Raw genomic sequence first — 72,089 nt, 5'->3', positions numbered from 1 at the left:
GGTGCGAAACCTTGTATTGGGTTTTGTTCATCATGTAGTTACATAAAAGACACAAACCCAAGTTCATTTTCTTTTGCCTTGTTAGGCACCTAAGAACAAGTTAAGTCCTTTCCAAAACTAGGCGTATAAGTCTCCAAAGGTCGAGCATCGTGGATTGTGACCTTAACCGCTGTTCAACTAAAAAACACAAAACAAATGGAAACTATGGAGCCGAACTACGGTCGTTCTGATTCCTAAAAAGGATACGTAGGCATTGGGTCGCGGGGCCTAAGCGAACACACTTGTAAATAATCCTTCTTTTCCCCGTATTTCTTTTGCATTCACTCGCATTTAGGTTTAGACATTAGATACACCCTTTAGATAGAAACAAACGTAGGTGGATACCATCGAGTACGATGGGCGTGAGGGGTGCTAGCACCTTCCCCTTGCGTAACCGACTCCCGTACCCCGTTCTCTGGTCGAAAGACCTTGTTCTTGTTCTGAGTTAGGTTATCTGGTATTCCTTTCCCGCGATGGGATAAATATATTGGTGGCGACTCTGATTCCATTTTTCGCGGTAGCGACAGCTATTTATGAAGTGATGACTAATTATGATTCTTATTATTTTGAAATGGGTCATTCTAACTTTCACTCATATTTGAGTCCATATCCAATTAGTTAATTAATTAATTTCTAAATAAAATCTAATTAGCCTTTAACTTTATTTGATCACTTAATTATTTAAGATATTTAATTTTAAAATATAATTAATATGATTACAAAATATATATATCCACATAATAATTATGAAAATATTAAAATAATATAAAAAATATTCAAAATCTCTCATTTGATATATATATATATATATATATATATATATATATATATATATATATATATATATATATATATATATATATATATATATATATATATATATATATATATGAGACGTATCAAATGAGAACTTAGGTTATTATGAGAACTGAGAACTTTTAATAACAACCATACAATTTACAGTTCTCATTTGATATGTCCCCTATATAGGAATCCCAATGTTATTTATCTTTAGATTTCAACTTTACAATCTAGTCCACCTCATACATCAATAATGGGACCATCGTGGCTGCGTCACTGACGTATAACGTGATGGAACCCATACGACAACCATATGAATATACTTTAATGAAGATAATAGGTAAAATGATGTTGTGTTGATTCCTCAACATAAGGCTAATTTATAAAGAAGGACTACAATAAATTTTCTCCTTATTGGAAAATAAAGGAATATAAACAAACATAATGGAAATTTCTAGAAAACAATAAAAAAATATTGATGTATTTTCCATTCCCCCCTCCCCCCTTAAATTGGTGCATAGATATCTATCATGACCAACTTGTCTCTCAAATGCTTAAAGGTAGGTCTTACCAAACTTTTTGTCATGATATATGTAGTTTGCTGACTTGAAGTCACAAAAGGTATGCATATGATTCCAGCATCTAACTTCTCCTTTATGAAGTGTCGATCAATCTCAATATGCTTAGTTCTGTCATGTTAAACTGGGTTACGAGCTATGCTAAAGGGAGTTTTACTGTTAGAGTACAATTTCAATGGAAGCTCAATTTTCATATTAAGTTCTTCTAGGACTCCAAGGATCCATAATCCTTCACAAATACCTTGTGACATAGCTCTAAACTCGGCTTTTGCACTACTTTTTGCTACAACTCCATGTTTCTTGATTCTCCATGTCACAATATTACCCCAAACATAGGTACAATATCTAAAGGTTAATCTTCTATCTATGACTAAACTGACCCAATCATCCTCAGTGAAGATAAACACATTTCTTTCACTACTATTCTTAAAAATTATAACCTTTTTTTTGGGATTTCCCTTCAAATATCTCAGTATCCTATAAACTTCCTCAAGATGTTCCTTGAAAGGAGAATGGATAAATTGACTTACTACACTAACTGAGAAAGCAATATCAGGTCGGGTGTGTGGCAAATAAATCAGTTTTGTGACCAGTCTCTAATATCCTACAGTATCAACATGAACACCACCTTCTCCCTAAAAGTTTAGCATTAGGATCTATATGGGTATTTGTAGGACAACATCCACTCATTCATGTTTCTTTCAATAAGTTTAGAGTTTATTTCGACAGTGAAACCACAATACCATTCTTTGACCAAGCAACCTTCATACCAAGAAAATATCTCATGAGTCCCGAGTCCTTGATTTTAAAGTCTACTGATAATTTCTCTTTTACTCTTGCCAATTCAACTGTATTGTCTCTAGTAAGGACAATATCATCAACATAAACAATAAGGGAATCAAATTTCCCATCTTGGGAGAACTTTGTGAACAAGGTGTGGTCAACATGTCCTTGAATGTACCCTTGTTTTTTCATGTAGTGAGTGAACTTTTCAAACTAAGCTCTAGGGGACTCTTTTAATCCATACAAATACTTATTTAGTTTGCATACATTTGATCAAGATTTGTTTTCAAAACCGGGAGGAATGTCCATATATACTTCTTCTTCTAAATCGTCATTGAGAAAGGCATTTTTAACATCTAACGGTGTATGGGTCAATTCAGGCTAGCAACAAGAGATAGATGAATTAATAAATGTTGAATTTTGCAACAGGAACAAATGTCTCTGAGTAGTGTATACCATATGCTTGAATAAAGCCTTTAGCCACCAAGCGAGCCTCGTACCTTTCAATTTACCCATCAAAATTATACTTCACAATTAACACCCATCTGCATCCAACTATCTTCTTGCATCGTGGTAATGTCGTAATACTCCAAGTTTTTTTCTTTTCAAGAGCGTTCATCTCCTCAAGCACAACTTCCCGCCACTTTGGAATTTCTAGAGCAACCTGTACACTTTTTGGAATTTCTACATTAGACAATTTTAAGGTGAAGGCAGACAAAGATGAAGACAAATTCGAATATGATATAAAATTAGACATGAGGTGTTTAGTGCAAGATCTAATAGGTTTTATAATGGTAACAGGATCATCTATATCAGGATACAAAATACGAATCTTAGAAACAGAGATAGACTTATCTTTCTTTTTCTTAGGAGTCCCTGGTTCAAATTTATAACAGTGTTGAGGTGTGGACTGATTCCTTCCTTTGTGGTGATTTTACACAAAAAATATCCCCTTTCCAAGTCATGTTTCCTAAATCAAATATGCTTTCTTGAAGTGATTCACTATGACATTTAAATTAGATCATAATTATCATTGTTTTTCAAGACTCTCATTGTTTTCTACATGAAAAAATGTATACTCGAATTTAAAATGGTCATTTTCTCTTAGTGCAAAAATATAAGTCTCAAAACTTGTGGTACAAACAAAAATAAATTATTTAAACAACTCATGTTCTCGATTTAAAACTCTTGGTGCAGAAGTTTATTTATAATCTCTTTATATGACATTGTTCAAAGTTTAAATTGCATTAATATTTTTTTTATCAATACATCTTTAATCATGTTGCATCTGTTTATACCATCTAAACTAAATTTTCTTACACAAATATTATGCATTTGTGTAAATAATATGAATAATTTTTTAAAAAATCATTCATATTAAAAATGCATTTGTAAAATAATATGAATAATCAACAAACTTTATTTTCCAAACAACTTTTTTAAATATGTAATTCTTTTAGTTGTTTTTGTCCTTTGCTTTTTTTGTTTGAAATCAAGGATTATATAAAAAACTCCAACCATTCGAGATTACAACACCAAAAAGCCAAAAGCAAGAAAATTACAAACTGATTGAAACTAACTTAAGTAAAACAATGGGTTATTGCTAAACTCATAGAAGTTATAATTGGAATGAGTAATTTTCCCGATATACAACCACCTCCACACAAGAGTTTTACAACTCCAAACCACATCTCTCGAATTCCACGAACCATTGTTGAAGACTATATCGTTCCTACGCATCCACAAAGTCCACAAAATAGCTAACCAAACGGTACCAACTTTAGCAATTTTGACTTTCTTAGACCGGCAAAAAGAGCTCCAGTACATAAAACACTCCTTAAAATCTACCCCGATTTTATAAGGTAACCCAATCCACTTGGCCATCTCTCTCCAAACCATACTGGCATTTCGGCAAAAAAGAAAAGAGTGGAGAAGAGATTCATTATATTCGGCACAAAAAACACAATCCAAAATCGAGGTAGTAGCAATGATACCTTTAATCAAAAGATAATCCTTAGTTGGAACTTTATTGATGAAGCACCTCCAACCAAAAGCCTTCACTTTCAAGGGAACGTCAACCTTCCAAATATCTAAGAAAGCCGAATCGTAACGGTTAACCGGACCACAAGAAACAAGAGTATTACAAAGATAATGGTAGCTTCATGCAAAATTATAATTCTGTTTGCTTATCCGATAGTCTTAGAATTTAAAATTGCATTAATAATTTTAATTCTGTTGTATCTTTTTTTTTGTGTAAGCAAGATATATTAATAAACGGAGAACTAAGGGTTCTCCAACCTGTTTACACGAGAGAACGGGAAAACCCGACAAAAAAGAAAATTACAAAACCAATTACGGCTACGACAAAAAATGCAAGGGATCCTTGCAAAACTCGTAGAAAGAGTAATTGGGGTGCGTAATTTTCCCGCAAAAAGACCATCTCCACGCCAAATGCTTTACCCTCCAAACGGTATTATTCACATTCCAAACTTCCTTCCGGAAACAAGCACCATTCCTAACCAACCAAATGGTCCAAGTGGTGGCAAGCCACACCACTCCCAACTTCCTATGTTTAACTTTTTTGCTATGAAAAAACAAGTGCCAATCCATAAAATTCGATAAACACTCACTTTCTACCCTATCCCTTTTACCAACCCAATTAGCTATCTCACTCCAAATATTTTTCACCACCAAACAACTAAAAAATAAATGGGAACTAGATTCCAACCAATCATCACAAAAAAATCACTTTAAATCATCCAAAGGAAAGGAAATACCTCGAGTCTTCAATGAATGTTTCACCGGTAGCCTATCAAGAAAAAGCCTCCAACCGAAAGCCTTAATTTTGAATGGAACATCCAACTTCCACAACAACCCAAAAGCTTCATCATTCCTATTAGATGGGCCGTGATGAATACGAAGATTATTGTAGAAAGTGTAACAAGATGCAACCGAAAAAACCTTATCTTCGGAATTGTCCCATTCAATGTAATCCTTTCCCTCCTTCCCACCTTTGAAGTCCTCCAAACGCCCTAATAAATCCGCCAAAACCTCTTCCAATCCGAGATCTCCCACCTCTAACTCCGACACACCGAGATCTCCCCAAACCCACACTCCGTCCTTCCAACCTCCCATGGCCGCTACCGACACAAACTTTAACCGAGAAATGCCGTACAAATCCGGGAACAAATCCTTCAAAGAAATAACATTTAACCACCTAGCCTCCCAAAAAGGGGTAGCATAACCATTGTGGACGGAAAACCTACAAGAATCAACCAAAGGGTCACGGAAAGAGTAAGAAATAATTTTTTGAATATCTTTCCACCAAAAAGAGAATTTAGTAGCTTTCTTGTTACTTCCGCCTCCGAACATATTTGAAGTCATGTCTCCATACCGCGAGTTCAAAATTTTAAACCACAAAGAGTCTTGTCCTTGAATAATCCTCCATCTCCACTTGTTAAGAAGAGCCATATTGAACAAATTGATGTTTTTGACCCCGAGACCCCCTTTATGCATTGGAAGAGTAACATCATCCCACCTTACCCAATGAATCCTTCTTCTTTCCTCTACTCCTCCCCATAAAAATTTGCTTTGAATACTAGTGATATTCTTAGCCACCTTTCTCGGAATCTTGTAAAACGAAAGAGTGAAAATAGCCAAGGAACTCAACACGGACTTTAGAAGAGTAATCCTACCACCTAAGTTTAGAAACCGATTCGACCACCCTTCCAACCGATTCTTTAACTTAGCCATAAGAGGATACCACGTAGCTTCTTTTCGCGGATTGAAACCAATAGGAATACCAAGAAAGTAAAAGTTGCTTTCTTCTAATTTGCAAGAGAAGAAATGAGAAACCGCCTCTAAAAAGTGAATATTCGCATTAATACCTATCAACTTGCTTTTATTGTAATTAATTCCAAGCCCCGACACAAGTTCAGAAGCCCGGAGCACCGCCCTTAAAGCCCACACATGATTCCAATTGCTCTCCCCAACAATTAAAGTATCGTCCGCGAATTGAAGCAAATCCACCGAACAAGATCCATTAATCAACAAACTTCTAAAATGCCCTACTTCAATAGATTTTCTCACAAGTCCCGAAAATCCCTCCGCCACCATAACAAAAAGAAAAGGAGAAAGAGGGTCTCCTTGTCTTAATCCTCTACTCACCACAAACTCCTTAGTCGGGCAACCATTCACCAACACCGACATATTACTATTAAAGACAAGTAAATCCATCCATTTCACCCATTTTTCACCGAATCCCATGCACTTTAACATATATTTCAAAAAATTCCAACTTACCTTATCGTAAGCTTTTTCGAAGTCCACTTTGAATAAAATGCATTCCTTACCCTCCTTTCTCGCATAGTCCACCAACTCGTTAGCTACCAACACCCCGTCTAACAAATGCCTACCGGGAACGAAAGCACTTTGACATGTGGAGATAATGGAATTCAAAACCCCTTTTAATCTTCCCGCCAATAACTTCGCCACCACTTTATACAAACAACCAACAAGACAAATGGGTCTATAATCATCTAATCCGATCGGATTTTTAGACTTCGGAATTAAAGTTAAAAAAGAGGAAGTGATTACCTTAGAGATGGGTTTTCCAAGGAAGAAGTAATTAAAGAAATTGATGAAATCTTCTTTAATAAAGCTCCAACATTTCTTGATGAAGAGAAAAGAATAACCATCCGGCCCCGGACTCTTAGTGTCTCCACACTCCCACACCGCCCTCTTAATTCCACTTTCAAGGAATGGTTTCTCTAACTCCTTCGCCTCTTCACTACTAATAGACTTGAAAGATATGCCATCTAGAACCGGTCTCACTTCCTCCGTTTCAATGAATTTCTTCCCAAAGTGATTGTAGACCTCCTCCCTAACCTCCTCCACCGACTCCACCATGGAACCCGATGCAATAATCGGACCGATATGATTATGACTTCTTTTACTCTTCATAACCTTATGGAAATAACGACTATTGGAATCACCTTCTTTTAACCATTTCAAATTAGATTTTTGGAGAAGCATGTTCTCTTTAATTCTCAAGTTCCGCCAAAAACTACTACATGCCTCTTTTCTAGCCTCCACACTCTCTTCGAAAGAAGAATAATCAATAGAATTAGGGAAAGAAGCTAACCTTTCATCACCAAGATTGATATCTTGAACTCCTTTGTCTATCTCCAAATCAATCTTACCGAAAACTTCCTTATTCCACTTCTTAAGTTTATCTTTTAGTCTTCTAAGTTTCTCTTTCAAAACGTAATCGGCTCTTCCTTCCACTTTCAAAGACTTCCACTCTCTTTCCACAAAAGGAATAAAAGAATCGAAAGAAAACCATTCATTATTGAATTTGAACGGTTTTGGACCCCAATTACACTTATCCGCCATGATCCAAATCGGGCAATGATCCGATATATCTCTATCACCAATCAATTGACCAATAACCTCCCACCTATTCACCACCTCGTTGGAAATCAAAAAACGGTCAATCCTACTCATGGACTTACCATCTCCGCTATACCACGAAAACTTCTTCCCTTTGCACGGAATATCCACCAAGGAGCTTTTATGAATGAACTCCGCGAAGAGTTCCGACTCCTTCTTATACCCACCTCCCACTCTCCCTTTTCTTTCTCTACCATTCTTTATAGCATTAAAGTCTCCACCTATTAACCATTCCCCATCGGTATACAAACTCATCAAGTCTAGCAATCTCTCCCACAAGGCCTTCTTCTTGGACAAATCACAAGAAGAGTAAACGTTGACCACGTAATAATTATCCTCCTTCCAACAAACTTTCAACCCCAAAAAACCTTCCCCCTTAAAGCTAAATAAAACATCCATACTACTTTTCTTCCAAAGCGTAATCAAATCGCCCGACCGTCCCTCCGAATTAGAATAAGAAAAACCCATCTCCGATTGTCTCCAAAAACTATTAGCAAACTCCTCTGTCATATTGGTAATCTTAGTTTCTTGCAAAAGAAAAATATCCGCTTTTCCTTTGTTTATTAAAGTACTAATTCTCCTTCTTTTGAGCTCATTAGCTCCCCCTCTTATATTCAAGGAACCGATAATCATCGAACCACTTTCTTAGGCTCCTTCCTATTCTCCGATGATTCATCGTTTCCCTTCACCAAATCCTCAATCCTCCTAGCAAGATTGTTCCTACCTTTTGCGTCAACCACCCCTAAAGCCACAACCGCCTCCAAAAATTTGTCTCCACCATCCTTTTTAAGAAAATCCCATTGTCTATAATTGTTCCTACAAATGTCCGACGCCTCTTGTTGATACCCATAGCACGAAGAAGAGACCCCTCCATTGATTTCTTTTAGATTCTTGCCCGTTGGATTGTCAATTCTCAGCTTAGTCCTACTATTGCCGTGAACACATCCAGCCTTTTTGAGTTTCCGCCCCTCTGCCTTGCTACTACAAGCCAATTCATCCATAGACCTGTACCTAATCTTCTTCCTCACAGCATTAAATCTCCCACCCTTCAGAGTACAACAAACCTTGGACTGGGACGAAACACCACATTCCTCCTCGTTCTCTAACGAAATTGGCATCAGCACTGTCCTGGAAACAACTTCACTGCCAGCGGGAAACAGGTCCTCCTTAACCGGCCTAGAGTAGCCTTCACTGTTATTTTCTGAACCCTGAGAACCAAACCCAGACTTCCTGCGCATAGAAACAGTGATCCCACCATGATTGGCTTCACACTGAGTGCCCAGAGAAAAACCTCTAACATTATCAATGGCTGCATCGAAGATGCCCCTGACCTGCATATTTTCCTCCTGAGTCACCTTCTCAATTGGAGGTATAACCGCTTCTGAATTCCTCTCCGCCTCCGTTTCAGTCTGTAAACCACCGGCTGCTATAACCTTACCGTCCTCCAAACTCTTATCAGAAAACTGCTCTATACTGTCCGATAAACATCCTTCTCTTCCATCGTGGTCACTCCACCATCCTACAACCGAGTCGGAAGAACTGCTAGCACATGACGTAACGGCCGGATTCTTAGAACAAACTCTAAACTGACCTTGTGCATCTTCTCTCACAAAAAGAATAAAATCCCTTCCATCAAGATTAATAGACACAGACTCAGGAAAATGACAAGCTAAAGGCACATTAATCATAATTCTCGCGACGTCGAACGCGTCTCCTTTGGCCGTAGATTCATCAATACAGATGAATCTCCCCCAACGTCCCGCCAATGCCGTAAAGAAATCAGAGCTCCAAGCATGGAGAGGAACTCCAAACACACGAATCCACACATCTCTACTCTGATCCACCGCGCCAGGATCCCATTTTTTAATTTCCGAAAACCAACTTTTCCACCATACCTCACCGTCCCCGATCAAGTCTTCAATGAAACCCACCTCACTTTCCTCTAACAAGCACCAATTGCTACCCATAGGTGACACTTTAACGGCAAAGACTCCTTCCATTTCGAAGTGAGTTTGGATGCTACGCGCTGAACCGGGGATACGGACTTTGCCCACGTAAGCACTCGCTAATCTGCCTTTCAAAGCCTCCGATGATTTATGCACCAGAAACTTCGCCGCCATAGTCGGTACTTTAAATTCTTGTTTACCACCCACAACCTCCGCATAAGAGTACCTCTTCCCAACATCAGGCCTAAGCTTACCCCCTTTAAACGATTGAAACCTGTTAAAAGAAGTGCCAAACTTACCACTAACAGGGTCCTCTTGGTGTAGGTTAGCTCTCCTGGACAAATCCCTATTAAACCTTGGAAGATTAACATGGATCTTTTTGCCTCCAATGATGATATTGTCCAAACGCACTGCAAATAGTCTGCCATCGGTGACCCCCGCAAAACGAGCAAAACCAAAACGTTTCCCCAACGAGTTCCTCCTCGGTGATATCGTCACCTCAACCACAGAACTATAACACCCAAACAGCTGATACAAGTCCAAGGCTGTTGAACCCTCTGGAAACTCAGATACAAAAAGAGAAGTAACCTCATCATGTTCCCCATGTAGACCAGATGAATTGCGATTCCGCCCACCGAAGGGAAAGGTATCCCATTTCGGACCAAACCGTTTCTTGTAAGAAACTTCTGTCCAACCACCACGTTTCATCGAAACCGGACCCCAAAGGAGAAGAAAGAAAGGGGTTAACCCAGATCCGGTACAGAGAGAGAGCAAAACGAAAAGAAAAGTAGCCACCAAGCAGAGAAAACCAAGCGTGAAATTTCTCAAGACCAAATCAGAGCTATAACAACCCACCTCCTCAATAAGGTCCCTGACCCTAAGGGCAGGAGTTTAAACCGAAATTGAAGAGATGATGCTTAACCCTAACTAGTCTCTTGAAACCCCACCGGAAGGTGAAACCCTTGTTTCATTTTTCATGTTTGGTATCTCTATCAGTGATTTATAGGGAATGAATATAAGCTCGTAGTAAAATTGAGTTAATTCACAGCTACATTCAATTTTTTATAGAGAAAAGATTTTCAAATGCAATATAGTTCCAGCTGAATCCATTAGGTACATCTGAAAAGCCAGGTTGAAAGCTTCAGAAGGGAAAGATACTGATTAAGATGACTTTTCTGTTGTATCTTTTATGCAACCTAAACTAAATACTCCTACATAAATATTAAATAATTATCTATTAAAAATAAATTGTAAAATTATATAAAATAGAAAAATGTACTACTTCAAACAAATTTTTCAATATTAATAGTTTAATCAACCATCATTAACTTACGTCTCTTCAAATGCTTAACCATTATTTAATTTTTGTTTCAGTTTTTAACATCAACTGTTTACATATGATTTTTTTTATAGTTTATATAATATATATTCGTTGACTAGTTATCATGTGTGATGTAACTATGCATGATATTCACCAAAAAAGAAAGAGAGCAGCATGCAACGTAGCAGGGTGACAATTTTTATTTTATCGTCAGTTTAGCTTAATCGTTTTTAAAAGAACCTGAGGTTTCAATATATTTTTAAGTATGTGTGATGTAGTTTATTATTATCTCACTCCATTTAATTCAGCTTTCAATTTTAATTATATTGATGACAAATTTTATAATGTATAAATTTATCTTTAATATTTGTATTAATATTACTACATATGATATAAAATATTATAATATAACATAAATAGAAATGTGTTAGTAAATAAATAGTTAATTTACATTAAAATTAGAATAAGTCTCATAAAAAGTGATAAAAAAACTCATGAGAATTTTATATTTAAAGACAGATAATTTTTTTTATGAACAAAACTAGAAAAGTTTGGTCAGCAAAAAGTAAAGTCAATAGATCAGTCAACATCAAATAGACATTATTAAAAGCATAGCCATAAAAAACTAAACTTCAACATAAGGTCTATATGAAAGCATAACAATCTATATCTTTATTCAAAAGTCTATAAATACCAACCTCATAGTATCTCACTAAACCACACTCAAACTTTTAAAGTTAAGTAATCAATCTCCCCTAAAATATCAACACAATGGAACTTCATCTTTCCTATTTTATTATTCCCTTTTTTCTATTGTTCCTATTTCATTTGCTATCCAAATATTTCAACCCAAAATCAAACAAATTGCCACCTGGTCCAAAGAAATTCCCTTTCATTGGTAACCTTCATCAACTAGCCTTGTCAAAGAAACTTCCACATCATGCTCTAAGAGACCTTGCTCATAAATATGGACCTTTAATGCATCTACAACTTGGTGAAATTTCTACCATAATTGTATCATCTCCCAAATTGGCAAAAGAAGTCATGAAAACACATGATGTTGTTTTTGCCAATAGGCCAAAACTTCTTTCTCCTGAAATTATGGTTTATGGCTCAAAAGATATTGTGTTTTCTCCATATGGTGATTTTTGGAGACAAATGAGAAAAATATGTGTGTTAGAGCTTTTAAGTGCTAAAAGGGTTCAATCTTTCTCTTATATTAGAGAAGATGAGTCTATAAAGTTGATACAATCAATTCAATCATCAACAAACTCGACAATCAATCTCACTAGTAGAATTTTCACCATGGTGAGTAATGTTATTGCAAGGGCGACGTTTGGTGATAAATCAAAAGATCAAGATGAATTTGTTGAATTGGTTAAAAAGGTTGTAGAATTGTCGAGTGGACTTGATATTGATGATTTGTTTCCTTCAATTAAACCGTTACATATGTTAACCGGGATGAGATCTAAATTAGAAAAATTTCACAAACGCGTAGACACAATCATAGGAAATATTGTTAGACAACACCAAGAAAAGCGATCCAAAGGAAAAGAAGACAACACAATTGAAGTCGAGAAGGAAAATCTCGTGGATGTTCTTTTGAGAGTCCAACAAAGTGGTGACCTTGATGTAGAAATAACAACCAACAACATCAAAGCTGTGATTTGGGTTAGTAACTTTGAACTAATATAATTCTATGTAGATGATCAGTTGACCACTAACAAATAAGAACATACTCTATAATTAAGGTTGACAATAAGTGAGATCGATCGACAGATACTTATAACATAAAATACGTTAACGCTAAGGCCAAGTCACATTATAGAAATATATTAGAATCCCACATCCGTGTTGACTATATATATATATATATATATATATATATATATATATATATATATATATATATATATATATATATTCTATTTTTGAAAATATTTATAAAAATTTGTATTTGTTGATGATATTTCAGGATGTATTTGTTGCTGGAACTGATACAACAGCAACAATAATAATATGGACTATGTCTGAACTGATGAAAAACCCTGGGGCGAGAAAAAAAGTACAAACAGAATTAAGAGAAGCATTCAAAGGGAAAAAAACAATACATGAATCTGATCTACAAGATCTATCATATCTAAAGTTGGTAATGAAAGAAACTTTAAGGTTACATCCACCTTCTCCTTTATTGGTCCCTAGAGAAAGCAGTGAATTAACCATCATCGACGGATATGAAATACCAAAAAATACTAAAGTTATTATAAATGCATGGGCTGTGGCAAGAGATCCTGAATATTGGAACGATGCTGAGATGTTTATTCCAGAGAGGTTTGATGACAGCGATGTTGATTTTAAAGGGAATAATTTTGAGTTTATTCCTTTTGGAGCTGGAAGAAGAATATGTCCTGGTATGTCATTTGGTTTGGCTAGTGTTATGCTTCCTTTGGCTTTGTTACTTTATCATTTTAATTGGGAGCTTCCAAATGAGATGAAACATGAAGATTTGGACATGACTGAACATTTTGGATTAGCGGTTGGAAGGAAAAGTGAGTTGTATTTGATTTCTAATGTTTATGTCATCTGATTCTCTATAAGTTAAGTTAAATATATTGTTTTGTGATAGGTAAAATTTCAAAAATAAAAGTTCAACATTAGTCTTGTTATATAATAATAAAATGTGACAGTAAATGTCATGTTAATAAATAGTTATATAAAATTATGTGTAGGTTTGCAAGTTTGAATCCGTGATATATTTTATTTATTCACTTTTTTTTTACCAATTTTTTATTTTTATTTATTCACTTAAAGTTGAAATTTTTCGCCAAACCACAAAAATACTTGACAGAGAAAAACGTGACGTTAAATTAGTCTTAAATTGAGGACGACGTTATGTGGTTGCATTTGCAACATATATCATATAATAGTATTCACATACATACTAATATAGTATATTCCTCTTTCTTCACTTTTTTTATAAACAACTTTATATTCAAACTTAGAGTACTAGGGGTACTCGAACCCGAATATAAAAATACAAAGAAATCACCCCTACAGAGATAACAATCCTACTTAAATATAATCCAGAAGATATTTAGACCACTCATAGAAATTACAATTAAGTCTCTTTGTTCCTATTTGAATCCACCGCCATGAAACATCTTGATCTTGAATATAATTTCTTCGAAATCCCCAATCTCGTTATTAAAGATAATGCCATTCCTAAATTTCCATATGCACCAAGTTACTGCTAACCAAATAGAAACCTCCCTCCCCTTGGAAACCTTTCCCTTCAACTTAAATTAAAAATCCAGCAAGTGCTCATAACTTTCAAGCACAGGACTATGCAGTCCCTGCAAGTTTAACCAAGAAAAAACAGCCTGCCATACTATTTAAACCAAATCGCAACTACACATTAAGTGTTGGATATCATCACAGCTACTCTGTAAATTGCAAAGGTTACACTTTTTAGTCTTACTTGCATATCTTTCAATCATTCTTTGCTCATGAGATTCAAGTGTTTCTTGTAATTATTTCTTTGTCACACTTGACAAGTCCTTTGATTCTTTTATGACTACTACAACATGATCGAATTTCGGAAGCAAAGATCTCAATATTTTTGCAACTATCAACCTTAATTACATCACTTCTCCACACGTTTTGATCTGATTCACGAGTCTAGTCACCCTAATAAACAAGTCAATTACACTTTTATTTTCTTCCATTTGAAGCAATTCATACATTATTTTGTGAGTTTGTAACCTCACTTATTTCACCTTTTCAAACTACCATACAAATTTTACAAGATGTCCTATGCCTCTTTTGATGATTCTACATCTCTAACTTTTTCAAAGTTGTCCGGATCAACACACTGGTGGATTATAACGAGAACTTTATAATCATTCTTCTCCAATTCTATATGAGAAGTATTTTATTCATCAGTGGCATTATCAATGATTGGTGTCACTCCGTTCTTTACAATATCCCATACTACTTGATAGCAAAAAACTACCTACATATGCTTCCACCAATTATTATAGTTCTTGCCATTCATAGTGGAAAGATTTGTTGGAAAATGTCCATTCAGATAAGAAGACATTGCTCGAGATTTCTCAAAAATCACAACCAGTTCTCTAGAAACCAGTTGTTGAAACAAAAAGTTGCATGAACAAGATCAAACTTCACTTGATTGATGCATCAACCTAGAACAACACTCTCCACTTAAGTGATGCACAAACACACAAGGTTTAAATATTCAAGTTTGTTCCTCACACTTTTGAAATTGAAAAGAAGAATAAAGATTGAATAGAATGAGAGTATTGAAGAAAATGAATAGAGTATTCTATTGATCATTTTCTTGGCGAGATTTCTAGGTCCATTGGAGGATAAATTTAGGGTTGGAGTTGGTTTGATAATATGTATTTTGGAATATATGAAAATATCAAAATGACTTTATTTTTTCAAATAAGATTATGATTCTGGATAAACGAATGGATACAATCATCTTCTCCTCTTAGAACTGGTATTTTTGCCAGACTTTAAAACTTTTCATGCTCTTTTTATAAGTCATTACTATAAAATATACATTTCTTAACAAAATATCACATCGGTTAAATAAGTAACCAATGGGAAAACAAAATGTGGTGCATTTTTAAAACAAGTTTTGTAACAAGATAACACATGCCAAAATAAACAAAGGGTTCTAAGTTAGTTCTACGTGTTGTGACAATTTTGTTTTTTCTTTGATGTAAAGTTAGGTCAGTGCTTTCTTTAAGGTTTTGGAATTTCAAGCCTAAGTGGTAGTTGTTCTTTGTTTTTAGACTTTGTTTAAGAGAGCCTTTGATAGAAATATTTTTGTGGCATACAATCCATTGTAAATTTTGATTTTATAAAAATAGGTTGATGTTGTAAATGAAATTCATTAATTCGATTATGTTTATGCATGGAAATAATAATCTACTTTGAACACTAATTATGATTTGTGTTTTAAAGTGTAGACCCAACATCTAGAATCCATGATGGGTGGTATTAGCGTTGTTATCTTATAAATAGATAGGCTAGGTCCCATTTTTTGTTACACAAAATATGTTTGATTGAGGTTTACCCTATTGAAAAACCTAAATATTGATGCATGTGATAAGGCAAAGGAAAATTCAATCAAATACTTTGGCCATTCTAAAGAGAAGATTATCATGGCTTCAACTCAATAAGATGTATCGGATTTTTGCATGTGCAACCTAGTCCGTTGCACAGGATCTCAGAAAAATAGAGGCCTTAAAATTTCGGGAGGTATGATTAAGAACTTATAATAGTTATATATATATATATATATATATATATATATATATATATATATATATATATATATATATATATATATATATATATATATATATATATATATATATATATATATATGTTGTTTTCCAAAATAGTTAACAATTCATGTGGTGTAGCTCATCAAATGCATTTATTCCTGATGAAGGAAAGTTTGCGGTTTTGAGACTTGACAATAGTACATTATATATTCTTATTTCATCATTTTACAAAAGCTACATACAATAATATCATTTTATTATCTTACAAAAATTATCCTCAAGGATTATATCATATGCACGGAAAATATATGTGTAAATTATGCCAACTAAAATTTCAATGATAAAGTGATTTTCTTATATAATAGATTGAAATTTAATTTACACATTGGTTATTTATTATAGCCCTTACTATTTTATTTCAATTTATTTTTATATAAATTTTAGATACTATAGATATCCTAATTAAGTATCTAAACATTCATCATACGACCAACTCATTTATTATCAAAATATTATAATGAAATATAATTCATCATCATTTGTGCTTTAATCTATTGTTTTTCTTTTGTTATAGAAAGAAATATTGTTAAACTTTATTTATAAAATTATATTTAAAAAGTTAACAAGATTAGTATTATTTTTAATTAAGTTATCTTAATTAAATAAATAATAAAAGGGGGGTGCATATGAAAATCTTGATTGATCCACATGATATACGATATACACTTAGGCCAACATATGTTCTTGTGTTTATGTGGATGAGAGAGACACAAGCATGTGTGGACTTAATTAAGGTTTCTATACTTGTGTCACTGAGGACTTGGAATTTTACAGTGGGACAAATAATGCTCAAAGACACTATAAGTAAAGTGGTTAAACATGAGAAAACATGTTCTGGCAATTCAACATGTATTTGGCTTTTTAGCGCCAGAAATCGTAGATCTTTTACAAATAGTTTAAACACTTATGGATAATAATTTTGTATCCCCTAGGGCTATGGATGTTATTTTTAAGAGGATTAGTTTTGCAATCCAAAAAGGGATAGTTTCATAGCTTGTTGCCTTTCGTTTATGTATAATATTTATTAATTAATATTTATATATATATATATATATATATATATATATATATATATATTAATAAAAGATGACTATTTTTTATTTCTTTATGATCTATTTCATTAGGGCCAGTTTTTATAATTGGAGCAAAACCTTCAAATTTTTTGAGACGGCCCTGTCAACAAGTAAGCGCGTTTCAATATCATGTAATACCGATTCTAATTTTACATGTGGTATCATATCTTATATTATATAATTTAGAACCGTTTTGTTTTTTTTTATATAATGGCATATGAATAATGCAGCATCTCAATTTTGTCTAGGGTGAATTTATTTTTCAAAATAATCGACGTCATTTTTTATCCCGCTATCTCAAAAAATTTAATAAAATTTAGGTTTATTTTTTTTTAATTAAAAAAGGGGTAAAAATTAAAAATAAATAAATAAAGAAAACATAGAATACATGGTTGATTTATTAAAATTGAGGTGTCATTTTTTAGACTTGTTGATTTCTAATGAGACTCATTTGATCATTTGATAGAGTCCAAGGGTAATTTTGACTTTAAAATAATTTGAAAACCCTAAAATTAAGGTATATAAGTGAGCGCAATGGAGAGTGGTAGGAAAAAAGATATCAACTACTACATTTATCCAAGCTTCCTCTCTCATTTTAATATTAGATTAAAATAATGGTCCTACTTCATTACCCAACTTAAAATGTTGGGTAACTTTACCCACTTGACATGTCTTACATAGATTGGTTATTACTTATATCATTTGTCATGTCATGAATACTTTGTAGTTTTTAATTTTTGCCCATATCATTTTATAATTGCATATTTTTCCCACTCTCAATTTGTTTTAAATTATTATTTTTAATTAATAAATAGCATTTTCTTTTCATTCATTTTCTAAATGGATGAAATTGCGAAACCTAGCAGAAGCAACCAGAGCATCAGAACCAACACAACAATGGCGGATGTTGAAGTCGCATCAGCTGCTAAAGGATGAAATTGGAATAGAAAGTGACGTGGCATGTTTTACGGGATAAATGTTGAGTTAATTTTGGGAGGTTTGAAAAGCGTTCATATTACTCCTAAAGGTACTTTGCTCTGCCTTCTCAGACCTTTCTCTCGTGTTGCCCGGTCCTTTCCCTGCTAACCTCCGCTGACCGTCAAGTGCTTGTCGTCCGCAATCCTCTGTACGTTGCTTTATTTTAATTAAGGTTAGTTTCTATCTTTATATCCATTTTCTAATAGAAGTTTTAGGGTTTCTCCCAATTATTTAACCCTTTCTTAAGAAACCATTAAATTCGCTCAGATCCGACCTCTCTCTCTCTCTCTCTCTCAATTACAGCAATAATAAACGATAAGAAGGATGTGTTCGATTCAGAGTTCAATAATTATTATCAATTAGTTTCATTTTTTAGTTGGATTTGATATACCTAGAGAAAGGTTGAAGGGAATAAACTAATTCTTTGCCCGAGTAATTAACTAAACGTCCTTCGTCTGTTGTGGTAAACTTCGAAAAGAACACTGGATCATTATCAGCTTTAGCCTGTAAATAACTCAAAGCAGCAAAAGCGTCCCCTCCTTCTATTCTTGCCATTGCTTCATTATTTAAGTAGTTATATAAGTCCTTTTTATAAAATCCCAAACCTCCATTACCACCTTTTTGAGCCATCATAAAACCTAAAATATGGCAAGTTCTAACACCATGTGTGTGCAGGCCATCAACAAGAGCTTTATCTAATCCAGTCAATCGAAGATACTTAGGAATCAAATGAACATAGTGTGCTGGAGTTAACTCATGGTTACGAGAGGGCTCAAATACGGAACTCTCCATTTTTCAATCACAAGATTTAGAGCTACTCGAAACGTAGCACGACATTCCATTCGTGTGGTTGGTCTTGGATCTCTACATCGTCCCCTCTTCTTATCACTCTTACCTTATCTATTACAAACTAATTGACGAACAATTATATTACCATCATAATCACGTTTTACATCATCTTTTTCTTATTGCAAACCCGTGACTTTTGGCATATATTTCATAGAAATTTATTGCTTTTTCCTCAAAAGCAAATTCCAAACCTCTTATATCATCATCTGTCACGTCATTAATCTTTTTGTAAATATCCATGTCCTCTTTTCCTTCTTCATCACCGACATTATTACAATTAGCTAATTCTTCACAATCTATATCTCCGTAGTCTACATCCATTTGAACCTAATAAAAATACACAAACAAATATAAATATTTTAGATTCTCCATCTACATAATAGTACGAGAGCTAAAACCTCAACAAACATATACTTTTTCTCACAACTTTACTTTAACACTAAATCAAGATGTAATATTACTAATATGAATAAAACCGTGTAAAAATTAGTGTTACTGCTCTATTGCAAATTCTGTAGCAGAATGTTGTTACTGCTATAATGCAAATTCTGCAATTTCAGAAGTCATAATAACACATCTATTTATCTCTCTCGGTAGCTAGTCTATGCTTATATCTTTCATACAAATTAAAGTGTTTTACAACCACACACTAGCACCACTAATATTTCTTTATGAATATATATATATATATATATATATATATATATATATATATATATATATATATATATATATATATATATATATATATATATAGGACAATCACAAACATTATGAGAAATGAGAACAATGAATCACGAACATTAAATTTGATTTTAATGGACTGGATCGATTTCACTTTCTAAGATCCTTAATATTTAATGGACTGGATCTTAGAAAGAGAAACCAATCCAGTCCATTAAAATCAAATTTAATGGTCGTGATTCATTGTTCTCATTTCTCATAATAACTAAGTGTTCTCACTTGAGTCGTCCCCATATATATATATATATATATATATATATATATATATATATATATATATATATATATATATTTGTGTGTGTATTGATTTCCAAAGTTCTTTTTTGAGTTTTTATTCTATTTGGATTTAGTTTATGACCCAAAAATTTTATGTTTGATTGCTGTAAGATTTAATCTTTATGAAGTTGAGCAAGTAAATATATATTGAATATATTTGTGTAAAATATTATTTACACAATATATTTTGATTTACTTAAGCAATATATGTTAGTTTGCTGTAAGAATTTATGTCAAATATTCAATATGATTCTCCACTATGACTCATCTTTCTCTCTTTGTTAATGCATCTAAATCAAAGAGTATATTAAATTTTCATAGCAATATCAATGGTTATCATATCTTGTTCTCTTTTTCATAGCAGCAACAGTAGCGCAACAAACATAACCCCCACAAACTATCAATGTTTAAGACAAAACCCGTCTAAGAATATTAATAACAGAAAATAAATACAAAATTACTCATCTATGAACATTAATAACATAAACCAAATACAAAATTACCCATCTATGAATATTAATAACAGAAAAGGCAAATATAAAATTAAAGAAAAAAAAGAGAAATTACCTTGTGAAAATGAATAGAAATCTAGCAAAGTATGGGTGTAGCATTGAAATGTATGAGTGAGAGAGAAGAGAATGGTTGAGAGAATAGCAAAGATGAAGAAGTTGATGAAGTTAAGAAAGAAGAGATTGTTTTAATTTAAGAGTTTAGAAAGTAGTGAATCAAAGTGTAGAAGAAGAAAGAAAATTGGTATAAGAATAGATAAACATGAAAAAAGAAATTGAAAAGATTTAGTTTTATTTTAAAACAAAATAAAAAATTACCATTAGTATATTTGTTATAAATATATAATTATTTAAAAGTATATATCTATTTGATAATAAAAATATGACACATCATAATGGACACCTAATAGCTTTTGCATTTGACAATCAGATGGATAAGGTAAGTGCCGACCCTGAGGCATGGCAAAAATGCCTTCTGCCCAGGGCCTCCTAATTACAGGGGTCTCATTTATTAGTCCTCATATAAGGTTGTTTGTTTTATGTGTTGTAATAAAAACATAAATAATTATTAGTAGACAAAAATAGCATAATGAAACTAGTTTGTGATAATATTTTACGTTCCTTTCTTCTCTTATTCACCTACAATATAAAATAATATTAAATACTATATGTTTTCTTTTTAAATCTTAAGATAAAATAATATTAAAATAAATAAATATATATATATATATATATATATATATATATATATATATATATATATATATATATATATATATATATTTTAAGATAGTATAGTAATAATTGAGGCAAATATGAGTTTGTAATTGAGTTTAACATGAGTCTAAAGACTGACTCGTCACATCATCCCTAAAAATGAATAAAAAATAATAATATAAATGTTTAGTGGGTTGGTTTTTGGTTTTCTATGGATTGGGTTTATATATATCTAAATTGATAATTTTATTTATATAATCTACTAATTTTATTGTTTTTTTTTTTGCAAATGTTAATTTTATTTAATAATTATCTCTTAATTTTTTATTTATTTATCGGTTCATTTTCAATGTTGTGGAATTTATCGATTCAATTTCAATGCTGCGAAATTTATCTATTCAATTTCAACGCTACGGAATTTATCAACTTTAATTTCATATTCTAAATTTATTTTCATTATTCCTATATGCTTCCTAAGATTAGAAAGTTTGATCTTGGATGTGAGAAGCGTAAGAAAAAAAAACTTGATCAGACATTTTGTTATGTTAGTTGCACGGATAAATAATTATATTTGATGTTGTTGATGTTATTTACAATTTACATAGATGATGGCCTTTTTTTTTTAAAAAAAAATGTATTTTTATTAGGGGTCCATTTTTGTTATTCGCCCTGGGTCTCTAAAAAGTCAAGACCGGTCCTGGGTAAGGTTACCCAACTTTTTTAGATTGTGTAAATAATATTTTACACAAATATATTCAATATATATTTACACAAAAGGGTGTCAACACCAAGTTCTTTTCCCGTGTAATAAAAAACGTTTCCAAAATCTTTTCACAAATAAATCAATCAAAAAAAAAAGAATGGTTTGGATGTATATATCCTCTATGTTCCCAGAGTATTTGAATGATATGCTTGTCTTCCATTCAAAATATGTTAATTAGATGAATTTAGTACGGTCCTTATGGTATTAAAAAGGATTGGTTCGGACGTATTATCCTCTCCTTTCCCTGAGTATTGTGATTGTTATCCGTACTTAGCTTGTGGTTCAAATGTTTGTCTCCCACTAAGTACTCATGACTTAATTTGCCTCACAATTCTCCTAAAACGATTTGGTTGAAAAATATTGGTTTGGATGTATTATCCTATCTTTTCCCCCAGTATATTAAATGCTAGCCATACATAGATTGTTGTTCGAATACTCGTATTTCACTTAAAATCAATCACAACCAATCAAAACATTCTTTTTGTCGCACCCGTGTGACGCAAACTTATTCACAAACAAATTTTTTTATCTATTCACTTCGAAACAAACCTACGCTTCAGCCTTCCATGTGTGAGCAACCAACAACTTTTAACCACTCGAATTTGATCAAACAGATCCATTCCGACGCGACATACAAACAAAAACTTTAGCATCACATGCACATGAAACAAGCAATGTTTAACCGCTTGAATGCAACCTAATCATCGTTCATTAAAAACAACCAACACATACATGGTTTTCTACCCAAAATTACGTAACCTTGAGTTCCCTATCACACCTTGGGATATGTAGGAGCGAGATTTAACGTCTCGTCAGGCACTGTTTAAAAAAATCCAAAACCAGCTCTTTTATACAAAAAAAAACTATATAGCCTTGAGTTCCCCATTGCAGCTGAATATACATATGAGCGAGATTCAACGTCTCGTTAGGCACAATATAAAATTACCTTGAGTTTGTTACGCTCTAGTATTTTTGGCACTGCAATAGTTGGTGACTCTACTGGGGACAATCTCCTTACATGAGTCCACCCTAGTTTAATTGTTTTTGATGATTGTTAGATTTGTTTATTTATTTTCTTGTATGTTGCTTTTATTATTACTATTTATTCATCTAATGTGATGGGAATCTTCTGGTTATTGACATGTTGTGAGAAAAGGCTCTATACCCGAGTCAGAGAAAAACCTAAGCTTAAGATGGTAGTTGCATAATGTTGGCCTCCCTGACGTATTGTCTCGCGAGGTCGGCGTAAATGCCCCACCTAGAGTAGATCCTCTTTAAGGTATTATTGTCTATAAAGTATTTTGTTTCTATGGAAATATTTTCAAAATGGATTTGTGGCCCTAGGAAACTTTTGTAGAACCCTAAACCAATGGCTATTAGGATCAATGGTTTCATAGTGTTGACCTATTTGACATATTGTCTCCCTGGGATGGCGATAAAACCTCTCTCAGAAAAAATCTTCTTGGGGATATTGTTGTCTAGAAAGTAAGTTGATATGGTGGCATTCAAATAGGATCCATGATTCTTTGAACCACATCTAAAACCTTGGAGTCTGTGATTGCATAGTATTGACCAATGATCAGTGGTTTTTACACGTTTATTTACCATTGATTTTAGTCGTCTTTGCTTTATATTGTCAAGCGTTTTACTTCATTCTTCTACATTTTATGTTTTGGTTGTGTATTTTACTGTTTGCAGGCTCAAAGGAATAAATCGAGACAAATCAATGCGAAAAAGTACAAAAAGGGGAGTTTCGAAGGAAGTGAAAAATCAAGCTACATGAGGTCTGACACGACCACTTGTGTCACCTGAAACTGGCCGTGTTAGGATGAAGCGTGGCCAAGAAAATGCAACAGAGATGAAAGTCACGGGGCTGACACGACTCGTGTTAGCAAGTGTGAGATCTGGAAATTTTCAGCATGTTTCTCATCGTGACAGGTGTGTAGTATTTTGATTATAACTAGAGCTTCGTAACTCCGATTGACGCGGTTCCGGTGGCAAAATTTCGCTAACGAAAAGGGCTACAACTTTGATGAAGAACTCAAAGCCAAAATATGAAGTTATGGGCTGACACGGGCCGTGTTACCTGACACGGGCACCCGTGTCAGGAGGCCTGGGAGAAAAAAAATAAGTTTTAAGATGACAGAAGTCTGACACGGGTGCCCGTGTTGGCTGACACGGCCCGTGTCAGCATGTGACGCTGATTTTATGATTTTTTTCATATTTTTTCCATGGGTTAAGTTGTGGGGGCATTTTGGGTACTTCCAACCAACCTAAGTGAGTATGCACTATATAGAAGAGTTTTAATGATGAAAAAGGGGACTTTTTGACCGAGAGAAGATACAAGATTGAAGATTGGAGAAAACAAGGGTTTGGGAGAGAAGAAGGTTTTCATGAACGGAAGCGATTGAAGATCAACTTTCATCTCAATTCTTGTAATGTCTCTATTTTATATTTTGTTTCCTTTGAACAATATGAGTAACTAAACCCTAATGCTAGGGGGTGTCCCTGATTTGATTCTGTAATGATTTTGAATTCCTGAGTTCATCAATAGATTTGTTTTCTTATTTAATTTAATTGTACAAGGTTTTTATGCTTTCTTTGTCGGACCAACAAGATTGATTTACGGTTAACAACCAGCTGGACAGCGGTTGTTAAGGTTTTTGTACGATTAGACTATAGTAGATATCACCTAGGACTAGGGATACCCTATAGTTACCGGTTAACTCTTGATAATATAAAGGCTTGATTTCATCATAATTCTCTAAGGACTTAGGATTTAGGATGAATGTTCAAAGGTTTTCCCGCTAAGGAATTAGGGGAAAATATCCTAAAGGGCTGGTAATTAAAGGTTATGAACTTGTTGAAGAGATCTAAATCCAAGGTTATTACATGAACAATCACACACTTTACCCTAGCATAATACTCATATTTTTCAAAAAGCCAATTTACTTTTCTGCTTAATTTAATTATTTTTAGTCACAATTTGCAAACAAAACTCCAAATATAGTTTTTTGTTTAATTGAACCATTATTTAAACTCGATATTAACGTGCAGTCCTTGAGATCGACATTCGGGAAATTTCCCTATTATTACTACAGAGGCAAAATAGTACACTTGCTATTTTACCGATCAACCAACTTGACATATTGTCTCGCTTGGTCAGCACAAACACCTCACTTAGAGTAGATCTTATTGAGGATAATGTTGTCTAGCAATTATTTTTCTACTGATGGTAATATTCTCATACAAAGTCCGTGACTCTAAGAACTTTATGAAATTATAGAGCCCCCTTGTGGGAATCATTATGTACAAAGCATGCAAAATCTTCCTATCGCCAGAAACTATACACGAATTATTTGAACAACATCGCACACAACCTTCTGCATCCATACATGACACGTCATTGCATTTTCATAAAAATAATCTTGCATAAAAAAATTGCATTCAGCAGCATGCATGTGCATTTTTTCATAAAAACAAAAAAAAACTCATTCTAGCCTTTGTCCATGACCATCAAGCTTATTCCCCGACACCCATAAGCAATGAATAGTGATAAAGGTTAATAGATGGATAGAAACAAAACAAAGAATGTCCAATAGTAACGGTCTTATAATTGTTATTAGAAAAAGTAACAATAATATACAATAAAAAGAGGAAAAAATTACCTCGGGTTTATGCGGAAGCGAGTTCAAAATCGGTAGATCTGATACCATAATGTAGAGTAAGATTTTGATATACTAATAACAATATATGTTGATGATATATTAATAACAATCTCTTGAAAGGAATAGATCGATAATCTCGAGGAGATTTTGCTAAGAGAATTTGAGATAAAAGATCTTGGCGAAGCTAAAAGGAACTTGGTGATTGATATCATGCAGAACCACAAAAGAGTACAAGTTGCAAACGAGTGCATCGAGGTGCACTAAAACCACAAACAACAATAAATAAAAAACAAACAAGAGAAAAAGAACTAACACCCAAACCTTAAAAAACCAAAACACAAAACAACCCCCCCCCCCCCCATTCAGCAAAAAAGTCCATCCAAAATACCAAGCACGTTACCCATGGAAAGAGAAGGCTGAAGAGAGGTAAGCATGACCACCTAAAAAACAAAGAGGGCAACAAGCTACCCAGCCCACCCCTAAAATTACAGACACCAGAGGGTACAAGTACCTGGTCAATCGTTTTATATTAAAAATGCGGGTAAACGAGTATGGTAAGGGAGTACAAGTAAAAAAGTTGGTGCCCATGCGGATATGGGCTCGGGTACGAAGATTTTTTTAAAACACGAGTATGGGGACAACTGCTATATTATCATATCCAAACACTGCCCATTGCCACCCCTAATTTTGTGTTTACATTACTTGGGACAATTATGAGTTAGAAATAAAATTCAACAATCGCTAGTCACTTCACCTGCTACTGAAGAAAAATATATTTCCTTTGTTAAAAGGATCAAGGAATCAATATGGTCGAGAGTCACGACCGGGGAGTTTAGGATCACTCAATAAAGTAGTTAAGAGGCACGATTAAGGAGTTGGCTAATCATTAAGTGTGTCATAAAAGGATAAAGCACTTTGACATCCGTTTCATTTCATAAGGGATATGGTCGAGTCAAAGGATATTTTAGTTGAGAAGGCGAATTCAGAAAGGAGTCCGAAGGATGTATTTACCAAGTAATTTCCTAGATCAATGTTCAACTATTTTGATGACTCTATTTCATATAGGGTATTTACTATCCTTTTAATTACATTGTATATAATTTATTATATTTTTTATTACTTAGGCTAATAATGTTGGTAAATAGTTTTAGTGAAAAAATTTACTAAACAAAATTTTCTTTTGATTGGGTGATCTTTAGATGACTCAAAATCCCTACTTCAAAGTCATGGAAGGAAAGTCTGAATCTGGAGAACATGAACTCGTTAAGAGGCATCAAACATCCATTATAGAGTATGCATAACCTCTTACAGGGCTCTATATGAGATACCAAAGAGTCATAAGACGCACACATGCCCCTATAAGCATTTCTCAACCTACGTTCCTTGTTAAAGTGGAGGTTGATTCATTATATCTCCCTTTCTACCCAAGGATATTAATTAGCATCACCGGGAAGTTCGAGAATTTTTGCCACTTTCGTACACCATCACTCTTAATAAACAAAACATCACGACCGTGAGTTCTAGAGCGGGTCCGAGATTCAAGATACCTCTTAGTCTTGTTATCAACGGGTTCTCAGTCGTTTAGATGCTAACAACCTTAATATAAACATGAACCTTTAAATGACCATCATAATCCTCAACCTTTTCCAAATTCACCATAGGAACTTCAGGGAAAGTGAAACCACGACCAACCTCCCTAATGTCAAACCTAAATGGTAGCGATGGCAAGTAGACCCAAACTCGCGGGGCCCACCCGATCCCGAGTCAACGGGTGAAACCCGAGTTGACTGGGTTTGGGTTCGGGTTCGGGTGCCACCCGATATTTCGGGTTCGGGTTTGGGTAATGTGAAACCCGCACCCGAAACCCGAAATCACACCCGCTTATATATATATATATAAATATATATAATATATTGTGGAAAGTTGTAGGAAAAATGTATTTTGATACGGGTTCGGGTTTGGGTGAAAAAACCCGAAACCCAGCGGGTGTGGGCGTGGGTGTTGTTTTGCCACCCGAACAGTATTTGGGTTTGGGTTCGGGTGCAGGTTTGGGTAGTGTGAAACCCGCACCCGACCCGTTGCCATCCCTACTAAATGGGTTAGCCCATACTCTCCTCCAAGGATTCATTATCAAGGTCATCAAAACTCTTTATAGAGTTATAATTATAACTAATTTCTAAGACAATGAAGTAACATCCACACAGGGAGGTATAACAAGTGTAGGAACCACGTCCAACAACTCTGGGTCAATCACTCTAGTGCATAATGCGATATCTCTTATTTCATCCTCATTAGATAAGTCCATGAAATTCATGTTTGGGTTTTCTTGGTTGACTATGTCCGAAGAAAGAATAATAAAAACAACAATAATGAGAGAGAGAGAGAAATATTACCTTAGACAAGCTCCAAAACAGAAGCAAATAAGACAATGAAGAAACCATCTAGAAGGTTAGAAACAATTAAGGTTTGAAAAATCGAGAAAGAAAGGGAAAATCAATAGATTAAACAATATCACTTATCCAAGGAAGAGTAAAGGGAAAACTTGGAGAAATAGAATGTTTAAGAAAGAAGGTGAAAAAATCATTTAAAATAAGGTTCCATCCTTATATAAGACAATGAATGGGACAAATATATGGCCATGAATGAAGAAAGACTTAGAAGATAAAATAATGGTGGTAAATAACCTCGAGATCACAAAGACACTGAAGTTCTCTAAACAATAGTGCCACTTCTTAGTCTAGGGCTTGAAGACACGTGTTGGAATAACATTACGAAACATTTAGTTGACAGGATTGTCATTTAACGGGCATGTTCCCAATATTACCTATTCCCACTCACTAAACTTTTCCATTTCCACATTAGAAAAGCAACGACTCGCCCGAGGAGCACAAGACAACAATAGAGGGCAACCCACAACCTCAATCATTGCACTACAAAGTAACAACAAGGACTTGAGACGTAACAGTTCTGCGTTGGCCAAAGGCCTAGAGCGACAGACCCAATTTAGAAGGCATAATCTAAAACTTTACTAAGTAGGAGGAATGAACATGTGGACCTTCCTTAGATGTGGGATACTTGATCCTAATCCCCAAACATCCCATGTCGTTGGATATGATCAGATGGCTCCTTGCTTCACATGCCCGATTAGATGCGATTTCAACTACATGACGTACATGAACCTTATCACACGTTGATTACAAGTATTATCCCATTCTCACTCTCAAGCTACATTTTTTGAAACCTTATTAACTTGTGCATTGAATAGAAAGCTCTCACCGTCGAGAAAAGCTCGTCTCTTTATCACACATGTTTCTTATTCTTCTCAGAAAAACATCCCAATTAAATAATATAAAAAATTATCCTAGACACCTTCACTATTGTGACAAACCACATAAATTAAATGCAAGATCTAGGATTTCTTGAAAAATTACTAAAACCCAACTCATGTAGTTTACAAAAAACGCAACTAGCTTATTTTTTAACTTGTTCAAATCGTTTATTTTCATTTTATTTTTTGATATTGTTGATGGTATATAATGATAAAAAAATTAACTATAACTATACTGTACAAGAAATTTATAAAATGATCTCAATTCTTGAAAATCCCATTACGAAAATTAATTTATTGATGCATTTGGAAGAAAAGAAATAATTTATACAGTTAAAAATTAATTTTGAAAATAAATCAAACAAGCCAAAAGGAGGGTCTGGAAAATAAATTTGGACTATGGATAGTCCCATCCCTTATAGCATATTTGTTCTATAAACCCAAGTCAGGCTCAAAAATTTAAAATCGTTCACAAATTAACGAGAAATCTTCTTGCCACCCCCACACCCGTATGTTTTTAAAAATTGTGTGTTTTTGAGTTTTTTGAAGAATTTCACGAATTTTTAGAGATCTATGAGTTCTTATTGTATTTTTAAAAAATTATCGGTTTGAATTAATAGATTTTTCAAAAATCCTATGAATTTTTATCGATTTTTTCAAATATATTACTGCAAAATTTAAAAATATAAACTTTTATCAGATTTTTCAAAAAAATTTATGATTTTTTACCGAATTTTTCAAAAAACTATGAATTTTTACCAAATTTCCACAAAATTATAAATTTTTATCTGATTTTTCAAAATTACAAAACATATCAGATATTTTGAGTTGTGAAAAAAAAATTAAATAACCAACTATTTAAAAAAACAAAAAAAAACAAGTTTTCAGTTTATTTACCAAAGTGTCTAGGTTTGAGACACCGCATAGGTGTATGCGCCATATCATTTGGCGCATTAGTTTACTATATGCCAAACCATTTGGCGCAAACATTGGCAAATTAGGGAAAAAAAAATTTAGCCAATTCATTTGGCGCATTAGAGCATCATGCAACACATAAGCGCCATTTGGTATGGCTCCTATGTGTTGGGCTTTTTTTTAAAAAAAAATATCCATTTTGTGTTTTTTCGCGGAAAGTTTTTGATTCCGGTCTTTTATTTTTGTAAAAAGTTCGATAAACCGATTTCGTAAAATTCTTATTAACCCTAAATAATGTTTGCGTTGTCAATTTCAGTTTTTTTAATAAAGCACACTTTATTGATGAAAGACTAAAGAAAGGTTACAAGAGGTGGCAAACGAAATTGATACATTGTCGTAAAAATAAATTACAAAGTAGATTAAACTTGCGACGAGGTCGAACCACGACTAGGACATTTATTTTTATTGTGCCCCACTTGACGACAAATGCCGCATTTTCTTTCCATTTTGTCGTGGACGTCCATTTCGGTTCTAATCCGCGTACTATTAGGGCGACCCTTTTTCTTTCGCCGCATTGCGTCATTATGCCAAACTACCTCCCCATCATACTCAGGCCAATAATCCTCCTTGGCTACCACTGGAAACGCAGCACTGTAAACTCGGAGCAATGTCTGAGCCTTGTAAATTGGAGACAGTAGTGATATTGCGTCGCGGTGCGCAAATGCACATGCCGCTATGACATGTGAGCAAGGCATACGGAAAGCTTGAAACTTTCCACAGTCGCACCAATGGTCGTCTAGCAGAACCCGATATTGTTGTCTTGGCAAATCCTCATTGTGGTCAATTGTTTCGCGAACACTAAAGGTGCGGTTGAATCGATCGAAAGCGGTTACTTGATGAGTGTTTGCTTTTGCCGATTGCTCTTGCATAAATTTCATGCAACTATCACTAAACAATTGACCCGATTCTCTAACATCACTCCACTTCTGGCCTCTCGTTGAGAATAGTGAAGCCATCCTAAAGTAGGTTGCCTCCACTAGTGCAGTGATAGGAAGGTTACGAATTCCTTTGAAAACTCCATTCATGGATTCTACCAGATTTGTCGTCATGTGGCCCCATCGCACGCCGTTGTCATAAGCCCTTGTCCATTCCTTAATTTGCGTGTGTAGTCTTTCACACATAAGAAACCCTAATTTATAAATGGACGCACGCCTATCTTACTGTCCATAACACAGACGGTATGGGACATCAGGACAGCTTCACTACAGGACTAAACAGAAACCCTAATTTTCAAAAAATTAGGGTTTGCTAGAAAGCGCCAAACCATATGGCGCAAAGGAACAAATTTTGCGAGGAATGCGCCAAATCATATGGCGCATATGTAGATGTGCCAGAATTGGTGGTCCCCACCTGTCACGCGTGCGTTTGAATGATTCCTGTCTGTTGCATGCTTCTGAAACGATTCCAGCAAGTTCCTATGATCTGAAACGATTCCTACTACTATTGCATGCATGCCACACTATCTTGTCACCTACTGCTACTATTGCATGCATGCCACCCTATCCCGTCACCTACTTCTGCTCTGCATGCATGTCACCATGTCCTGTCACCGAAAGCTATGTTGCATGCATGCCACCCAATTCTGCACAAGCAACACCTAACACAATTGAATGTTTTGACATGTCCAACATGCAGCATGTTACCGTTTCAGCCTTCTCCCTACCACAACAACAACAACAACAAGAACAACAACAAGAACAACAACAAGAAGAACAACAAGAAGAACAATATCAGTACACCCAACAACAACAAAATCTGTTCCAGAATCTGTCCCGTTCCAACCGCAACTACCGCCAACAAAATCTCTTCCAAACATAGTCACAACTACTTGGCTTTGCAGTGTACTCAAGGTCGTTCGGCCAAAACATTGAGGCTGGTTGGTCAAGGCTCCATCTAAGTCCTGACGAGGGTCCACATGCTGAATCATCTCTCCACGGTACACCCTTTGGGTTTGCAACACCGTCCAATCAATTTGGGCTTTATCAAGGTAGTACAAGTGCTGCTGGGTGTTACTTTCCGGAATTCGTATCCCAACCTACTCCCCCACCACCATTTAGCACTTTTGAGGGCTTGGGTAACCGACTTTACGACAGTCGGTTTCCGGGAAATTATGTTGGCGTTGACGAATTCATTGACAGCGACCATCGGAACAACACAATTCCAGGCCCAGCTACACAATCACAACAAGAACCACGAAGGGGTAGGGGTGGTCCTAGGGTTCGCGGCGACGTCAACGACCGTCCTCGACGTGTGATAACAAGACCTAACTGCGGAACCGATGGGCGTCTTGGCGATGGAAGACATTAGGCATTTTGTTAGGTTTTTGATAATCAGTTGTTTTTGTTGTATCCAAATCCTAAAAGTAATAAAATTTGTTATTTTCGATTTTTTTATATAGACCCGTTGTTTCGATTTCTATTACCGGATGTCAAAATAGGTCTCTAAATGTTAATTATAAAAATTTAAAAAATAATAAAAAATAAATAAATATGGCCTTATGCGCCATTTCATTTGGCTAAATAAAAAAAAATTATATCCTAATGCGTCATTTTATTTGGCGCAAATGTATGTCCAATTAGGGTAAGCTAAATGAAATGGCGCATTCATCTGTTGTACCTTCTTCTACGCCATTTTATTTGGCACATACACCTATTGGGTGACCCAAATCTAGACACGTAAATAACTTGAAATGTGAGTTTTTTTGGTATTTTTATTTTTAAAACTTGGTTATTTAAATTTTTTTTCCTTAAATTGTTTTATCGAATTTTTTGTTTGATTTTATTTTTATTAAATTTTGACAAGAATATTTTTGTCATTATGAAAATATGGAATGAAAACGTATCGTCCGATTTTTAGTTCAAACGTTTCTCTAATCAAACGTGTTTTGTATACGCGCGCATTCGAACACACCAAGTGTTTGATTAAATGCGTCACTCAATGAAGAACAAAACAGTCCCTCGTTTATGATCTAAACGTTGCTAAATGTCGATGAGTTCAAGTCCTTTTCTTCGCAAGTTCAACACCTTGCAGCTTCGCATTCAACTCCGTTTCTATACCCGTCGTCGTGACCCTTTCCCCACAAAAATTTGCCACTACCTAAACCGTGCAAAACTCATAGATTCAATTCGACTTTCTCTACGCTCTGACAACCCTAATTCCACACTCCCCACTCTCATAAGCCACCGTTTATTCGACTCTTTTGTTGTCACTCATGCACTTCGTTCTGCACCTTGTGCAGATTCTGCACTTTCCCTTATTCATACTATTGAGAAAACAGAAAGTACCCATTTTTCACATACCCAGAATACCCTTCACGCTCTTGCCACTGTGCTAGCAAAATCTGGTAGATGTGATGAGCTTAAATCCCTTATTGGTGATATCCAAAGTAAACGATATGGAAATGTTAAGATCAGTTTTATGAATCTAATGCAGTGGTATGCTGCAGCTAGGGATATTGATTCTGTTCTCGAGGTTTGGGATCGGTATAGAGTTGATGCGAGTGATCGTGTATGTACCGAGTCTTATAACATTGTTATGTCTCTTTATGTAGAAATGGGTAAGGACTATGAGGCTGTTGGAGTTTTTCGTAAAATGGTTGATGAAGGGTCGGTTCCTAACTGTAGAAGCTTTAGTATAATAATTGAGCACCTTGTGAAATCAAGGAAATTTTTGGAAGCTATTGAGGTTTTTAATTTGTTGCCTTTGATGAGGATTAAGCGGACTTTGAAGCAGTACTCGGTTCTAGTTGAAGGTTTGGTTGGTAGTAAAATGTATGATGAAGTTGGAGTTTTGGTTACTGAGATGCAAGTTGATGGAATATTACCTAGTCGAACCGTGAGTTTGTTATTGAAGCAGGTGAAGGATGAGGGATTTCTTAAGGATATGGATGAATTGTTTACAGAAATTTGCCCGGATGAAAGAATCAAGAATGTAAGATATTCTAATGATAGTAGTGATGAGGATGAGAATGAAGACGAGGGTGAGGGTGAGAATGAAAATGGAAATGATACTTTGCAACGTGATCATGTAAATGGGATCCGCTTAAAACCCTGGCTAGATCCGCGGTCTCTGGCTAGTGCCTTACAGAACTGGAGTCCTGATGAGGTATCAGCACTTGAGGATGCAAAGTTTGTATGGACAACTAGGTTGGTGTGCAAGATACTTAGAAGTTTCAATAAGCCAGATACTGCGTGGAATTTCTTCTGCTGGGTTGCGGATCAACCTGGATTTACTCATAATATATACACGGTGCAAAGAATCATGACCTTTTTAGCTCGCCATGGACGCACTGAGCTAGTTGATAAACTCATCTCCAAGATCAGAATAGAGGGAATGAGACTGCCATTCAGCACCTTAAGGTTAATCGTTGACTTTTATGGGATTTCAAAAAATGCTGTTGCTGCTTTGAAGGTTTTCAACGATGATCGAATACTTTGTGGGTCTATATCAAAAGTTAATATGATGCTTCTGTATTCGTCTCTTTTAAGAACGTTAACCAAGTGTGGTAAGGATTCTGATGCCCTGGAAATGCTTGATGAGATGATTTTAAATGGAATTTGCCCGGATATGCAAACATTTTCAGGTCTAATGCAATATTTTTCCCAACTTGGTGACATTAAAACTGCACAGACACTCTTTTCAATGGTCAGACAGAGTGGTTTTGAGCCAGACGCATATCTGTTTACGGTACTCATCGAAGGCTATTGCAAGTCGAAAAGAGCTGCACTGGCTTGGAGGATATTTGAAGACATGAAGAATTCGGGTTTGATGCCTGATTTTGCCACCAAAGAGTTGCTTGTGAAGAGCCTATGGAGAGAAGGGAGACGGAGAGAGGCCGCAGCGGTAGAAGAGAGCTGTGAGGAAGTGAATATAGTCCTTCCACCCGCATTGCCTGGTCATGTATGGACTGTTAGTTCTGCAGATCTTACAAGAGTTTTTAACATTTATTCAAATTGTTTTACTTCAAAAGGTAGCTAGAGGTATCCATTGGTCTATATGATAAGGGTGTACTTCATCGTGCATGAAATCTCAGCACAAAGTATAACAAGTGTAAAACAATATCCAAATTCCTTAGTCTTTGATATTTTTTTGGGAGGGGTTGCAAAAAAATTGTTAGTTGCAGTAATTATTTGAGTTTTGAAAATGTATTGTTGGCAAAACATGAGTTGATACTCAGGAATTAGCTCTTGTTCTGATGGATACTTAATGCTTCATTGTATAATTGTATTCACATGGTCAAGTGCTAGAAATCATGGTACAATCACTGGATGAATGAATTTTTGGTTGAAAGCTACATTCAGTCGTCTGCTAACTTCTGCAACTTGAGGGGAATCTAAAGATTTTTTATTTATCATTTATTGCTGTTGCTTATTGCAATTATCAATTCCTTTTAATTTTCTTAAAAAAAGAGTTGGTTGCAAGATATCTTTAATATATTGTTTTCTGTTTCTTTTGTGTAAGAAAGGTTTTTCTATGCGGAACTATGAAGACTAATCCTTCAAATCGGGTTGGACAAATCCTTCGAATCGGGTTGGACAACATGAGCAGCAAAGTTGTTCATGAAGAGTTTTAACACTGTTGTATTCTTATGAAGTACAAAAAGCCACACTCAAGCAAAAAAGGGTAGGGTAAGAACGACATTTTATTCTATGTAATTTAGTAGAAGTCAAGCTTATGTGGCGAAGTAAATGTCGTTTCTATCCAAGTTAGCTTTGTACTAGAAATAGGGAACATATAAATTATGAAGAGTTTGTTAAGGTGTTTTAATATATTAAAACCTTTGTAACTGGAAGTGTCAACATTGTTAGCTGTTCCTTGTCTGTGTATATTATAATAGCATATACATCATAGACTTGGCCTTTGTTAAACGTTAAACCATATCTTTTGTGAGTCTGCCCCTTATAAATATGGTAAAGGCATCAAGTTAGATAGTAGTTGGGTACCAGCCAGCTAGCTGACATAGTGTAAGGACACCATATTGGATTACAAAACTATATTATTATTACCATTTTTATTATATTCTGCGCATGATTTCATACTTAATTTGGATTTGTCCAGTGTCTAAGATTTGAAAAAACTAATGACAGAGACAGAAGCATATATTTTTAATACCAAATCAAAAGATATGTCCAAAGAAGAGATGAATATAAAGTTAGAGGTATAACAATAAGTCTTGGTTGTTACTTGCCATAACTCTTTTTTCTCTTCCCCATAACTTGCATTTCATCACAATTTCACAACAATGGCTATCTTTCTTCCTTCTAGTTCTCATGCTCTTTTTCTTGCACTCATGTTGTTTTATGTCACTAATATTTCAGCTCAACCACTACAACTCAGTGGAACAAACTTTTCATGCCCGGTGGATTCACCTCCTTCGTGTGAAACCTATGTGACATACTTTGCTCGGTCTCCAAATTTTTTGAGCCTAACAAACATATCAGATATATTTGATATGAGTCCTTTATCCATTGCAAAAGCCAGTAACATAGAAGATGAGGACAAGAAGCTGGTTGAAGGCCAAGTCTTACTAGTACCTGTAACTTGTGGTTGCACTAGAAATCGCTATTTTGCGAATTTCACTTACACAATCAAGCTAGGTGACAACTATTTCATAGTTTCAACCACTTCATACCAGAATCTTACCAATTATGTGGAATTCGAAAATTTCAACCCTAATCTAAGTCCAAATCTATTGCCACCAGATATCAAAATTGTAGTCCCTTTATTCTGCAAATGCCCTTCAAAGAATCAGTTGAACAAAGGAATAAAGTATCTGATTACTTATGTGTGGCAGTCTAATGATAATGTTACCCTTGTAAGTTCCAAGTTTGGTGCATCACAGGTGGACATGTTTACTGAAAACAATCAAAACTTCACTGCTTCAACCAACGTTCCGATTTTGATCCCCGTGACAAAGTTACCGGTAATTGATCAACCGTCTTCAAATGGAAGAAAAAACAGCATTCGAAAACCTGCTTTTATAATTGGTGTTAGCCTAGGAAGTGCTTTTTTCATTATAGTTTTAACACTATCACTTGTTTATGTATATTGTCTGAAAATGAAGAGATTGAATAGGAGTACTTCATTGGCGGAGACTGCGGATAAGTTACTTTCAGGTGTTTCGGGTTACGTAAGCAAGCCAACAATGTATGAAATGGATGCGATCATGGAAGGTACAATGAACCTGAGTGAGAATTGTAAGATTGGTGAATCAGTTTACAAGGCTAATATAGATGGTAGGGTTTTAGCAGTGAAAAAAATCAAGAAAGATGCTTCCGAGGAGCTGAAAATTCTGCAGAAGGTAAATCATGGAAATCTTGTGAAACTTATGGGCGTATCTTCCGACAACGATGGGAACTGTTTCCTTGTTTATGAGTATGCTGAAAATGGATCACTTGATGAGTGGTTATTCTCGGAGTCGTCGAAAACTTCGAACTCGGTGGTTTCGCTTACATGGTCTCAGAGAATAACAGTAGCAGTGGATGTTGCAGTTGGTCTGCAATACATGCATGAACATACTTACCCAAGAATAATCCACAGAGACATCACAACAAGTAATATCCTTCTTGATTCAAATTTTAAGGCCAAGATTGCAAATTTTTCCATGGCTAGAACTTCAACCAACTCAATGATGCCAAAAATTGATGTTTTCGCTTTTGGGGTGGTTCTGATTGAGTTGCTTACCGGCAAGAAAGCGGTAACAACAAAGGAAAATGGTGAGGTGGTTATTCTGTGGAAGGATTTCTGGAAGATTTTTGATCTAGAAGGGAATAGAGAAGAGAGCTTGAGAAAATGGATGGATCCTAAGCTAGAGAATTTTTATCCTATCGATAATGCTCTTAGTTTGGCTTCTTTGGCAGTAAATTGTACTGCAGATAAATCATTGTCAAGACCAAGCATCGCAGAAATTGTTCTTTGTCTTTCTCTTCTCAATCAATCATCATCTGAACCAATGTTGGAAAGATCCTTGACATCTGGTTTAGATGCTGAAGCTACTCATGTTGTTACTTCTATAGTAGCTCGTTGATATTCAAGTGAAGGTAACACTGAATCAATGCTTCAGTTTCTTGTATTCAAGATGGTTACTTTGTTTAGATGATTATTGATTACATCTTTATGTGTGGAACTATATTGTTATTTTAATCAAGGGAAGTGTTCTAAATTTCATTTTTTTTTTATGTTATTCTTTAAGGCACGAGTTTGGTAAATCGAATTGTATGCTGCTATTGAACTCGGAATAATTTTGGTTATTATGTTAGTTTTCATGATTTGAATATTGTACCTGATACTTGAAAACCTATGTAGTGCCGATACTTTGGAAGAAACAATAGGTATGTCTAATCTCCGGTATGACTGTTAGTTGTGATTTCGTTTAATTTGTTTATTTTTTCAAATTATTCTAGTGTCGTGTCGAGAGGCCGTGTCGAGGGTTTGTGTCTCTGTCTATGTTTCAAGACTAAAATTTTTCAAGAAAGCATTTGGAAACAGCCTTTGGCACCCATAAATGTGGATGCATAGTCAGCTATAACTTCTTTTTTTCTTCTCCTTTTTATGGGATGGATGGGTATTCATGTAAAGCTAAAGGCACATTTTAAATTAAATTAAAGTCATGTATATAATTGCAAAAGTCTTCTTTGGTGTTTCAATAATTGATGAAGATATCACTTACCATCGATGGTTGAGTTAGCAATACCACGTCTATATATGTGGAGAATCTTTCTTGAGCACCAAAACTTCATTGACCAGCTGCTAAAAGACAAAGTGATTGATGAAGCTTGGAAGTGATGAAGGAATTTGCTAGGTCATTCAATAAAAAATAATATTAATTCTTTTTTGATTTATTAAAATGATATTAGCTCAATCAATTATTTATTTCCATGTCCAGAATAATTGGTGGAAAAATTTTAATCATTTACTATTGGAAAATTTTAATCAATTTGGTTAAATTTTGAACAATATGAATAATTAAAATCGAAATGATCACAATATGTTTATGACGAAAGCGGTCAAGATTGAACATTTCATCAATTTGAGGAATGAAATTTGTGTTGTTGATTTTAGCTTTGAATGTGAATTAAGGGATGGTGTTAAAGTGTAATTGCACATTCAGAGTGTTTATTGCTGACAAATTCTTTATAGACCCCTATGAGGATAACCCCTGTTGAAAACCCCAAAATACTCCTTTTTCGAAGATTCGGAAATGCATCTCCAAAAATATTTTTCTTCCAAACACCGTTCCACCCTTGAAGCTCTGGTTCTTCTTCTTCCTAGGTTACTCTCAAAACCCCAATTTTTCACTCTTTTCCAATTCCACCCGTCTTCTTCTTCCTCAACATTTCCGATGAAGAAGATCGAGAACAAGAAGAAAAACAACAACCTCAACAAGAACAAAACATTCTAGAAGAAAAACAACAACAAAACCATTTTCCTTAACAAAATACCCAAATTCAAAACGAAATTTCACACCCCATTATCAACAACCACTTTGAATCATTACCTACTACCACTTTAAATTTTGGAAAAAAAATTATTATCATTATGAAAATTTTGTTCTTTCATTATCACTCCCTGCATCTATTGGGTAATTGTGAATCTCGGTAATTGTGAATCTGTTTCAAGAAGGGCATTTTTTCGGAGATGCATCTCCGAATATACTTTGAGGGTTATTTCGGAAGTGCATCTCCGAAAACATTTTTTTTTCTAAAAAAAACAACAAGTGATTTCGGAAGTGCATCTCCGAAAACATTTTTTTTTTAAAAAAAAATAAGGTGTTTTCGGAAGTGCACTTCCGAAATCAATTTTTTTAAAAAAAAAAAATGATTTCGGAGATGTACTTCCGAAATATAAAAGCATTTTAGAAATTTCGCCGCTTGTATCTAAGAAGGTTGGAGGGTCCATAAAAAAATTGTCTTATTGTTAGTTTTGTTTTGGGCCTTATATTGGACTTTAATTAATTTGGACCAATATGAATTTAGTATATATTGCATTTTGCTTTATAATTGGTAACATGTATAATCATTATAGTTGTTTTTTCAATTATTGACTAAACGTTAGTTACAATTTCTCTTTCTCTCTTTCTTCATCTTCAACCTTGGGCTTATATATATATATATATATATATATATATATATATATATATATATATATATATATATATATATATATATATATATATATATATATATATATATATAGGGGACGACTCAAGTGAGAACACTTGGTTATTATGAGAAATGAGAACAATGAATCACGACCATTAGATTTGATTTTAATGGACTGGATTAGTTTCTCTTTCTGTGTTGATTTAAAATAAATATTAAGGATCATGGAAAGAGAAACCAATCCAGTCCATTAAAATCAAATCTAATGGTCTAGATTCATTGTTCTCATTTCTCATAATAACCAAGTGTTCTCACTTGAGTCGTCCCCTATATATATATATATATATATATATATATATATATATATATATATATATATATATATATATATATATATATATATATATATATATATATATATATATATATATATATATATTGGTGATTTTAGTATCATCATTGTATTTTGGTAGTAATGTGATTTACTATAGGTCAATGCAATTATGCGTTAAGTTTGAAACGAGTTAGGGTAGTGCGGAGTGCACACTCGTCGAGCCAAACGTGTAATTGAATACGAATAATAGAAACGGGGTTCCAAGGGGCGTAGCCCCTGGCGGGGTGCGGGGCAGCGCCCCGTCCGAAAAATTCGTTTGAATAGTTGTACCCTTTCCCAACCGACATAACTGTTTTTCTGAAAAGTTGTACCTTTTCGGTTTTCTGTTATTAATCTCCTATATAAGGAGTCATTTGGCCTCAATTTTGGCACACGAAATTATACTTCCTCTCTACATTCTGATCTGTTCTCTGTTGTCAAAAACAGATTGCTCTTCGAGAATTATCACCGCAAAGATTTCGTGAACCCAGACAAGAATAGGGTCGAAATACTTTGTACGAAAGGTGAACAAACACGATTCTTCGAAGATATCCAGGATTATCATACCAAATTTCTAACAATATATATATATATATCATTTAAATTAAATCAAATGGTTAACTAAGTAAAAATGTTAATTAATGTTAGGCTAAATTACCTCCAGGGTCCTTTAAGTTATTTAATTGTAACAAGTTAATCCTTTATGTTTTTTTTGCTACATGTAGGTCCTTTATGTTAACAAACGCCTGCACCGTTGACATTCTTCCCAAACTCCTTTTCAAAAAAGCTGAAGTGACACTAACGGTACTGATATGCCACTTAATATAGGTCAGAGATCATCATTGGATCATGTAATAAAATTTTCAAAATTTTTTAGTGCATAAAAATATTTTTAAACTAATTAAAATACACGCAAAGGAAGAAATTAAAGAAAAATAGTAAAACAGAAAATAATTTTTTTATAAAATTACAGAAAGTGTAAAATGAGAAGAAATATTTTTAGGAATTTTCTCATAATTTTTGGACCAAAAATGAATTTAATATGAATTTTAGAAGTTAAAATAAAATTAATAGAACAAAATAAAGTAGAAAAAAGGTCAAGGGTGAAGACGTTAGTTAAATAACATAAAGGACTGACTTGTTACAATTAAATAACTTAAAGGACCCTGTAGGTAATTTAGCCTTAGACTATGTTTGGGAGTTTGGAGGGAAGGGGAGGGGAAGGCTTCCGAAAACGAATTTTTAAAAAAATATAGAGAAATATTTGACATTTTTTGAAAAAATGATTTTGTTTAGAATGATAAAAGAGTCATAATCATTACAAAATTTTTAATTTTCAAAATAGTATAACAACCTAAAAGATATTTGGAAAATTTATATATGCCCTTCAAAACCCTCCAAAACCCTCCTTCAATACAATTTTTGAGTTCCCCCATTTTATGAGGTTTTTTGTGTTATGAATAAAACCAAACCCTCCAAAACCCTCCTACTCAAAATCCTTTTATTCTTTTCACCCAATTCTTCTTATTTTTTAAAGCCCTCCCCTCCCCTTCCCTCCAAACTCCCAAACATAGCCTTAATGTTAATTACAAAATGTTAACCATTAGATTAGATTCAATTTAAAGGTTATCATTTAGAGTAAGTTGAACTATATATATATATATATATATATATATATATATATATATATATTAATAATATAATTATTATTTCTCTCTCTTGATTAATCCAATGGTTATCATTGAATCCTCTTATCTCTTATTTAAAAATCCTCCTACTTGATACATTCCCTATATATATATATATATATATATATATATATATATATATATATATATATATATATATATATATATATATATATATATATATATATATATATATATATATATATATATATATATATATATATATATATATATATATATATATATATATATATATATATATATATATATATATATATATATTATTTGTTTCATCTTTTGTTAAGTACATAATTCAAAAAGATACATCTAACGAAACATGATCCAACTTGTTGTGATATTGTTTGAACATGAACAAACACAACACAACCAAACGCACTAGACTCAAGGATTTATAAAATGGAAACTTAAGAAAAACACGAGAGTATAAATTGAACAAGACTAATATTATTAAAAAAATCAAGATGACACCCAACTAATTAGATAGACAGTAATAAATATTGCGTCTCCGCAGTAAGAGCTGGGAATATACAATTAAAATAGGAGAGACCGAACAACTTCAATTAAATAATGATTTTTTTCTACAACACCGCTTTGTTAAGGTGTGTCAACATATGTGAATTTATAAAATAAATATAATGTTTAGTAGTGAAGTTAGAAAAGATATGTTTGGCATATTCTTTACCATTGTCAGAAAGAATTATCTTTATACCTTTCCCAAATTGCATTTGTACTATATTATAGAATTGGATAAAAAAATTAGTACTTCTAATTTAATATTCATCAAGAAAATCTAGGTTACTCAAGTACAATCATAAAAGACAACCCATTTTATACCAAAGATATTAGAGATAGATTCAATATTTTTATGAAAATTAGAAGAAAATGTGACAAAATTGTGTTTTGCTAACAGACAAACATCATACTTGAAAAGACTCAATAAAATGTTTTAAGAACAAAAACGGAAACATAAGAAATAAATATTTATATTAGAGAATATCCAAGACGTTTATGTTGAAGTCAAATTTGTGAGGCAAAAGAGGAATACTCAAATTAGAGATATGTGGGCAATAGCTTTGGACCATCTAGATCTTTAGGCAATGTTTGGGAGTTTGGAGGGGAGGGGAAGGCTTCCAAAAACGAAATTTTAAAAAAATATAGAAAAATCTTTGACATTGACATTTTAAAAAAAAAAGATTTTGTTTAGAATGATAAAAGAGTCATTATTATTACTAAATTTTTAATTTTCAGAATACTATAACAATCTAAAAGATATTTGGAAAATTTATATAAGTCCTTCAAAACCCTCCAAAACCCTCCTTCAATACAATTTTTGAGTTCCCCATTTTATCGGGTTGTTGGTGTTATGAATAAACTCAAATCCTCCAAAACTCTCCTACCCAAAATCTTTTTATCCTTTTCATCAAATTCTTCCTATTTTTCAAAGTCCTCCCCTCCCTTTCCCCTCCAAACTCCCAAACATAACCTTAGAGAAGTAGTATAACACTTCTTTTTTCTTTAGTTTTAATTCCAATGGTCATCCGTTTGGTAAGATTCTTAAAAACACAATGAAAAGTAAAAGAAATATTACTTTACAATTTTTACAATTTTTATCATGGGAAAACTTACGGATGAAAATTAGATTGTTGAAAAGTGTAGGAACATAAACACGTATTGTAATTTGAATGAAGGTTCTAAGTCAATATTCTTAGTTCGGTCAACACGAGCACTAGAGCATTTATCAACAACGTTATAAGAAATACTCAAATGTGATGTACAAAAATTTATTCTCTTCGTTTTAAAATGAGTGTCGTTTTATAGAAAAAAATTGTTTCAAAATAAATGTCATTCTCACTTTTCAATGTTAAAGTTGTTATTATTTTTCCAATTGTGTAATTTAATTATTACTTTGTATACTACTTCCAATACATTAATAAGATTAATTTAGTAAAAATGTAATATTTTAAAGTATTATTATTACATTTCTTAATTTGAGTGAAAAAATCTTAAACGATATTCATTTTAAAATGGATGGAATAATTGTTAGGATGCTAGAACAAGAACCCTAACAAAGCTAATAAAAAGCTGTAAATTCTACACTAAGAAGACAAATAAAATTAACTAAAGAAAATAAATATTCATTTCTTTTCTTTGATACATAATGTCTCAATGAGACTACAATATATAATACTACTAATGGATAATAAACTAAGGCCCAAATATTAATAAGAGCCCACTAAATAACAATGCATATAAAAATATCAATATAAATTCTAAATTAACTTAAATAATATTATTCTCCATTCTATCAATAATAATAATAATATGAAATCAAATGTTATATGATTTGAAGCACTTGAAAATAATTCAAGCATTCATAGAAATATTATCACAAACAGTAAAAAAATGAGTGCACACTTTTAACAGTAACTCCTAAAGGCAACGCATGAGAGCACATGCCTAGGTTTATGGTGATGGTGTTTAGGGGTCTAGCTGATCTATGGGAGGAGGTCATTGTAGTGTGTTATTTTGTGGAAAAACATTCTCTATTTGGATCAAAAATAGTGGTAAAGATGAAACATGGCTAAAAACATAACAAAGAACACTAAGACCATTTATAATGAGGTGTTGAATAATTTATTCAAGGGTTAAATATGTTTTAGGTCCCTGTAAATAATCCAAAAAAATGCTTTTTGTCCCTCTAATATTTTTGTTCAAATAATGGTCCCTCTAATATTTTCTGTCCTATTATGCATCCCTGCCGTCAATTCCACTTAACAGAAGCTGACGTGGAGCATGACTTGGCATTTTTTTTATAAATTTTTTTAAATAATATATGTTGATCTGTAAGATTAAAATAGTAACTAAGTAATAAACCCAGAATTTTCAATCTTTTCATCTTCATTCCTCTTTCTTCTTTGACGTTTTGACTCAAACATTCTCTGCTAGGGTTTTTTTACGAAGAGAAGGTTTGCTCTCCACCACTTCCATTCACTTATGCCAACATCAACAATCAACAATTACTATATATGCTAACGATTTCTCTCCACCACTAACTTGATTAATTTGTCATGGTTGCAGTAACGGTCCTTTTTGCTGCTCACGATTTCTCTATGGTCCCAAACACGAGTTGAAAGCTGATAGTGTTGTGGTCCCTCGACATTGAATCTCAGGTAGGACCAGTTGTATATTATTATATTCCCCTTTTACAAAGCTTTGTTTGGTATAAAAAATGTTTTTCGTGGGTCCCTAGTTTATTGTCGTTTTCAATGTTTTTTTAGGGATGGGTACATTTAAGGTAATATTTTACACTAAGGGTGCTTTTGCAAAAGAACCAAATCTGACCTACAAGGGTGGGGAAGTTTATGCTTTTACTGGTCAAGACACTGGGTCGTGATCGTTTTTTGATTCATGTGACTTGGTTATGTCCATAGATCCTGGGTTTGACTACAAAAAAGTTAGGATGTGGTGGAAGCATGTTGATGGTAGTCTAGAAAATGACCTCAATCCATTTAGGGATGATAGTGATGCTTTTGAGATGGCTGCTTCAGTCCATAATGAAGTAGGTGGCATTGAAATATATGTTGAGCAGAAACCAAGCACAGGGGATGCAACATTTATGGAGAATGTAAGGAAGAGGAAGAAGGGCATAATGGATGAAGGTGATGATGAACCAAAGGGTGATGAGGGTGATAAGAGTTCCAGTGATGAGTCAGTGAAGGATATTAAGTTTGAAGACAGTGAGGAAGAAAGGATGAATCCATTTGATGAAGGTTTTGATGAGGGATTTGAAAAGGATGAACCCAATAAGCAACGAAGAGCAGATGGTGCAGATGTTGCAGGCTCTAGTCAGTGTATGAATCCTAGTTTGATTACACCTGAAATGGGTAAGGAACATGTCATTGAAGATGAGTATTTGACTGATGAGCTTGATAGTGGTGCTGAAGATGATAGTGATGATGATAGGCCTAGGGTTGTTAGGTTTAATGAGGAAGATGGTGTAAGCAAAGATTTTAAGTTCAAGGTAGGCATGGAATTTTCATCACTAAGTCAGTTCAAGAGTTGTATTCTTGAACATAATGTGCTGAATGAGAGGGATGTCAGGTTTGAGAAAAATGATGCAGTGAGATGTAGAGTGGTTTGCAAGGAGAAGGGACAGTGCAATTACACTGTGTTGTGTAGCAGAGTGTTAACATCAACTACATTTAAGATCAAGACATTGTTTGATAAACACAAGTGTGGAAGACAATTTTTTAACAAGAGTTGAAAAGCTGAATGGGTGGCAAAAGTAATTGTTGATAGGATGAAAAACTGTAGCAAAATGAAATTGAATGGGTGCCAGTTGGACTGCAACTTATGCAGGACAATTGACCTTTCAAGTTACACATGTAATGTTTACTGATAGTTTTGTAGTAGACTTGGCTAAGCACACTTGCTTATGTAATTATTGGGATCTGATTGGCATACATGTAGACATGCCATTTCTGCCATCCATAGAAAAGTAGATGATCCCATTGATTATGTACATCAGTGTTATCACAAATCAACTTATGAAAAGTGTTATGAGGTGGGCATCACCCCTTTGAATGGTCAAAACAAGTGGCCCCAAACAAATGATCCTGTCATTTTCCCTCCAATGTTCAAAAGAGGCCCAGGCAGGCCCAAAAAACTAAGAAGAAGGGATCCTGATGAATCAAATGCAACCAGGTGGAGAAGATCTAACATTACTCATAGGTGCAAGATATGCATGGAGTATGGTCACAACAAAAAGACATGTAAGAAGAACAAACAGATTGTTCTACATAGCAACCCAAATGTCAATGAAAATGTGTTTCCCACACAAGCAAGTCAAATTGGAACTGAGCTTCCTAAACCAAAGCCAAAAAAAGGTTAGTGTTATGTTTTCAAAATATGATTGGTCTATTTTATGCAAGGAGAATAAATTTGTCATGATTTGTTCTGTTGTATTTGTTTTCAGGGTAGACCAAAGGGTTCTCTAAATAAGAAGGGTAAGGGATCTAATGTGAAGGCACCAAGTCAATCATCTGTACAGGGCCATGTTGAAGCTCCAACTGCTGAGGTTCCACCAAACTCAGAATATGTTGAGGTTCCACATGTGCAGGTCAATCCTGAAGAAGGATCTGAAGTTCATAATGAAGTTCCATCTGTCCAAGTTAATCCTGAAGTTCCTACTGATTCTGCACCAAACCCAGATAGAAGACAATACCTTGATGAAATAGATCCAGATGTTTTGGATGCAATTCTCAATTATATCAACAATGAGGAAGGAAATGTCCTTGACATTCCACCACTGAATGTTGACCTAAGTCCTATAAAAGAGCAGGCTGCACAGAAAGCTGGACCAAAAACTTTTTTTGGGTCTGTACCAAAAGTAAAAAAACATCATGTGAAGCCAACTTTTAAAGATCCTGTAAGTGTCCATGCAAAACTACAAATCATTAATGTTGTTACATTCTTATACTGCTGGTAATTTATTTCTATGTATTTTTAGGTGGAAGCTCTAAAAGAGGCAAGAAGGAATTATGTCCACCATACTGATGTGCATACTGGTGAGGCCAATGTGCAGTCTAGCAAAAGTGATGGAAAGGTGCAGTCTACCAAAAGTGAGGGCAAGGTGAAGACTAGAAAGATTGAGGGGCAAGGTGCTAAGGTGGAGTCTAGCAAAAGTGAGGGTCAGGTGCAGTCTAGAAAGAGTGAAAGACTTAAGAGTGTGAAGACTAAAAACATCAAAGGACCAGGAAAAAAGGCTGATGATCCAGTTGTGATCCTTGAAGATGATGCTTCTGAGCCACCAGTCAAGAAGGGTATCAAAAGCTGGAAAGACATTCAAAGAAACTTGACTCAATGAGGAAACTATTTAGATATCTTTTTGTAGTTGTTTGGTGTTGACAATTATGTAAAATTATGATCCAGTTACAATCTATGTTTGCTGCAAACTTTTGGCATATGTTTGTAATTCCTTTAGGTCTTAAGTTGCAAACTTTCTTTTTGTTGCAAACTTCCTTTAGGCCAATGTACAATATCAGTCCATTTAATGGATCTGTTATGGATTAAATGATAAACATATGATGACATTTTGAGCACTATTGTTGAATTCCAAACAGACTTTATAATTAAAACTTATTTTAGCATGAACTAACATCTGATATAAGTCTTACATAAATAAGAATTCATTAAACAAAATCTTACATCAACTTTAGAATTCATCTTACATAAACAAGAATTCATTAAACATAACTAAATCTTACATCAACTTACAACATCTTATTATAACACAGACTCACATAACAAAATTTCACACAATTACATAGGAACTACATTGCCAATGACACAATTAACTAGTAAAATCACTACTGATATAAGTCAACAATTACATTTGGACAATAGGAACACATTAATCAGAAGAGAAACCAAAAAAAGCATCATCTTGATTTTTCCAGCCAATGCCTCTGATTTCAACTTTCCTTGCAGCTTCATGTTCTTCTTCTTGGAAGCTTGATACATCTCTCTCATCAATTCAATAGTCTCCAATTCCTTTAGCTTGTTGACATCTACCGATTCGACACCAACACCGTCGTCTTCAACCAAATCTTCGTCCCATATAAATAAATCGCAGGTATCTCCACTCTGCCAAAATGGACACCTCTAGAAGAGCCTACCTTTGTTTCGACCATTCTTGCAAATGTATGAAACCAATCGTGCTTCACATCCACACTTCCTTACTCGTCTACCGCGAACAGAAGACGACCCACTATTGGGATTTGAAGCCGAGGTTCTGGAATACGACATGAGCTAAGCAGGCGAGTGGGTTGGAAGCTTGATTTTCTGGAGAAGATGGAGCTTCAGCTTTGTTAGGAACTCTAGACCATCAATTTGGGGAAGAAGAAGAGGGCAATAACGGGAATGGCAAAGGGGGATGTAAATTTATGCTGGTATATTGATTACACACGTGGAAATTAAAGCTGACGTTTTTATTTAAAAAAATGCCAAGTCATGCTCCACGTCAGCTTCTGTTAAGTGGAATTGACGGCAGAGATGCATAATAGGGACGGAAAATATTAAAGGGACCATTATTTGAACAAAAATATTAGAGGGACTAAAAGCATTTTTTGGGTTATTTACAGGGACCTAAAACATATTTAACCCTTTATTCAATAATTAAATAGCTATAATGGCGTGTTGAATAATGTGTTTAATATGATGTAGATTAATTGGTGTTGAATACTTTGAACGTGTTGAATAAGAAAATAGTGGGGGCCACCTAAAGTATGTGACAAAATATTATCGGTTGTTGTGTATGTTTAGATTTTTATTTCATAATAATTATTTAATGTAAATTATTTTTTAGTAAATCAATTTTTTATTTATTTTTATTTTCACCAAAATTCATCATTTTTTTTGTCTATAAATAGAGACTTGTTTCATTTGATTTGGACACACAAAAAAAATTCACTTTTTCTCTCAATTTTTTCTATTTAGCCTTCAAAAAATTCTTGTTTGTAGCTCTAGACATCTTTGTAGTGAAATGGATCCCAACAATAATCCTTTTAACACCCAAAATTCTACTAATTATCCTTTCAATTGATAATTGAGATGTAGAAATATATAATCATAAAAACAAATATATAAAAGAAAATAAGAATAAGAAATAAAAGTAGTGGGGTAGGGTGTTGAATTTTATTAAACAAAACCATTGTAGTAAGTAAAATTTGAATGTGTGTTGAATGATGAGGTAAAAGAGAGAGAAGATGATGTGAAATATAAAAAGTAAAAAAGTAGGGTGTTGAATAACTAAACCATTTTACATAGTCTAAATAATAACAATCAAGGAAAAGTTATTGAAAAAGAGTAACAATAACCTTCAATAAAAGAAATATTTTTTTACCATCAGTGGCTAGGATTTATGTGAAAGCGAGTTCTAAAAATTGTGAGCTATGTGATATCATGTTGATTAAAAGCTATTTGAATTGTTAAAAGTTGTATTCACAATGTTGATAAAATCCTACTAAAATTCTTATTCATTCATCTTCACACCATACATCAAATTTATATATATGCTTATCTACAAAATCCTAGCTTAACATACATATACATTAGTACTATATCACATTATACATACTGATAAAGAAAACCAGAACTTAACAAACACAGAAACATCACTAACTCATCTAACTATTATCCCTTTACTATCTAGCAACATTCACTGACATTTCCCAACTCAATGAAGAGTTCAACGTTCTTGACAAAGCCGATACAATCTCATCCATCGTAGGACGATTTCCCGGATCCTTCTTCAAACAATTCTCAACAATTTCAATCACAAACATTGCAAGTTCAAATGGATAATTTCCTCGCAACGAAGAATCAATCAAGTCCTTCAGCTTCTCATCACCACTTAAAAAATCTATCAGATTCTCATTACCTTCTGCTAGAATAGCAGCAACCTCTTTCCCCGTGACGATTTCCAACATCAACACACCGAACGCATAAACATCAAGCTTCGTAGAAACAATTCCGTTTTCCAAATACTCCGGTGCCATGTAACCTCTTGTCCCAACAATATGTCTTGTAGCAACAAATTGTTCATCATCATCATTATCCAATCCTCCCACACATCTCGCGAGCCTTAAACTCGCAACCTTTGCCTTGAAATCATTGTCCAGAAGAACATTAGTACACTTTAGATCCTTATGAATATATGGAGGTGAAGTGAAACTATGAAGATATTCAACTCCTGTTGCAACATCCAATGCAATCTTCATTCTCTGAATCCAACTAAGAAACTTCTCATCACTCATTTTCTTGTTAGAAAATATCCAATCGCTTAACGATCCATTCGCAGCATATTCATAAACTAGATACCAATGTCCTTCATTGAAGCTAACGCCCGAAAGACGAATAACATTAGAATGGTTAACTTTGTTCAAAATTTGTATCTCTTTCGAAACATCTCCTTCTGTTTTCTTAATTGCTGCCAAATCGCCTTTAATCACACCGCGATAAACACAACCTTTGATCAAAAAACTTGGACTAAAATCATCTGTTGCAACCTTAATTTCCTCAAAATCATACACTTTGAAAGATTGGCCTATACCAGATATAATACTCTCTAACAATTTTTCTTCTTCTTTCTTCACAGGCTTCTCTTTCGCCGAATAAATAGTACTCTCCGAAACATTCACCGAAAAATCATCTTTCTCTTTACCCTTTTTGAAGAAAAATAAAGCAAATAGAATTAATGCTAAACCTATAACTACTAGTCCTCCAAGTACTCCAACCACAACATAAACCAAAGTTTTTTTCGATTTTCTATCGGTCGAAGGAGAAGAGGAAGGCGAGGTTGACGAAGGAGAAGGTTGTTGATGTGCTTGAATTTGAGAACTCTTAGGCTTATCAAAAAGAGGAACAAGAAGTGTTGTAAAAGGATAAATTGTAGACTGTGTTAAAGTAAGTGTATTAGCTACAAGAGTGGTTTTGAAATTAACACCAAATTTTCCACTAATGAATGCAACAGAATCACCCCAATCAACCAAATAGCTTAAGAGATACTTAATGTTGTTTTCAGTTTGATTCTTTGTAGGACAAGCACATCTAAGAGGAACAAGCAATTTTCTACCAGGATATATATCAGCAGGGTTATGATTCTCATGCATCAAAGCTTGACAAGTCGAAAGGCCTTCGAAAGTGTTGTTAGCAACTAGGAAATAAGTGTCTGTGTTTTGAAAAACATAGGAAGTGTTTGCTTGGTAGTAGTTACCAGAACAAGAACAGTTGACTGGAACAATTACCATTTTGTTTGTTTCGAAGGTTTCGTTTAAGGAAACTGAGTTGATTTCGGCGAGTTGAGAAGGGTTTGAGCCTAGTAAGGATGATATGGTTGAAACTGAACTGTAAATTGGTTGGGATCTGAAGGTGAGGTATGCTTGGCATGTGTGAGTTTGGCCGTTACATGTGTAGCCGCGGATTGATTTGGAGTCGCCTTTTCGAGGACAGGCTGTTGTGGATAGGCCAATGTAAGGTTGTTGTCCTAGGTTGATGGAGATGTTGGTGATGAAGAAGAAGAATAAGAGAGGGAAAATGAAGGGAAAGAGATGCATATTGTTTTTGGTTGAAGAGAATGGGAGGTAATAGAGTTATGATAATGTAATATAAATAGAATCTTTTGGTGAGCCTAAGACAAGTAATCAATGTAGCATCACATGTACTTCACATTGAATTTGTTTGCTTGTCACACATGTCTAGTTCCACCATTACTACATACTCACTACGTCTCAGAATGTGTTCCACTTGAACATTTCATACGTCAATCGCAATTGCGAAAAATCGAAACATAATTCTTCCTATAAATCAGTGTCTATCACTACCGAACCAACTAACGATGAAAATTATGTTAACTTAGAGTAAAGAGGCACAGAAAAACTGCTGTTTTTATTGATTGATCCGTTCAAATAACAAAGATTACAACTACTTAATAATGCTGAGAATCACTAACAGTATATTCCTAAAATTCAGCACCCACTACTAACTCAAATAAATATCCCTAAAGACTAGGACAAACTCAAAATAAATCAGTTACTAACATAAATAATAAATAAAACAATAATAAATAATATTTCTAACATTCTCCCTTAAACTGAAAGTCTTTAGACATTCGGTTTATCACACACGCCCAACAATGCTCTGAGCTTTTGAAATGAAGCCACCTTCAATGGCTTTGTCATTATATCAGCAATTTGATCTTCACTTCTGCAATAGTGAAGTTCAATTACTCCATCCTTTGCGAGATTCCGGATAAAATGAAATTTCACGTCTATGTGCTTACTTCTTCCATGTAAAACAGGATTTTTGGACAGTTTGATAGTTGAACTGTTGTCGCAGTAAATTGCAGTAGCATCAACTTCCCTTTCCTGTCTAAAATTCAGTCCTTCAAGAATCCTCTTAAGCCAAATTGCTTGGCAAGCACATGCTGTTGCAGCAACATATTCTGCTTCGGTAGTTGATAGAGTGACTATCTCTTGTTTCTTTGATGACCATGAGATGGCTCCAGAACCCAACATAAAGACATAGCCAGAAGTACTCTTTCTATCATAAATATCTCCAGCATAATCACTATCCGTATAGCCAATCAGATCTGCATTTTCTCCCTTCTTGTAGACGATTCCAAAATTAGTAGTACCTCGCAAGTATCTAAGAATTCTCTTTGCAGCCAAGAGATGACTCTCCTTAGGATTTTCCATATACCTACTGATCAAACTTACAGCATGCATGATATCAGGCCTTGTTCCTGTTAAATACATCAAACTCCCCACGATTTGCTTGTAAAGGTGGCTGTCAACCTTCTTTTCATCCGAATTTCGAACAAGTTTCAAGCCTACTTCAGTAGGTGTAGCAGCACGATTGCAATTTGACATCTGAAATCTGTTCAGAATCTCTTGCACATACTTCTTTTGTGAGATAAAAATTCCAGCTTTTGATTGCACTACTTCTATGCCGAGAAAATAATGCATCTTCCCTAAATCAGACATATCAAATTCCAACATCATAGATTGCTTGAACCTTTCAAACATGCTGAAATCGTTCCCAGTATATATCAAATCATCCACATACAAGCACACGATCAACAATTTTCTTCCTTCCCCACTTTTCACAAAAAGTGTGTGTTCAAAAGGACATTTCTCAAACCCTTCCTTCAGGAAATAAGCTTCAATTCTGCTGTACCAAGCGCGTGGAGCTTGTTTTAATCCATACAGAGCCTTCTTAAGTCTATAGACTTTGTCCTCACATCCAGACTTCATGTATCCAGGAGGCTGATCAATAAACACCTGCTCTTGGAGATCACCATGTAAGAATGCGGATTTTACATCCAATTGGAAGATGGGCCATGAGTTCTGTGCAGCTAAAGCAACAATTATTCTGATGGTATCATGCCTTGCAACCGGAGCAAATACTTCAGTATAATCCACCCCAAACTCTTGCTTGTAGCCTTTTGCAACTAACCTTGCTTTGTATTTGTCAACTTCTCCACCTTCTTTTAATTTTGTTTTGTAAACCCACTTCACACCAATAGTTTTGTGCCCTTGTGGAAGATCAACCAGCTCCCATGTGTTGTTTTTCTCAATTGAAGAAATTTCTTCATTCATTGCTTTCTTCCACTTTGGTTCTTTGACAGCTTCTTCAAAATTTGTTGGATCACAATCTGAGAACAACACAAAATGTGTAAGAGGGTTTTCTGGTTTGTGTATGCCTTGTACCTCATAATCAGCCATCCATCCCGATCTTCTTCTAGCACGCTGAGAGCGCACTTCTGCAACTGGTGTTGTCGGTGATCCACTATTCTGCTGACTGCTGTCAATAGGAGTAGGTTCTGCTGTTTGCAGCTGCAAATCTGAGCTTGCTGGCTGTTGCTGCTGTTTACTTTCATTTATTTCATCAAAATCAACATGTATATCTCGATGCTCAACCACTGTCTCAATCTCTGATCCGAAATTCTGCTCATCAAAGATCACATCACGACTAATAACAATCTTCTTAGTGTTAGGATTATAGAGCTTGTAAGCCTTTGATTGATTACTAACACCAAGAAAAATGCATTTCACTCCTTTGTCTTCGAGTTTTGTTCTTCTCTGATCTGGAACATGTGCGTAGGCAACACACCCAAAGATTCTGAAGTGATTGACAGCTGGTTTGTTTCCACTCCATGCCTCCTCAGGAGTCATGTTTTGAACAGAAAAAGTCAAACTTCTATTCAAAATGTGGACACTCCAGTTCACTGCTTCCGGCCAAAATGTTTTAGAGATTCCACTTCTGGTTAGCAAGCTTCGGACCATGTTCATAATAGTAAGATTTTTACGCTCGCAAACACCATTTTGCTGAGGTGAATATGCTGTTGTTAGCTGCCTTTGAATTCCATGATTTTCGCAAAACTTTACGAATTCATGCGACGTATACTCTCCACCACGATCTGTACGCAGAACCGTAATCACGCAGCCACTTTCCTTTTCAACAGACACTTTGAATGTCTTGAAAACATCAAATGCTTCCGATTTTTCTTTCAAAAAATACACCCATGTCTTCCTACTGTAATCGTCAATGAAGGTAATGAAGTACCGTTTACCTCCATTTGAGATTGGATTTATAGGGCCACAAATGTCGGAATGAACCACCTCTAGCATCTTCTTGGCTCTGATGGATTTTCCAGAGGGAAAAGAGTTTTGGTGCTGCTTGCTGACAGCACAATCTTCACAGATCTAAGTTGTAGGTGTGATTTCCGGAAGACCTGTCACCATATTTTTTTGCTGCAGCGTTTTCAAACCTCCAAAATTTAGATGGCCATAGCGAAAATGCCATAACCATGTTGAGTCTTGTATCTTCGCTGAGAAACAAGAACCGGTGGATTTGTGCAAATTCAACGGAAACAACCGATTATTTGTCATTTTAACTTGAGCAATCAATCCTAATTTTTCATCTTGAACGCGACAAACACCATTTTTGATCAGAATCTCGTACCCCTTTTCTTGAAGTTGTCCTAGGCTGATCAAGTTGGTCTTCAATTCTGGGACAAAGAAGACATCAGAGATCTTGTGACTTTTATTTCCCTTGGCCTTGAAAATAACATTTCCCCTTCCAGCAACATTAATTTTGGAGTTGTCTCCGAACTTGACAGTGCTAAAAAAAGACTCATCCAAATCTGAAAAGATCGTCTTATCACCGCACATGTGATTGCTGCAGCCGGTATCCAAATACCACAGATTATCTGGAATTTCCTCGGTCACATTGCACACCATCAAGAGAGATTCCTCTTCTTCTCTTTCTGCAAAGTTGGTCCTTTCTCCATTTTGGCCATTCAAGTTAGTTCTACATTCGTTTTGATAATGACCATATTTATGACAGCGATAGCACTCAACATTAGATTTTGGGTGATTATTGTTTGAATGATTACCTCCATTGTTTGAATGATTACCTCCACGATAGCCACCTCGACCTCTTCCTCTTCCTGAGTTGTCTAAATTTTGGTAGTTGGCAGGATTGTTGTTATGGTTGTTGCTACGACCATTATCGCCTCTACCGTAACCACCCCGACCTCTTTCTCTGCGCCTGCCTCGGCCTCCTCTAAAATTAGAGGAATTTGAATAAGTCGATGCTTTAAGTGCTTGCTCCTCTTTGTTTTGGTTGCTGATTTTATTCTCATGAACCAGCAAGGAACTTTGTAATTCATCAATCGTGAGTGAATCAATATCTTTGGATTCTTCGATGGAGCAAACAACAAAATTGTACTTTGCTGTCATTGATCTAAGAATCTTCTCAACAATGGTCACATCCTCCATCCTGTCTCCATGAATTCTCATTTTGTTGGCAATAATCATCGTTCTTCCAAAGAAATCTGTGACAGATTCGTCCGACTTCATGCGTAAAGTCTCAAATTCACTCCGTAGAGCTTGAAGCTGCACTCGTCTTGCCCTAGCACTCCCTTGAAATTTCTTCTTCATTGAGTCCCAAATCTGTTTGGAAGTTTCTTTGCTGAGAATAGTCTCCAAAGTTGCTCGATCTATGGCCTGAAACAAGTAGTTCTTGGCTTTAAGATCCTTGAGTTTCAATGCCTTCAATTCTGCCTTCTGCGCATCTGTTTGAACGGCTCCCTTCGCAGGCTCTGCAAATCCGGATTCAACAACTTGCCAATATTCTTTGGATCTCAAGAAATTCTCCATTAACATGCTCCAATGGTCATAATGACCATCGAAACGAGGAATTGCAGCCTGCACAAAATTCTCATTGGAGGATGCCATCGATCAATCGATGTTTTCGTTCAAAAATCTCACTGTGTTTCACTCAGATTTTTCTCTAAATTAACTTGCTCTTGATACCACTGTTAACTTAGAGTAAAGAGGCACAGAAAAACTGCTGTTTTTATTGATTGATCCGTTCAAATAACAAAGATTGCAACTACTTAATAATGCTGAGAATCACTAACAGTATATTCCTAAAATTCAGCACCCACTACTAACTCAAACAAATATCCCTAAAGACTAGGACAAACTCAAAACAAATAAGTTACTAACATAAATAATAAATAAAACAATAATAAATAATATTTCTAACAAATTATATTTAATATTTGTTTCTATGAATAACTAATCTGATAATCAATTTTATAGTCTATTTATGGAGACTCAATTAAAATCCTAGAGACAATTTCTAAGAAGAAACATGAATTGTGGTGATTTGGTAGTAGAAGTTGAATTATTTGTTAAAGTAATTGCAAAATAGTGGCAGGGTTGGATTCTTATTGACTAAATATCATGACAAATATTTGTTTTTTCTTATGAAAGCACTATAAATACTAATATATACTAATGCTTGGAAATTGGAAGATACTCGTTTACTTGACTTTCTGCTTTATCACTTCGGATCGTATTTTTGTAATATAAAATCAATGTGATTCAGCAGAGTGGATTTCTTTTATTGAAGGTATTATTTACATTATCGAGTTACTATATTTTTTCTATTAGAAAATCCATCTAAGAGAGAAAAAAGTCTATATCATGTCTTTGTAATGATATTTTTAAATTATATACAACCGTTAAAAAAAAACAAAGTTGATTTCATCTCAGACCTTTCGAGACAGAGGAGAAGAAAATTTATAAGGATTCGGGTCAACTCCAAGGTTTTCTATCACTTGAATGTTTTCTCTCTCCTTTTTTTTTTTTTTTTTCTTTCAATCTTGTCTTTCCTCTACAGAAACATACTCTATATATTTCACTTGAATCTTGATCTCTTGTGTTTATTTATTTTTTGCAATTTATTTTGTGCAGTTTATATTTTTAAGATTATATCTTTTTTAAATTCAAAGAAAATTAAGAACATAGCGTAAAAATGAAAAAAAAAAAAAAAGACAATCTTAATTTCCACTACTATAAAATATATCTTTAATTACACTATATTACTACGGTCGTTTTAAGAAAATTTCTTCACCCACCTCCAAACCTTCTTGCCCACCTCTGTTGAATTTACCACACTACCCCTTGTTTCGGAAGTTCATTTTCGAAAAGGTACTTTTTTTTTGTTAAAAAAGGTGTTTTCGGAAATGTATCTAATATAAAATATTGATTTCGGAGATGCATCTCCGAAATAAAGTTACTTTTCAGAAAATGTGGTGTTTTCGGAAGTTCATCTCCGAACGCACCCCCTTGGAGGAATTCGGAAATGAACTTCCAAAATATTCCAAGACCAAATTGGTCTGGGAATGTTTCGGATATACACTTCCGAAATAATTAATAATTATTAAAAAAATTAAAATCAAGGTGAATCAATACAATTAATAGGTATAAAATCAAGGTGAATCAATAAAATGAAGGTGAATCAATAAAATCAAGGTGAATCAAAACATCCTAAACTATTTGAAAGTTAAAAATCATTTTACTAACTTATATAAATCAAAAACATTTTAATTCCATAAGTAAATTTTAAATTATATAGAATTAAATATAAAATTTATTCATTAAATAAAATTAGGACAAAATCTTTTTTTAATTTTTTTAAACTAAATAAAAAATTATCTCATTTTTAATTATGAATCAGAATAGAAATATATAAATATATAATAATAATTATTAATTTTGTAAGTGAAATATATAAATATATAATATATAAATATATAATAATTAATATATAAATATATAATAATTATTATAAATTAAAACACTTATTTTTTTAATTTTTATAATTATTATATAAATATATAAATATATTTATAATTAATATATAATAATTATTATATAAATATATAAATATATAATAATTTTTATAAATATATAATAATTATTATAATTATTATATAAATATATAAATTAAAACACTCATTTTTTTAAATTTTTTTGTAAATGCATAATGATTATTATAAATATATAAATATATAAATAAAAAATTATAACTCATTTTGTAAGTGAAATTATTTTAATTTTTTTAATTAAAATTATTTTAAATTTTAAAATATGAATCAGAATAGAAATATATAATAATTATTATTCATAACTAATAAATTATATCAAAATATATAATTATTATTATTTATTACTCATAAATTATATCAAATTTATAATATATAAATTAATTCATATCCTAAAATTAATTTTTGGAATTTTTAGATGTTTTTTGTTTTTTCGGAGATGCATCTCCGAATTAATCAAAATCCCAATTTTTGGGATTTTTTCGGAAATGCACTTCCGAAGTCTGAAAATATTTAGAAAAAAAATATTTCGAAAATGCATTTCTGAAGCAGGGGTAAAATGGGATTTTCGCTGGGGGTGACCCCCATAGGGAGGAGGGTAAAGAAAAAACCCGTTTTAATAACTGCAGTAATAACTCATTTTCGCTTGCCTGATTTTTTTTAATATTTTATTAAAATACATTTTATCACGGATCTTAAACACAACCATTGTGATATATTAAAGGTTCTTACTTCAATTCTCAGCACCAATAATTTTTTTTCTTTTCGTTACAAAAAAGGATTGTCATTATACTCTTATAAATATATTAAAATAAAAATACCTATCACTACAGTTAATACCAGAAATCATTGTGAATATTACTTGCATATTATCACGGTTGTTAAGCGAAGTTATTAATCTTCAGCACAAAATAGTCATCATTCTTAAAACAAAACCCTAACTTCACTCTCTTCCATATGCAGCGAACGCGTCCTCATCAACTTTTTTATACTTAGAGATAATTAAGTTTATCCAGTACTTCTTCTTCTTCTTCTTCATAATCTTTCTTCCATGTTATTCATACGCTTTCTTCCTTTTTTTATCAAAACAAAACCCTATCATCTCTCTCTTCCACATGTAGTAAACTCGTCCTAATAACCTTCTTCAAACTAAAAGGAAATCAAGTTTATACGCTTTATCTTTCTATTTCTTCTTCATTATCTTTCTTCCATTTTTCATATATATTCCATGTATGACAATAGTTCTTAAAAAGAGTTTTTTCATTTGGCAGGATTTACTTCTTTTTTTGGGTTATGTTTCTGTTCATGTTAAGATGTTATTAATGCTAGTTTATGTTTCCAAGTTAGGTTAACATTCTGATGTTGTTGATAACTGTTGATGTATTTTGTTGTTGTTGATAAATGTTTCTCATAAGATCCAGTTGAGTTTATTATATCATATGTATATTTCTTGTTTCACTAACCCTTCACTAAACATGCATTCATTTAAATTGATTTAGAAAATAATTATTTGAAAATTAAGTTATATTTGAAAACTAACTTAGATTAATCAATGTTTTTTAAATTGCATGCATCTCGTAATTCATCTATCGCTCTTTAACACGTAGAACTTTGTTTAATGCCCCAATTACTTCAAAGAAACAGTTCATTCCCTTTTAGTTTATATTGCAAAACATCAAATTTGTTGAGAAATTTTGAATCATCTTCATTGTTATCATCATAATAATCATCATCATCGATTAAAATAATGATGATAGTGATGATGATTCCGAATTAGTCAACATGTTGATGCTTTTCAAAATAAACTAGGAGATAATGAATCGTTGCTTTGAAGAACTCAGGGGCATTGAACCAAATTCTAAGTGTTAAATCGCGAGAGATGAGTTATGAGATGCATGCAATTTGAAAAACAACAGTTCGTTTAAGTTATTTTTCAAGAATAATTTAAAATTTAAAATTATTATCTTCTACATCAATTTTAATGGTTGTATATGTTTAGTGAGGTTTAGGGAAAAACATAGAATTCACATATTTTATGATAAACTCAGGTATACATACCACAACAGTTATATTTTATAACCGTGGTTAAATGTTAATTATATTCCAAGTGATTATATTCCAAATAATCGTAGTGATAGGTAGTACACTACCTAATTTTTCAACACAGCCACACGCCTGTTGTGGTAATCAGCATGCATACAATTACTCACAACCTAACAACAGACGTACATTTGTTATTATATGTGTTTCACAACCGTTGTCATATGTGTTTTCGTAGTACTGTCACACTCCCTCTTAGGTTGCATCTCTTACTTAAAATTAGCATAATAACAGTTTAAGGTAACTTTCTCCTCAATCCAGCTAGATATGACTTTCGTAAAACCGTTCTTAGTAGATGGTAGCAACACAATAAACCCCCATGTCTCGTTGGTGAATCCAATGGTTTTTGGAACATTCATATGCAAATGTACTTATAAGCACAAGGGGATGAAATATGTGATGCTCTCATGAGTGGTCCCTTCATTCCTACAACTGTTATAAATAGTGTAGAACAAACAAAGGTAAAAGGTTCTTGGAACAATTGCGACCGGAAGTACGAGTTGTTTGATAAGAAGGAAAAAAATATAATCACACCTGCCTTAGGAATGGACAAATTTTTTCGAGTGTCAAAATGCAAAACAGCCAAGAAAATCTAGGATGCATTAGAAGTAACACACTAAGGAACCGAAGAAATTAAAATATCAAAATTTAACACTTTATCTCAAGAATATCAATTGTTAGAATGCTACCACATGAAAGTATTCTTGATTTCCAAAATAGATTTACATACTTGACAAACTATTTGATGACTCTTGGAAAAACATTCACAAATGATGATTTAAATTTCCATGTTCTTAGATCATTATCTAGAGCATGAAAACCAAAAGTGACAACAATATCTGAAAAGAAAAGTCTTTCTAAAATGTCATTGGCTGCATTATTTGAAAAAATTCAAGAATATAAAATGGAACTTGATCGATTGGAAATACATGAATTGCTCATAGTAAATTAGAGAAGCATGAAAGAAATTAAATTAAAGTTAGATACCTTGCCTTGAAATCTAAATATGGTAGTGATCAAGAAGAATAATCTTAATCCGAATATTATGAAGATGATACACTAATCAAGAAATTTGAAAAGTTCTTAAGAAAGGAAAAGACAAAAGGTAATTAATCAAAGAGAATTATCAAATTCAAGAAATAAAGTTACTTGTTTTGAATATGGAATAAGAGGTCATTTCAAAAGTGAGTGCCATACTCTTGAAAAGAAGATCTCAAAGTTCTTAGATCATTATCTAGAGCATGGAAACTGAAAGTGACAACAATATCCTAAAAGAAGAGTCTTTCTAAAATGTCATTGGTTGCATTATTTGGGAAACTTCAAGAACATGAAATGGAACTTGATCGATTGGAAAGACATGAATTGGCTCATGATAAATTGGAAAAGCATGAAAAGCGTGAAATTAAAGTTAGATCCCTTGTCTTGAAGTCTAAATATGATAGTCATCAAGAAGACAAATATCAATCCGAAGATGATGAACTAATCAAGAAATTTGAAAAATTCCTTAGAAAGAAAAATATCAAGGAAATTAGTCAAAGAGAACCATCAACTTCAAGAAAGAAAGTTACTTGTTTTAAATGTGGAAGAATATGTCATGTCAAAAGTGAGTGTCCTACTCTTAAAAAGAAGATAAAAAATAATCAACAGGAAGGACTTAAGGTCAAAAAAACATATGTGATATGGCAAGACAATGAGATATGTTCGTCTTCAGATGAAGAACAAGCACACATGACATTAATAGCTTCACACCTCTCCGATGATGAAGAAAACGAGGTTAGTGATCTTGAACCATCTTATGATGAATTACATAATGCTTTCCTTGAATTACATGCAGAATATTTGACTCTTTCTATAACATTTTCTAAACAAAAGAAAATAATTTTTTATAGAAAATAAGGCTAATGACATAAAAATGGAATTAGACAAAGTCAAAATTTTAGCATGTAATAAATATGATGCACTTGAATCGAGAATTGTTGAATGAAACCAAGTCTTAAAAAAATATGAGAAATGTCAACTTGGTCTAAAAAATATGCTAAGAAAACAAAAGTACTTTAATGATAAGTATGAGCTTTGATACTCTAAATTTGATAAACCAAATACAAAAAAAACCATCTTTGGTAAGGCTAACTATAAATTCAATAATGAGGAATCAAAGAAAGTGTGAGTTATAATTCATCCTAAAAAGGCCTATTTTAAAATTAATTCTTATGTCTCTAAAGATAAGAATCTCTTTAAGCATACATGTTTTTATTTCAATACAAAAGACTATATTCCTAATGCTTGCTAACTATAAGTTAGTTGTGACTGTTGTGGAACAGTCGTAAACTATATTTTACGACAGTTAAAACCGCCGTAACTCCCAGAAATAACTGTCGCAAATCCCTTTTTTTCTTGTAGTATATTACTTTAATTTGGAGTTTACTCTTTTTCTTTTTGATAATGTCAAAAAGAGGAAGAAGATATTGTTGTTTTTGTTAATTTTCAGGATACCAAAGACAAAGCATGAATTGCAAAATAAAGGGGGAGATATAAAAGATAGGGGAGCATAAAGTGTCAAACAAAAAATTTCCATCTATATATTTTTTCATAATAAAAAAGGGATATTTAGAAGAAGATGTTCATCATCTATCTTAATTTAGTTTTGATGAAGACAAAAGTTTATCAACGAAAAAATATCAAAGAAGAAAATGTTTGGAATCAAGTATTAACAATGCATAAGTTTATGGATATTTTGAAAATAAAGGAATTTGATCTTGATGATAAGGTACTCAATTACAATTCATTATGTATAAACTTTACATCCTCATAAAAACTCTCATCCATTCATCTCTAAAGTCTATAAAACACTTATGCATCAAGAGATTTCATGCCAAGTCTTTTAAAAAGCAAAAAAAAAAAAAAATTTATAAGTTATGGCATCTGAAATGGCCATACTCACACTTCTAGAACATCTGTATTTTTTTAAGTTAGTGTGTAATGGATTTGACTAAATATGTAATTGATTACATACACATTCTGCCAAAAAATTTAAAACGTTGAATCTGCACTTTTTAAGTCAAGTAACTGGTTAATCAATTTAATGAACCCGTTTTGTTTGAAATTTGAAAATCATTCTGCAATTTTAAAAAGGGTGACCTTTTAACTAATTTAAGAAACCGCGTACAAAATGCATAATTGAATCTTTTCATGAACCATTGTCATTCTAAAGTATTGCAAACCTTCATATAAATGTCTCAAACTTATGCATCTAATCATAGTGGTTAAGGATGTATTCAAGGCAAAATACATCAGTTAATTTTTATATTTATTTTAACATCAATTCAAACAATTTCAAGTGTTCATACAAACTTTAACAATGAAACTTTGTACATAACTTTCATATCATTCAAAGAATTTCATTCAAACTTTCTAAACACTTAAGGTTATAATATTTGGATTGTACATTGAAAAAGAAGATTAATTTTATGTATTGGAATTGATTCAAGAACATTTCATATATTTAAAATCTATTTTAATCACCAAGTACTTAATGATAATTGTTTGTATCAGAAAGTGGTGTGTTTTTTAAAAAGTGTTTGAAATAGAAAGTGGTTCGCTTTCTGAGTGTTGTAAATAGAAAGTATTGTTTAGGCACAAACACTAAAAGAATTTTAAGAATCAAATATTATCTTAAGGAAAAAATACAGCGACGAAAAATAAAAAAATTCGCTAATTTACTGGGACGATTTACCTATTTAAACATTATAAAAAATAGTATTTTTAAAATGACTTTTCTCTTAACTTTTTAGAAAATTCTATTAATATATTATATTAAAAAATGAATGGTCTTGAATAGGTTAGGGTTATGTAAAGATATCTAGCAACAAAATATGGGATAGAAGGAGGTAGCAGGACACTTGTGTGGAGGTGGGATTTGTATAAAATTAAAGAAAGGGCGAGGATGAGTTTGATTCGGTGGTTAGATGATAATTTGAATCATTCTATAATAGAGAAGAGACTTTTTCTTGAAAGGATATTTGGTTCAAGGGAGGTAGTCTTAGTGCTAGGTTCCATCGTATTTTTGACTTATTAGATGATATAAATATTTTTTGTTGCATATATGAGAAGATCAGGTAAGAAGGCTTATGGTCTTGGTTGAAAGTGGCAGAGAAGATGTTTTGTGTGGGAGGAGAAACAGTGGCAGAGTGCCGATCTTTGTTTGTTAATATTATTTTGTAGGATAATGTTTATGGATGTGGAAGTGGACCTCTAATCATGAAGATGGCTACTCGTGAAAACTAGATATCAAATATTGATACATAAAGAAGAGTGTGATCTTGTTTAGACAGAAAATATCATTTAGAACAAAATTACATTGCTAAAGATGTCTCTGTTTGAGTGAAAGTTGGTCAATAATAGGATCCATACTGAAGATAATATAGAGAGATGATGTATAACACTACAAGCCTAAAAAAGGTGTACATGTCGATGTGTAAAGGGCTCAACTTGAGAGCGCTCAACATCTATTGTGTAGAGGTGTACATGTCGATGTGTAAAGGATAAGACAATTTTATAACACTACAAGCCATATTTTTTTCAAATTAATAATTTAATTTAGGTGATACACATTCATGCAAGGTTAAGAACTTACTATTTAAATAAATGTCTTATAAGTTAAAGTCTAAATTTTTTAGAAGTATTGTGAACATTAATCACGCGTCAATCATAACAAAATAATTAATAATTTTAGTTTATTATAATTTAATATGTATAAATATTTTTTAAAATTTAATTTAATGTGATAAATTTTAATTTACAATCCACCTTATGTTCTCCAAACGGGTCGTGGTCAAGACATTTTGGTATTCATGATAATATATCACTCAACAAAATAAAGAGTGACTCCCATCAAATAGAAAGTGAACCGCATACGGTTTTTCAACCAACCAAGTCAACATGCAGAACATTGATTTCACATTGCTTTTATTAAATGTTATTAACTATATTCGTAATAAGTATTTCATAGAAATAGAAGGCAAGTAACATGATGTATATTAGTAATAAGTATAAGTAGTAATATGAAGTATATTATTTTTCATGACAAAATCAATATTTTTGTTTTTAAAATCTCATTCATAATTTTCGGAGACACAACATTTCAACTCTTTGTAAAAGTTCTACTAGTATTAAAATTTAAAAATATCTAATGCAAATGGTATAAAGGTATTATAAATTAATCATTTAGTAAACAGGTTATGATAAATATTAAATAATATCAATATTAAATTTTTTAAATATTTAAAAATAGTTAAATTTAAAATTTTAATTGAATTTACTTTTTTTTTTGCCTTATTGAATTTACTTTTCATAATACAACGATGTCTAACAAAATCTTAGAGTATTAAATATTTTTTAATAACACTATAATTATAATTAAACACATAATTGTGTATCATAAACTATTAATTTAACTAAATTTACAAATAATTATCTACAATTATATTATTTATTAATTAAAATGCATCTTTCACCATTTAAATGTTATAATTAGTTTATCATTTTCTCGCTATAACATTTAAAATCAACCTAGCAATCATGTTGACATATTGACTCATAAAAGATTCGAAAAAAGTAGTACAATAATTCAAATCCATTTCCTTTGATAGAGACAAAGGCAACAATATTTGACTAATATTGGCACCCCATAAAATAGCAAGTTTCCGCGTTTCTTTAATTTCTGTCGTACCATGCAAGCAATGCAAAACCCAATCACATTTTGTTGTTTTGTGGGAAACTTCTTTCAACCTTCCTTTGTTACTGAATTCTCTGTCACGTTCTCTTACTCATGAACTTCGTTCAACCACCTAGTTTACTAACTACTGTTAGTGTCATTCTGGGTCAATGATGAGCATTTTCAATTTGAGGACTATTTTTAGGAGCAACACATTTTTTGTATGAGACACATCACACATTTATCTAAAATTTTAAGGTGATATATGAGTGGGATCTTCCACCTCAAATCTCTATATTTCTAACCAATGTAAAACTTCCCCACACTACTCACATTTGAAATTTTTTTTTCCACAAGTACTCTCATAGAAAATCACATACTCTTCATCCATAGTAGAGGTATATAATATTTCAATCGTCAAAGCAAACTATAAAATCAAAATCAAAATAATTAATAGTTGAGGTCATTTGTTTGATCAAATTGAAAGTATTAATAACCATAGATTGTATCTTTCTTGTCAATTTGCTACCTTTAAAATAAAGAAAATTATAATGTGAAGTCATCAAATTAACTTTTTTTAAGGAAGTCATGAATTTGGCCAATCGAAAAGCAGTGTTGACTTAGAATTTTTCAATATTGACTTAGTTAATGCCACATAGGGTTATATGATGCCCACTATTACTATACACCCTTCGTGTATCTCATAGATCAAAATCTTTAATCTTCATCTTTTACATATAAATCCAGATTTTCATGTTCATCTTTTACATCCATAAATCTCTAAATCAACCGTTAACTGCCTCAAAACACGTTTAATTAAGATTTTCAAAAAATGTGTTCAAGAACTTTCTTGAACTCAAAAACACAAAAATGGTAAAATCATTATTCTTAGTTGTTTCAAGCAAATGAATACACCCTTAGAAGTGAAATTTCACCACGAACTCGATTCTTTAATTAGTTTTTTTTAATAAAACCTTATAACCAAGTCGGATCGAGTGTGTTTGTGTTTGAGTTTCACGCCACTTTTTTGCTTCGATTTGTCAAATTCACGGCTTATTTTACAATTTTGAATACATATTTGAAATCATGATGAAATTTTGGTTACAACGATATATAATTTGTGAATGAATTAGTTGATTTGATTTTTTTGGATTATTTTGTTCATGAGATGTAATTGAAGATGATGAACACACCCATCTTGGCAAGGTCTAAGTCAGGGTCAAATGATTGCGGATCTAAAATCGGGTTGAAGTGACCCAGCTAAAGATTGAAGATGATGATTAAATTTTTTTATTATAAATAAAATAAAAAATAATAAGCTCACCGTTTTCAAATGACTTTTTCAAAACTGTTATTTTTACAACTTCACCGTAAAAGCCCCCTTAAAATAAATATAGTATCAAACACATGGCCCTAGTATTTTAACTCTCCAATTTGTATTTTTTTAATTATTTATTTATTTTAGAGAGTTGCTATTCTTACACACAAAAACATATACCTTACACCAACTAAATTACAACATGATTATGTATTTACTTGTGTTTGAAAAAAGAAAAACAGTGTTATTAAACATGATAAAAAAAACAAAATTGTATACAACTACGGTGTAAGTGTCAATATTGAGTGTATGACTAGCATTTCTTTTTATTTTATTAAAAAAAATTCTACCATCTATGATTAGACATCATATAGGTTTTTGTGGGTTCAAGCCTAAAATCTAAAATCAAACAAATTTGAATAGTATTATTGACTTATTGGCAACACATTTCCACCAAATACATATCTTGGATAATATGGGAAATGTCTATACGAGGTGTGCAATTCTTTGATGGGATTGCAACATGTTTTCATTTATATCAATCTAGTTGAAGGTATTTTGAAGGCAAAAGAAAAAAAAAAATCAACACCTAACAAAAAACAAACACGGAGATGGAAAAGTTACTGTGAGATATTGGATCTATCTCTAGTATGGTCGAAGGGTAGCTTCTTGGTTCGACAGGTTTAAGTATGAAGTCGAAGGTTGTTCACATGTTCATGTCAAAGATGCTAGGGTTGTTAACATGTTAAATTAGGTTTAGTGTTTAAACTCTAATTTATTAAGTTAGCTTGTTTATTAAGTTGGCTTGTGTAATGGGTCTTGTGGAAAAATCCCATTAGTTAGTATGTTAGGTTTTATTATAAATAACATACTAGTCTCTCATCATTGCAACACAGCAAATCCTAATTTAGGGTGAAAGAGGTTATTTGTTATTCTTGTAAATTTGTAATCTTGTTTTCTAAGAGAAAGTAAAAGAATAGCAGTTATAGTCAATTATTGTGTTCTTCTTCTTTCTTGTCCTTTATTATTCCCTTGTATTATACTTTGTTCTTGGGCATTGAATTCACAACAAATTGGTGCGGTGAGCGTGGAGAAGATGCCTTCAACAAAGTATGAGATTAAAAAGTTCACCAGAGTGAATGATTTCGGTTTGTGGCACTTGAAGATGAAAGCCCTACTGGTTCAGCAGGGTTGTTTGGAAGTGTTGAAGGGAGAGGCAGCCATGAATGCTGAATTAACGGCAGCAGAGAAGACGACTATGATCGAGAAAGCACACAACGTAATTTTGTTAAGTCTTGGTGATAATCTTCTCAAACATGTATCAAAGGAGACAACGTCATCAGGGTTATGGGTGAAACTTGAAAATTTGTATATGACCAAATTGCTGGTAAATCGACTCTACCTGAAGCAAGCTTTGTATTCATTCAAGATGATTGAAGACAAAGTGTTAGCTGAGCAGTTGGATATGTTCAACAAGCTGATTTTTGATCTTGAAAATATTAATGTGAAGATTGATGATGAAGATCAAGTGGTGTTACTATTGTGCGCTTTGCCTCGAACACATGCTAACTTCAAAGAAAATCTCTTGTATGGAAGGGAGTCCCTGACCTTTGAAGAAGTTCAATCAGCCTTGTATTCTAAGGACTTGAACGAACGAAAGGAGCATAAATCTTCGACTATTGGTGAAGGTTTGGCTGTTAAAGGAAAATTCTTGCGAAAGGATGATAAGTTCGACAAGAAGAAGGGCGAAAGCCAGTCGAAGTCTTACAGTGGCGAAGTGATCAGTGGTTTTTACACGTTTATTTACCGTTGATTTTAGTCGTCTTTGCTTTATATTGTCAAGTGTTTTACTTCATTCTTCTACATTTTATGCTATGGTTGTGTATTTTACTGTTTGCAGGCTCAAAGGAATAAATCGAGACAAATCAATGCGAAAAAGTACAAAAAGGAGAGTTTCGAAGGAAGTGGAAAATCAAGCTACATGAGGTCTGACACGACCACCTGTGTCACCTAAAACTGGCCGTATTAGGATGAAGCGTGACCAAGAAAATGCAAAAGAGATGAAATTCACGGGGCTGACACGGCTCGTGTTAGCAAGTGTGAGATCTAGAAATTTTCAGCATGTTTCTCATCGTGACAGGCGTGTAGTATTTTGATCATAACTGGAGCTTCGTAACTCGGAATGACGCGGTTCCGGTGGCAAAATTTCGCTAACGAAAAGGGCTACAACTTTCATGAAGAACGCAAATCCAAATTCTGAAGTTAAGGAGCAACACGGCCCGTGTTACCTAACACGGCCACCCGTGTTAGCAGTGCTGAGTGTGATTTTGAAAAATTAAGTTCAGGAGGCCAACACGGCCACCCGTGTTGCCTGAAACGGCCAGTGTTGGCTAAGACGCTGATTTTGCTGATTTTTGTGATTTTTTATTAAGTGTTGACCCAAGGGACATTTTGGGTACTTCCAATCAACCTAAGTGAGTCTGCACTATTTAGAAGAGTTTTAACGATGAATTAGAGGACTTTTTTGCCGGGAGAAGATACAAGATTAAAGATTGGAGAAAACAAGGGTTTGGGAGAGAAGAAGGTTTTCATGAACGAAAGCGATTGAAGATCAACTTTCATCTCAATTCTTGTAATGTCTCTATTTTATATTTTGTTTTCTTTGAACAATATGAGTAACTAAACCCTAATGCTAGGGGGTGTCCCTGATTTGATTCTGTAATGATTTTGAATTCCTGAGTTCATCAATAGATTTGTTTTCTTATTTAATTTAATTGTACAAGGTTTTTATGCTTTCTTTGTCGGACCAACAAGATTGATTTACGGTTAACAACCAGCTGGACAGCGGTTGTTAAGGTTTTTGTACGATTAGACTATAGTAGATATCACCTAGGACTAGGGATACCCTATAGTTACCGGTTAACTCTTGATAACATAAAGGCTTGATTTCATCATAATTCTCTAAGGACTTAGGATTTAGGATGAATGTTCAAAGGTTTTCCCACTAAGGACTTATGGGAAAATAATCTAAAGGGCGGTAATTAAAGGTTATGAACTTGTTGAAGAGATCTAAATCCAAGGTTATTACAGGAACTATCACACACTATACCCCTAGCATAATACTCATATTTGTCAAAAAGCCAATTTACTTTTCCGCTTATTTTAATTATTGTTTAGTAACAATTTGCAAACAAAACCCCAATATTAGTTTTTGTTTAATTGAACCATTATTTAAACTCGATATTAACGTGCAGTCCTTGAGATCGACATTCGGGGAATTTCCCTATTATTACTACAGAGGAAAAATAGTACACTTGCTATTTTACCGATCAAGTTTTTGGCGCCGTTGCCGGGGACTGCCAAAATATAGAGTTTTAATTTTAGTTCAATTGAAATTTTGTTGCTCGTCAACTAAAATTTTGTTTTTGTTTTTGTTTATTTGAATTTGTTTTATCATAAAAAAAAAAAATTAAAAAAAAAAGTCAGATTATTTTTGCTTCATGAATTCTTCTATACTTTGCTACTAACAAATTGTCTGAGTTTTGTAGCTATGTATTGTTTTGATACATTGCCACCTGTATCTCCTGCATGTTGGTCGCCTGATTCAGGAGTCACCTTGGAAGAGGCGACTAAAATTTTTAAAGCATATAAGAGAGAGGTAAGAATCCTTATGAATGAATGTAAGGAAGCTAACTTTTACCCAGATAGGTTTATTTGGAGAAAGTTAGAGTTGGAAGAAGAGTATGTGGAACCAGAAGAAAAATGCATAACATCAGATGAAGAGGATGCAGTAAGAATAGAAGAATTTGAGGTAAAACAGAAATATGGGGAAGAAGACATAAGGAAACTTGAAGATGA

General features: G+C 33.4%; 4 protein-coding genes across 5 annotated transcripts; 3 read left to right on the top strand and 1 right to left on the bottom strand.

Annotated features, from left to right (window-relative positions):
* The first annotated feature begins 11,664 nt into the window (after positions 1–11,664).
* On the top strand, positions 11,665–13,636 carry LOC131646823 (cytochrome P450 71D8-like). The gene is made up of 2 exons (XM_058916780.1): positions 11,665–12,590; positions 12,895–13,636. Exons 1-2 carry the CDS (start codon positions 11,691–11,693, stop codon positions 13,504–13,506), a joined length of 1,512 nt encoding a protein of 503 aa, XP_058772763.1. The 5' UTR covers positions 11,665–11,690; the 3' UTR covers positions 13,507–13,636.
* Positions 13,637–33,014: 19,378 nt separating this feature from the next.
* On the top strand, positions 33,015–36,629 carry LOC131652141 (pentatricopeptide repeat-containing protein At5g66631-like). Of its 2 annotated transcripts, none has more exons than XM_058921920.1 (2): positions 33,015–35,799; positions 36,495–36,629. In XM_058921920.1, the coding sequence occupies exon 1, from the start codon at positions 33,160–33,162 to the stop codon at positions 35,152–35,154; it is 1,995 nt and encodes a 664-aa protein (XP_058777903.1). In that variant the 5' UTR covers positions 33,015–33,159; the 3' UTR covers positions 35,155–35,799; positions 36,495–36,629. The 2 variants fall into 2 exon arrangements, with proteins under 2 accessions (XP_058777903.1, XP_058777902.1); XM_058921919.1 differs by having other exon boundaries at positions 33,015–35,804; positions 36,495–36,624.
* LOC131652143 (serine/threonine receptor-like kinase NFP) lies at positions 35,825–38,343 on the top strand. Its single transcript, XM_058921921.1, has one exon. It carries the CDS (start codon positions 36,419–36,421, stop codon positions 38,201–38,203), a length of 1,785 nt encoding a protein of 594 aa, XP_058777904.1. The 5' UTR covers positions 35,825–36,418; the 3' UTR covers positions 38,204–38,343.
* A 12,016-nt stretch (positions 38,344–50,359) lies between these two features.
* On the bottom strand, positions 50,360–52,519 carry LOC131646822 (lysM domain receptor-like kinase 4). Its single transcript, XM_058916779.1, has one exon. It carries the CDS (start codon positions 52,472–52,474, stop codon positions 50,564–50,566), a length of 1,911 nt encoding a protein of 636 aa, XP_058772762.1. The 5' UTR covers positions 52,475–52,519; the 3' UTR covers positions 50,360–50,563.
* Positions 52,520–72,089: the final 19,570 nt, after the last annotated feature.

Source organism: Vicia villosa, linkage group LG2 (genome assembly GCF_029867415.1).
Source record: "Vicia villosa cultivar HV-30 ecotype Madison, WI linkage group LG2, Vvil1.0, whole genome shotgun sequence".
In the NCBI taxonomy this organism is placed as follows: Eukaryota; Viridiplantae; Streptophyta; class Magnoliopsida; order Fabales; family Fabaceae; genus Vicia; species Vicia villosa.
The sequence above is the reverse complement of the archived record's forward strand: the minus strand, read 5'-3'. Positions and strand labels throughout refer to the sequence as shown.

Excerpts from the sequence above, each read along its gene's own strand:
- LOC131646823 (XM_058916780.1), top strand. The coding sequence starts at position 11,691 with ATGGAACTTCATCTTTCCTATTTTATTATTCCCTTTTTTCTATTGTTC. Across the intron at positions 12,591-12,894 it reads ACATCAAAGCTGTGATTTGG|GATGTATTTGTTGCTGGAAC; the intron begins GTTAGTAACTTT and ends ATGATATTTCAG.
- LOC131652141 (XM_058921920.1), top strand. The coding sequence starts at position 33,160 with ATGTCGATGAGTTCAAGTCCTTTTCTTCGCAAGTTCAACACCTTGCAG.
- LOC131646822 (XM_058916779.1), bottom strand. The coding sequence starts at position 52,474 with ATGCATCTCTTTCCCTTCATTTTCCCTCTCTTATTCTTCTTCTTCATC.
- LOC131652143 (XM_058921921.1), top strand. The coding sequence starts at position 36,419 with ATGGCTATCTTTCTTCCTTCTAGTTCTCATGCTCTTTTTCTTGCACTC.